This window comes from Chroicocephalus ridibundus, chromosome 7, assembly GCF_963924245.1.
Source record: "Chroicocephalus ridibundus chromosome 7, bChrRid1.1, whole genome shotgun sequence".
In the NCBI taxonomy this organism is placed as follows: Eukaryota; Metazoa; Chordata; class Aves; order Charadriiformes; family Laridae; genus Chroicocephalus; species Chroicocephalus ridibundus.
The window spans coordinates 26,749,288-26,821,376 of record NC_086290.1 but is presented as its reverse complement, the minus strand read 5'-3'; positions in this window follow the sequence as shown (position 1 = coordinate 26,821,376).

Here is a 72,089-nt window from a genome sequence, read left to right as displayed (position 1 = left end):
TAGCTCTGAAAGCTGCTTGAAAGAACCATGGCTGGGGGCTCACTTGCTTCTTTTCCTTTTGCAGGGAGGAGTCAGGATTACTTGTTAACTCATTTCACATGCAACTACTCAGGTCTCGGCTAATTTAAGGGTAAGGAGCTTAAATACTCCTTTTTTTTTTTTTTTTTTTTTTTCTCTGAACAATTGCTGAATGCAGGATCTGTCCATGAAGTGACTGTCATATGTCTCACATTAATACCTGGTGAGCAGAGGGGTAGCACTTCACTGCCTGAACCGTGGTAAGCACTAAAGTTTATCTTTCCACTTTTCTTTAGTTGAATTATATGAGTGCTACCTCCCAGGAGGCATCTTGCATATTATGTGGTCACATAGTAAACGTGTTATTTTTTAAGCTACACGTGGAAAAAAGAGAGAGCTAGAGAATGAAGTCCTCAAAGAAGCTATCAATATAAAGAGAGACTTGTCAGAACTTACCGAAAACATAATTTATTGTGTCCCAGTGCATAAAATGGGGTAATTTTATGAAAGTTGTAGTGTTGGGAATACAGTTCTTTGTCTCTATGAAAAGGAGGAGGAGGAGGATTGACAGTCTCCCCATGCTCGTGGGTGTGCTAGGGCGGTGGGTGAGCTGGTAGTGGTCTGGCAGGGCTCAGTGGAGCAAGGGGGGCTTTTGGCACCGCTGTGATTCAGAGGCTTGGCTTGGCTTTCCCTCGGCCTTTTGTTTAACAGATGACAGGTTTGCCCTTTCTGTACTCCAGCTCCAGGCTCCCCAGTGAAAAACAAAGTCCACAGCAACACCCGAAGTTTTTCAAGTGGACCTTCCCTTGTTTTTGCGCAAGGCTCCCTACGTGAAAATGTCACCGCTTTGCGTGCTGCGGCTGAAGGGTCTTTGGGGCTGCACTGGGTTGCTCAGGACTGCACGATTGAATTTGACTGGGGTGATGCTCCAGACAATTTTCTGAAAAAGCTTGGAAAAAAACAATTTATTTGTTTTTCTTAAGCATTTATTGCTTTCCTTTGGGACCACACTCTCAGCAGGCTTGCAGACAAGGACCAGATTTGGAAACAGCTTGGTGTTGGCTTTTTTGCAAGCTGGTGTTGCATTTGAAGCCGGGGCCTCCTGAAAATCGGGTCCTACAACCCACGGTATTTATTGCTGGTGCTCTGTGTCTTTAGCGAATTGGGAATGCAAGGGCAGTGATCGATGCAGTTTGGGCTTTTATGTATAAAGGTGTTACATTAGAGTGGCAATAGCCTTGGTAGGTTTCAGTCTAAAGCCACACCTGCAATACTGCATGAAATCCTGGAAAAAGCATCGTTACGAAAATATTGACAAACTGTTCAGAAGGTGAGAGGAGCAGTAAAGCAATCAGGGCAGAAGGGACCAAATGATGAGGAAAGATTAAAAAAAAAGCTAAGTGCCATATCTATGACTTTTCTAGAAGATGATTGATGGGAAACACAGATAAGTTTGAAGGGAGCCTGAACTCCAAAAAAAAAAAAAAAAAGGAGGAGAGAGAGAATAGTTAGGATGGTACAGAAAGGTATAACTAAGAGTGATGGGGTGAAATTAAGCAAGAGAAAATTTAAGCTGAATCTTAGGAAAAAATCATTACTGAAATATATTAGGCTGCTGAGTGATTGTCCATGGGGAGCTGCGCAAACTGCTGCCTGTAGATTGTTTAGCCTGGGCAAAATGTTTTCAGGCATGCAGCCGAGGAGGCTCCGGAAGCAAGAGACTGAAGTATACACCATTGTCGGTGGTTTTACTTTTTCATGTGTATCGTTTACAGGCATAATTTGCTTAAAACTAGGGCATCAAAGTTGCTTTGTCCACTCAGCCCTGCTGAAATTAGCGGGAGTGAGATGCGTAAGCATCTAATGGAGATTTTGGTCGGAAGGGCTTGGTCCCCATTAGGAGCGAGGACCAGAACAGCGACATGTCTTATACCTAAATATTAATACAGCACCACAATCAGCCCCGAGCGGGCTGTAGGAGCCCTGTGCAGGATGTGGGGCGTGCTGTGCCATGTTGTGCCATGCTGTGGTGGTGGTACCCATCAAGGCGTCTCCACAGCTCAGCTGTGGGTAGCCTTTGCCAGTGGGGCTGGCTCGCTCCCCAGCCTCTCCAGCCCACAGGTGTGGTGCCCCAGGGATGCTCATCTTTTGGTTTGGACACAGAAAAGCTTTCCAGGAAACAGCCACCGTTGTTCTTGAGACAGGCAGGAGGAAAGCCTTCTTCCCTGGGTGTGCCTGCGCAAGGCGACAGTGCCCTCCCCCTTTTGTGAAAGCTCAGTGTCCCTTGTGCTTACTGGCATGAACCTGTCTCCCTAAAAACCTTCCTGGGAGAGGGGCTCAGGGTGGCACCTTGTTCTCCAGGAGAGCTCCCAAATGAAGGAAGCATTTGAGTGAGGGAACTTCGCAGTCCTTTGTAGAAACTCCTCAAGTTTGTAGAAAAGAACTCAAATTTCTTGGCCTGGAGAGCGGCAAGAATAAACCCACAGCAAAATCCAGAAGGCATGAAGTGAACACTTTTGAAAACTCATTAATGACAAAGCTTCATAACACAACTTTTGAAGTTTTTTGCGGGGAAGAGGGGCTGGTTTTGTTGGGGGAGGGAGGGGGATGTTTGGGTTTTGGATGGTTGGGGTTTTTTTGCATTTTGGTGGTGGCAGGAGATGATGCCAACAACGTAAGTAAAGAGAGAACTTCCTTATGGAATGATTAGGTAGAGAGGAAACAGCTTTCAGTGTTACAAACTTCACAAAGAATGCAAGTTATCCAAGACACGGAATCCTTTCCATCCTAAATTTGTCTTACTGAGATTAAGTTTTTGATCCAGTTGAAGCAAATAACGGTATAAACTTATATATAACATGCCTGCCATGGGCCAGACACCTGCTGTGAGCAGTGAAACCGGAGTTTCATCCCCTGCTTTGGTGTCTTCCTTGAGAAGTAATGCTACTGTCTCCTTCCTTTGCATTTCATGTGTGGCTTAGCATCTTTTGGGTCTGCTGTGAGCTCATGGTGATGTAAACAGAATAAAAACTTGTTTGTGGATCCGTGTGAGCAATAGGGAGAGACAGACTGTGGGATTCACAGCCTGTCAAGACTGTCAGGACCTGCCTGGAAATGGACTTTTGAGGGACATTTCAAAAATCGGTGTTGAAAAATGGAAGGCATCTATGGATTTTAGGCGGCTTCGGAGATAGCTGGAATCTTGATGGGGTTCCGAGGACTTCAGTTTTGCACAAAGGTGGGACAAGCCAGCACTTGTGTAAGAACACAGAGTCACCAGGGTCTGGGTGGCCAGAAGTCCTTCTGGTGATGCAATTGTGTATTTCTTTGTCATGTGAGGCTTCTGCAGCGCTCACCTTGCATTTGTGAGGGAGAAAAATAGAAAATAAGCCTTGAAGGAAAAAAGCCTGACGATTTACCTCTCTTTCCTCTGTTAGCAATTTTGCTCCATAATGCTTCTTACTGGTTTTAGAGCTCTGGTTCTGTTTTATAACTATTTGGAATAGTTTTGAGGTATTTTTTTTCCTCTATTGCTGCCCTTTGCCTTTTATTCTATATATTCACTACTCCCTATCTAAAGAAATTCTGCCTAAATTCCTTGAGGGTCTGACCCTTCCCTTAGCTTTAGTTTATGCTCCTTTGTTCTTGTGTTTGACATAAGCTCAAACAGCCTTGTAAAATCTCATTTCTGTTCCCTTCAGGATTGTGTATTCCTCTATGAAATATTTTCCCCACCCTCCTCTACCCTGCCTCTTCCTAGAAAAGTGCTTCTATTTTAGTAACTGTTTCGTACAATTAATTGTTAGAGTTCTGGATTCTTTTGTCGCTTTCTCCATTACTGTCTCCATCACGCGCTGTTGTTCTACACTGAGTTTCAGTTATAAAATAAGTTTTACGCTTTCTTTGGGGTAGTCCACACTCCAGCTTATTTCCTTTACGTTCTCCTAATTTTTCTCTTCATCAGTTCAGTACAGTGCTCAACAAACTGTAGGCTGTTTGCATCATGTTCCCTTTTCAGAAAGGTGTATTCTGACCTAGGTTTGCTGCTGCTCATGATGGGAGATGTAGTCTCTCTTCCCTGAAAGCTTGAAGTTCTTTGCCTAATTCACCAAAATGATCTTATACAAAATGCCGAGTTACAAAAGCTGTAAAGGGCAATGGGAAATTAACTTTTGTAAAGTCTATTTGACTTTATGTTCCTTTTTGGCAAGAATTATAATTTTGAACTCATACATTAGATCAGTACTGTAAACTGACCTACAGTCTATAATATAACGCAAATTATTTTAAAACCAGATCTTTATCGTAAATAGTGCTAAGTGGACACATTGTTGAATCCAGCTAAACACGTTGCTGCAAGTAGCTTAAAACGAAGAGGAATTTGGCAAGAAGAAAGTTGATTGAAGACGGGAATGAAAATTCACAGCGAAACGTGCTTGCTAGTCATACAGGGGAGCTGAAGGCTTCTGCAACGCATGTCTCGAACAGCTCAGGCTGCTTTTTAGAACATAGTTTTCCAGCTTCTTTTCCCTGGAGTGTGCCATTAGCTTCAGTCTTCCATTAACTTCCTTGGTAACTTCTTAAAAGAACTCTCTAGAGATGAGCACGTCTCTGGAGGATCAAATACCAGCTTGATGAAATTGAACAAATGAGTGATTTTACTGAGAAACAGTTTTGCTGTTTGTCTTTTTTATTTTGACTTCAATCAGGGAATAGGAAATCTGCTACCTTATGTTTTATGAAATATGGAATAGGTATTAATCTGAACACCTCATGATTAGTTTATGTGCTGCGCTGGCCAGGAATTGAAAGAAACAAAATATAAGCTCTATCGGCTTTAACGTTTCTAATAGGTATTATTTGTGAAATGGGATCCTTTATTCTGCAATTCTGACTGTGAACTTTATGTGCTTCCTGGGGTTTGAGCTGTCTACAGAAGTTTCTCAAAATGAAATGCAAAATTCAACACAGGCTTTTTCCTCCAGACATGGATATTTCCAGGATTAAGCGTTACAAATAACGTAGCCCACATTTTAAATGATTCCTTCCCTTTATCCACAGGAAGTACAACTGGAGACAGAGCAAAACTACTGCATCTTTTCAAGTGATATTATCCCAGAGTATTGTACAGCATTTTCTAGCATTGTCAACTTATAAATTCCTACAATCTTTAGTAATGAGTAAAGAAATTTTTTTTTTTTTTGCTATTGGCTAAAATATATCACAGCTTTTTGTATCTTGAGCAAGTTTATGGGTTCCAGGGTTCCTGTTGGCACTGCTCAAACATAGTTTTCTGAAAAGATAATGATGCTTTAGAGTGATTTGGCTTCAGGACGGCTTTGCCTGAGCCAGCTCTGTGGTAGTTCACTTAGTGCATTTCAAGGGTTTCTTCTAGCAAAGGCGCATACTCTGCTTTAGGAGCAAAAGAGTGCATATCTGGTCTTTGTGGTCTGTGCAGCGAGCCTTGGTCCTCCAGCTAACTGGTAGGGGCTGGTTTGTTTTATTGCTCAAGGCTGGGGTGTTTCACGTGCCCTGGGGTGTTTCACGCAGAGCATGCTCTGGTGCAGCGCCTACCCCACAGGTTTCACAGAGCCGGTCTCTCCATCCCGTGCCTGCCCCCCTACAGCGAATGACCCCGTCTGCTCCCACGCAGTGAATGCGGCAGCACGGTCGCTGTTTGATGTGTGCTGTGAGGCTCCTGCTCACCACCTGCTCCATCAGTAGCTGCTGTTCAGGAGTTGGTGGCACACTCCAAAATGCACATAAATATATGTCATAGAATCATAGAATGGTTAGAGTTGGAAGGGACCTTGAAAATCATCTAGTTCCAACCCCCTGCCCTGGGCAGGGACACCTCCCACTAGACCAGGCTGCTCAAAGCCCCATCCAGCCTGGCCTTGAACACCTCCAGGGATGGGGCAGCCACAGCTTCTCTGGGCAACAAGTTCCAGTGCCTCACCACCCTCACAGTAAAGAATTTCTTTGTAAACTCTAATCTAAATCTGCCCACTTCCAGATTAAAACCATTATCCCTCATCCTGTTGATACATGCCTTGATAAAGAGTCCTGCCCCATCTTTCCTGTAGGCCCCCTTTAAGGTGGAAGGTGGCTATAAGATCTCCCTGGAGCTTTTGATTCTCCAGCCTGAACAACCCCAATTCTTTCAGTCTGTCCTCATAGGAGAGGTGCTCCAGCCCTCTGATCATCTTCATGCCCCTCTTTTGGACTTGCTTCAACAGGTCCATGTCCTCCTTCTGTTGGGGGCTCCAGAGCTGGAAGCAATATTCCAGTACTCTGTGTGTGCATATGTGTACACGCACACACATATTTTTCAGTTCCTCTATGAGATAGGCACACTACTACTAGGAAAAGGGACCTGGACCGTTCAGGAGCCCTGTAGCCACAGAGGTGTTTTGCATCAGGCTAGGGCTAGGACTGGGCTGGCAAAACTTCCCGACAGTGGCCCCAGGTTTGGGCCAGATCCCAGGAGATCACAGCCAAGGCCCCTCGCTCTCTCCAGATCCCAAGTTAAAACAAATGAAGCCAGATGGCCAAATATTGTTAAAGCTGTTTTGCTTCCAGGCTTTTGTTTTTATGGCATGCTGTCATGATGCGAGGATATGTCAGGACGTCTGACAGCATAGGGCCTGCCAAAAAAGCAGCGGAGGACTGTTCTGGGTAGAGGGAACAAAACGTGTCACAGATTGTGTTCATACCCTCTATCAGTGAAGTTGTCTCTTCTTTACCTGGGTCATTTTACATCAGAGCACAAGAGAAAATGAACACACAATGATCAAAGATTTCCTCTAGTGTAGACTTCTCAAATTGTTAAATTGGGAACGGTGGTGGTCTGTAAGGTGGTGGTCTTATTCTGGAGCACAGGACACCCCCCTCTCTTTATCTCACAAAATAAAATGTAAGAAAAATGGATCCAAGCAGACTTTACAACTAGTAGGATAACTGTAAATACTATTGGTTTTCATTTTAAGTGTAATGTGTTGTATTTCGTATGGGGGCAGTTTTCATGAGCAAGAAAATTAATTTTCTCCATACTCTACTTTTCACATATATATTTTTAAAAAGCATCATTAGGCCAAGTATTTTATTAGATTTTTTACGGCTAGCCAATACGGAGACAAAAAGTGGTTTGACGTTCAGTAGAAACTGTTGGGTTTAGGAAGAAAAGGTAAAGAAGTGCCATGTCTCCAAATAAAATTGTTTGTGTGTAAGCCATGGGAGACAAGGAGATTTCTCTTTACAAAGATCGGGGAGATCACTGCTGTTGCAGTGTGATCTATCAGGAAAGAGCATATTTATTCTTTTTCACTTCACATACGCAAATCAGAAAAGTACTATCTAGGTTCAAACTGTGGAAAGTTTCCCATAAAGATAGTTGCAGTGATGATCAAGACTGAGTTAGTGGGCTTGTGCTTTGGTATTTGAAAATTGTCCAGAACGCTGAGATTTCCAACAAAGCCGATTACTTCACCATTATGAGCGTACATTACCAGCTTCGTGCTGGATAAATGCAGCAAATATCCTCCTCTCGATGGGATGGCAGACATCTCCTTGCTGCATGGCACAAAAACTGCTGTTGGTTTTATTGTTTGATGAAGGCGAAATTCAGCCTTGGGGTAAGGAGTTAAAATGGCAATAGGGACTGGCCACCAGCTTGCTATCAAAGCGGTACAGAAAAGATAGACTTAGCACATGTTTCCAACATCCTCTAGCCTCTTTCAGCACTTTAAAGAAAACAGATGCAAATATGATGGCTTCCATATAGGGCTTTGCTTTTGTATTGCAGCTGGAAATTATGTTTTTATAGTGCACATACCACATTAGAGTCCTCTGTTGTTCCACAATAACAATTTTGGTCTCTCTCACAGTGCAGCTATCACCTAGTCGACGAGTTTAGCTGAGCTCTTGCAATAGCTTAACTTTTTTATTGACAATCAGAAAACAAATCTTGGCGTTGTGGCAGGAGCTGATCTTAGTCTTGCAGTTTACTGGGCAATATTCAAGTTGTTTGTACGGCTCCATGCATACTCTCGGTACTTTATAGACTAGTATAAATCCAGTCTCTGCCCCATGGAATTCACACTCAAAATGCAAGGTGGCACAGGAATAGAAGGAAAGGCAGAAGATGGCTGGGAGGAGGACTGGGACTAAGTCACGAACTTGTAGAGCAACATTAGCATCAGTGTTGTGAATACCAAAGTCACCGAAAAAGGCGCTCTTCTTGTAGATCGTGTTCTTCTTTTCTCATTAAATATTCACTTTTGCAGTGATGTTAATGCGTAACCACTATGAGACCGTGTAGGCAGCAGTTGCTGGAGGTCTAAAGTCGCAGGTCAGCATGCTCATCACAGCGTGCCGCGCCAGCCGAGCAGCCGTGGGGTACCGAGCAGAAGGCAGCAGCGCTACCCTGAGCATACTGCTACCACATTGCTTCCACGCAGGAACACTTGTTTCAGGACGCGATGCCAAATATTCCAGTCGGCAGACTGCATGATATAGTTTTCTCCTCATCGCCGAACAATTTTAAGAATACAGCCTGGCGCTGTAGGGCTGTAATCTTGTTTATTTTACGCAGAAACTACATGGCCCTCCAAAAGCCTTCAGAGATCATCACCCCCTTGTTATCATCGCAGGTATGCACCTTGTAATCTCGCCGTACTAATTGTTGAGAAAATGTGCGTGGTAGCCCTTCACCGGCAGAATCCCAATTGCCAAGGTAATTAATAGTGTTACAGACTTCAAGGCCATAATGCTCATCAGTTATTAATTAGCAATTCATTTTGCTGAATAAATAATACTTATGATTGATGATGGAACTTGTAATTGGGCACTAGTAGTGTTCCTCAAGGGAACGTCTTCTCTGCAAGTATTAACTATGACAGTAACAGCTCAGAAACCCAAGATCATTTAAGAAAATCTGCTCTAAACAACTGTGACACAACCAAGGTGTTCACCTTCAGTGCTGGAAAGGCAGAGCTTAAACATTGGAGGCTTACCTACGGCAACCAACTGCTACTATTTTTGTCTATTTTGCTTATATTTTCTTTCGCTTTAAGCATTGCCCCCTTATAAGGGAATGTCCCATATAATTATATTGCATGCATTACATTGTCTTTATGAGCTTTCATATGCATTCTTCACAAATTCAGAAGATAGTATAATAAAGGAAATACTTTCCCAAGCACAATAACCAATTTAAAAGGAATTTGCTCGGATTAAATCTATTTCAGATTAATAGATTGTGGAAAGTCGATTTTATTTTATATTAGTTGGCACTACCTTTTGGCATAAATAAAATTGAGCTTAACCCTCCACCCCCGGAATGGAAAGAGGAGCTGGTAAATAAAGCAAATAAGCTGTTAGTTTTTTAACTGACTAGTCAACAAAGACAAGTATGGGAGGTCAGCTGCTGACCAGATGCTGCCTTCAATTAATATTCCAACCCTAAAAGACATTTATCGTTCAGTTTAGAAGGGAGAGCAGCTGAGTCATAAAAGCAGCCCACAAAAGATATTTTAAAGCATTTATAATGGCTAAATTGCTTGAAATAAATTACCCCTGAAAATAAACATATTTTGTACGGTCTATGTAAACCAAATTTCTTCTCCCTGTAAATTGCTTGGACTAAGTGGGAGTTTGTGTTTGACAAGAGCATGCATTTGCTTCATTACTACATGTGGGTTATTATTTTTTTCCTTTGAAAAGGGTTAATAAACTATGAGATATCATAGCCAACTAAACGAGTCCTGCACCCTTTTAAGGCAGGAAGACGCTGCGGAAGAACAAGTTAAAAAGAAACGCAGAGACTGCGTTGTAATGCTAACAGGCAATTAACAAACTCATGGGTGTTAATTATCTTCATACTGTATCATGTTCAATTAGCTCAGCCCCTGCAACAAAGGCAACCATGAGCAATTGCTTTGATAGGCGTACAGTACTTCATTTGTAGTTAATCGGTTTAAGCCTTGCAGTTGCTAGGCTACACCAGTCTCCAGAGGTAAAAAGCTGCACAGATGCACTATGTTTAAATGACTACAGAGAACTGTTTAAACTCAAACCATGTATAACTCTTTATTGATTTTTCACAGAAGATCTCAGCTCTGATGATAAGGTTTTGATATATTTTCCTGCTACAGCCGGTTCCTTGGAGTATTGCAGAAAAAAAATCTGTCAATATGCTTCTATTATGATCTCTTGATCTGTGGCTATAAAAACCTTTAGCCACAGCCCTTATTATAAAATAATGGAAGAAGCAATATTTGATTTTTTTCTTTCTTTTTTTTTTTTTTTATCCCCCCACTCCATAATACATGGAGATTTTTTTTTTTTCCTTTTCCCGGTGCCTCTAGAACTAAATTACAATATGTTTCTTCTGTATTTTTGTGTTAGAATAATACGGAAGAATTTCTAGCACTAATTAATTTGATTGACTCTCAGCAGGAGAGGATCAGCTGTAGCATCATGAACTTTAACAATAACTACCAACTGATGGGCAGTTCACATCAATAAGACCATCACTAGCCTCCCTCACCTGTCACCAGGCAGGGAATGAGCAATAACCACCCCCTGCAGATGCACTGCTTAGCACTTTCTGCCCGATTAGCAATTTATAATGGTGATCAAGAAACAGTCAGCGGCAAATCAAGACAACTGTCTGGCTGCCTGTTTAATTGGCCTTGTTTGCTTTTTGATAAATGGCTCGTGACTGCTATAGGCCTCCGTATTTTGACTTTTAATAGGCCACTGTGATTAGACTACCAACGGATACTAGGTCAAAACCGAGGGAAGGTGCAAAAAATGTTAATTAATATCAATAATAGGCAATTATTAGTTAGACAGAAGGACCTACTAGCTGCGTGCTCTAATGACTCAGAGCTAACTTGAAGGGAAACAGTGCCAAATTAGCATAACTGTGTATGCAGGCTGCATGGTGGATCCTAGCAAACATCTGTTATGTGAGTAATTCAAACAGGATTCTTCCTTTTTGCATGATACTCACAAAATCATCAATTCTTTTCGGTCGTTTCAAGACACTAATGACACCCTAGTGGTTACTGATCTCGCAGTTGGGCTTTGTGTCAGTCCTTCATATCAAGAGCTAAACCGTAAAAGTTAATTTGGGTGTGGTTTCCAAGATTTTTAAGTGAGTAACTCATGTATAAAGGTCCCCAGTATTGTACTTAGAGGAACATATGCTGAGCAATTGTGTTACTCCAAGCGCTGCTCCCACCGCAAATAACTTTTTTTCCCCCCATTCGTTTCTTTTAGGAAAACAAACAAGTAAACAATGACGGGCACTGAAATATTTGTGTGCCTGCTGTTGCTGACCCTCTGAATATAAACATGATGCAATATGATGTGGTATGATATGAGGGTCAAAATTATTACATATGGGAGTGAGACAAAGAAGCAAAGGTGCTTCTCTGACACGCTAATGGGTCTACTTCTCTGTGGTGGTTTTCAGGATATTGGGAACGTCACTCTCCCTGCAAATGTGAAGCAGGTAAAGCACACACAAGCCAAGGGGAAGCAGCGTTTTAATTGAACTTTATATAAAAGGTTGGATAAACTTTATATAAAAGGCCCTGGATTTTAGGGGACAATCTATTCTTTCAAGCTTAAACCTCTAAGCAAGTTGAACTCTTCTGATGGGAGAGGTTAGAGGAGACTTGTTCAGAGCGCAGTGCTTTGTAAGTAGTTTTATCACACTACTTGTATAAGTGATTGTCTCTTTTTTTCACTGAAATGGTCAGAAATCCTTTTTAGTAGGGATGGTGATAACATATGCTGTGTGAAACTGTTCTGCCCATGCTTCTCCCTCCCTCCTGCCCAAGCATCTGCATGTGTGGGCAAGGAGTTAGCGAGAGTCAAGCTCTGATACAGCTTTACTCTGGGTATTTCTAAGGCAACTGCAGTCCCCGCTAATATCTATGTGACATCGATGGGAATTTTCTCATGACTGAAGAAGACACATTGATGCAAACAGAGTCGAGGCCTCATTATCAAGCCCGGAAGAAACATCTGTGACTGCTGGCTCAGGGAAGAGCTGCAAGTCTCTGTAGAGACTCGTCCTGATGGAGGTGGAAAAACAACCTCTTGTTAAGGGCCACGTCATTATATGTATCTATATATCATTCCATTATCGTTCCGCATCTATATCTATCTATTTATATCTCCTTTCCCAGGTGTAAAATCAGCAGGCATCACTGATCCCTGATTTGTCCAGTCAGTAACACGTGCAGCACCAAGATTAAGTTGATGGACTGTCTAATTTGGGCATGGTCTGGCCCTTGGAACCTGCACAGAATTTCTGCTGATATGATCTGGTACAGGTTACAACTGATTGGAGCAGGAGATGTTTGTGCAGAGCTTTCTTTTGGTATTTCAAAATTATTATATGACCTATATTCTGAAGTTAGGGGGAAAGGCAGGCTCTCAGTAGCTGCAAGCTCACTTCTGGTGACAAAATGAGAGGTATGTTGTTTCAGATATCTTAAAAACAATATTTGGGAAAGGGAACATGCCCTTGGCACATCTTCCTTTGTAGAATTCAGGTGTCTGACTGCTGAGAACCCGCAGTGCTGACTGACGGAGGAGGGAAAGAAGTGTTTCATGCTTAGCAATGCTTTACTTGTCAAGGGAAATCTTGCTGGAAGCTGAACCCTTCTATTCAGAGACAGGAAAACGCAGGAAGCCTGCAAGATTTGGGAGAAGACGGGTCACTGCTCGTAGGGTTGGACCAACAGCTATGCGCACCTCTGTGTGGGATGTGCCTTGGATCAGGGCAGATGGTACTTGGAAAAATTGCAAAATCGCACATCTGGAAGGGAAGGGAGTTGGATGGTGGATGGTGGCTGGTGCCACCTTCCCCCTCCTCCCCTGCTTGTCCATCTGGTGGCTAGTGCCACCTTCCCACTCCTCCCCTGCTTGTCCATCCTTTCCCAACCAACTCAAGTGTGCCTTGTGGAAATCACTCTTGGCTTCTGGCAAATACGGGTGGCAGGGAGCATAAATGCTTATTTTCCTCATTTTTCTCTTCTAACTGGCTTCCGTTGTTCAGTAGCTCCCTTTCTAACATGCCCCAGACCTTTTTGGTCTTGCAGTTTGTCAGGTGGTGACACGTGGAGGTGTCTCGACTTCTGCTCGGCAGCCACAAGTCTGCGAGGGCTCACCCGGGCTAAAAGGGAAACACAGTGGGCACAAGCAGAAATCACCTCCACTGGTTATGAATGATTTTCAATATTGCATTGTTTATTTGCAATAGAACAATGGATAGGGCCCCCAGAGGAGACTGTGGTATAATGCTATGGTGAAAATACCTGTCCTGAATTGTCTAAGAGCTAAACAAACAAGGTGGGAAGAGATGTTTCCACTTCATCGCTGGAAGCAGAAGCAAGGAGAGGCGGTGACCGAGGCAGGCTTTGTTCACTTTCCCATCTCCCGAACTCCAGCCCCAAGTCTTAGCTACACAACTGCCCTCCCAAATACGTCAAAAACTTCCTATAGTATTTTAAAAATATATACACTTAAGCAATGCTTAATGGGCATACATATCACTTCTAGTCATATGGTTTTTCTGCTATAACTAACATACATAGACTTTCAAAAATATTTGCAGCAAATTGCGAATGAAAGCTGTGGCTTTAAAGAATTTTCTCCCCACTTAGAATCATCTTCATTTTCTATTTTACACTGAGGATTGGGAAGAGTGGGAATCATAAGAAAATGTGTCAGCTGAATGTTCCAGGCAGTAACGGCTGCTTTTTACCTCATCAGGAAGATATTTTACTGCTTCTCTGTTCACTCAAGCTTCACTTATGCAAAGATATGTACTTCGAGCTTTTGTAGCCAAAATGTGCTATGAGATGTTTATCAGCTCAGAGAGTCATACGTGTTACTACTTCAATTTTGAAATTCTGGTTGATGCAAAATGGAACCGCCGTAGAGGTACCCTGAAAAATGATCATTTTGAGGCTTTGAGAGAGTTGGCTTTCCAAGCGGAAGTCTCTCTGTTAAGTTCCACAGATAAAAGGTAAATAAGCAAAGATGCAAAGCCCACTACAGGGCATTTACATGCTTCATATAATTAGTGATTTCTTTCAGCTGTGACTGTCATATTGTTACAAATATTGCTGTTTAAATACAAAATTAGCTGAATTTACGAAGTTTTGGATGTTTTGGGATAGGTTCCTCTGTCTTAGTTATAATTTCTCAATATTCTTTTAAAAAGAAAAACACTTCCATTATCTACGGCTGAATTTTAAATCTTTTTTTTCCTTTACATGGAATATTTGAAGACATCTGATGACACATGGTAGAAGATTTTTTTAACTCTAAACTTCTATTTATTTAGACAGGATTTGTCTTGAAAGTAATTTGTTTAAAATATAGGAGTTCTGAAATCTTAAGGGCATCTACCTTCAGCTCAATTGTTGTCTGTTATCTGTCTCTCTTAAGCATTCTTGATATCTAGAGATTTAAACAGTAGTCTGGAGGAAGAAAACAAAACAAAACCAGCAACCCCCTCCTGTAGTTTATGTACCCTGATTGACCTTTCTGTTTTCTCATTTATTTCGCATAAATTAGTTTTCTAAACTCATCAGGGAAAGAATTCTGAAAACGTAAGGTTTATGCAGCATGGAAAGATTGCACCGAAAATCACGCATGATACAACATGTTTTGGTACATAAGGACCGTCTTTTGAAGAGCTGCAGGAGGTGTTAATTTCAGTAGAAGAATTTGGTGCAGCTGTCTCTTCTGTTTTCCAGTTCTCTTGAATTATGTGAATTGTTTCCATCAACAGAAGTGAGTTACGCTAGCACAGAGAAGCGTCTTCTGGTCTGCTAAAAGCTGAAGCACCAGATCCTTGTGCTGGAAGATCATGCATCTGTTCTGAGGTCTTCTCGTTCTTCCAGATCAATTCTGACTAAACCTCTCTGGAGGCGCTCTGGAAGGGCACGTTCTTTTCATCACACACAGCCCCAGGAAGTTGCTGTCAGGTAGCGAATAGTCTAGAATATATAAATTCATTTTTTTCAGGAGGTTTTTTTCCTCACACAATATTCAGTTGTCTTCTATCCTATCTCATGTGAATCCCCTGGTAACAAGTTTTTTGAAAAGCCTAGGAAATTATTGTCTCCTTTGAAAAAGGAATTCAAGAAGTTTTCTCTAGTGTGGAACAGGAAAAATTATGAAATTTGGAAAAGCTTTGAAGTATGAGAAAAGTATTTACAGTCAGCCGTACTAATTGTGCCAGAATTGGATGACTTTATTATGTAGGTCAGATTTCCATCTTCCTGTGAACCCTAAGTTATTGCCCATTATGATACCTGTGACAGGGAATTTGTATGCTAGGTGGATGCTGTTTGAAATTATTTAAGTCCAGACCAGAAATTTTACCCTAGTTGACTGAATATAACTAAATAGGCTAGAAAAAGCCCTGAAAGAACAGCTCTTGTCTCAAGGTAGCCAATGGGGGGATGAGGATGCTTTTCCCCCTCAACTTTTTCCATATTACATTTGTTTTTACCATATAAAGTAGTTCAATAGGAAAAAATACAGTGGAGCACAAATGCGTGTAGAGCCCATCCAACCTCAGAGTAGCATAGAAGTTGCATGTGACATTGGGAATAATGACCATTTGTATTGCATGACTTCCTCATATTAAAAGTTGGTTTGACGGTTCTTTACTTTTAGTTTTTATAAAAACACAATCTCATAATGAAATGCAGCCAGCAGCCCCGATTTTTTTTTTTTCTTGGCGGGGGATGTACCAAGCACTTAAAATCCAGCAGGTTTAATTCAGAAAGCTTGAACTCCTTGTCATCAAATTTTGCTTCATGCATGGCTTTCAAACATGAAGGTCTCTTCTGGAAAGCTGTAAGCTCCAGGAAGTTGACTGTGCGTATCCCAGATTTACAAATAGGAATGCGAAGTGGGTTTGCCTGGTTTTGTTTGTTTGAGCAATATCGGAAAAGCCTTTTATCTTTCCAAAATAATATTCCATGTATTTTCCACGGTCTCTTGAAAGATATCTTAACTATTGCATACATAAAATGGGAAAGTGTATTTATGCACATATGTATTTAACACTATTATTGAAATACATATGTCAAATTAGTTATTTATGGATTTCATTTTTAAGGGATATGACTTTATGAGATTTTCATTTTATTAGCCTTTTATTTTAAATCAATAGAGAACACTTTATCACAGGCTGTCATTTTAGAGCACTCAGTTGAGATTTTGGCAAAAGATGTCTCTATCTCCCCTGTTTTGCACAGCCTGTTCACTGGCAGCCTGTTCCTCTGTCTCCCTGATAAGATAATGATATGGGTCTAGGTCATCATTTTTTGCACGAATTGTTTTTGGCAAGACAATTCATTTAAAAAAATCCCATAGAGATGTGTAATGTTATCTTTTGTATCTTAAAAACTGGGTTTTAGATTCTTAGAACATTCTAAAAGAATCCAGGAAAAATAATTCTGATTTCCTAGACCCATAAAACCCAATTCTGCTTGTACTTCGCCTTGTGTTTAGCAGGTTTAGTATGGCAAACGTTTCAGGGCAGAGTTCTGCTACTCTTTTTGTGCTGTGCTGATGAAAATATCTCTCCTTCTATGCTTGCCCGATTCTTAAACATTACTGTCTCGACCATAAGTATCAGAAATTTTCAAATGAAAGTAGCACTATGTGGGTATAGATTCTGGTATATTAGGAGTACAGTATTGAAATTAAAACCTGAACCCAGCTACAGTCTCAGAAGATAAAATTAGGGCACGGTCCTTGTTGTTAGGTTTGGAGATGGGTTGAATTAAAGCCCTCTAAATTCAGAACAAACAATGATAGATCTCTGCCTTTCCTGATTTTTTTCATATTGAAGGCATCTGGAGACTTAATCTTGAAATTCAATTCAAATATCTCTTAAGGCATAATTGGTTTTGGCAAAATTATCTTAATCTCAAACAGCATTGGAAAACCCTCAAATTTACAATTTGAAGCCTATTGCTCTTTTTCATGTGTTTTAGGAAATCCGTACATTTTGTTACAGACAAACTACTGAATAGCAAAGCATCTGAAGGATAATATTCTCTTTATACTAAGCAATGGTCTCAGGACTTCGTACTGGAATTCATGGTTACATGCTGTGAAGAAAGCACAGACTTTTAGGTGCTATCAACATGAAAAAACAGTCCAACAAACATTAAAAAAAATGAACCAGGTGGGAAGAAGAAAATTAATGACCTAGGAAATATTCGGAGCCAAGTAGCCCACTCTAGTTTTTTTTCTCCCCAAACAGCGCGTTACCTTCGTGTGATTATTATATTGTCTTTATGTATCTTTATCATTAATAATGAAACCAGAGCTTATAGGAGCAAAACTAGTTTTCCTGACGCTTGGGGATTTATTTTTGACTGGATTAGCATAGAAACAATAGCCTTTAGGAAGAGGGGGACTGATGGGATTGCACGGTCGCCCTCAGAGCGAGCTGCGTGCTGCCGAATCAGATGCAGGGTGCGTCTGGGAGGAAAGTAAAAATTCTGCTCTCATCTAAGCCCAAATCCTGTAAGACTCATTCAAAACGAAATCCTTCAAGTGTATCCATTTAATCTGTGAGACCAGATACAAGATTAATTTGAATGTACTGCTAATCTATAGATCTCCAGACACCAGAGTTTCCCACAGGGGCTGCCTGAGATGTTGCCTGACATGGTGATGCTCACACAGCTCGTTGTCTGAAGAGACTTCAGCATCCACGTTCTGCATATCTGCCTTGCCCAGAGGCTCAAAACTGCTTTAAATTTATTTTAGACTCAGAGCGCACAGCATGAGTGCCGGGACGTACTTTCAACTTTTATCTCTGGGCTGCCTGTGAGCAGATAGAGCGGGAAAGCCACTCTAGTGCCCTGGCGTAGCCGCTCTCTTCTGTTAGGCAGAAATCAAAATCATTGCTGTCAGAAGGAAAGACCTGTTATTCAACTTTCTGAAAACTTTTATCTTATCAACCAAAGCCTCCAACTTCCTTAAGTAAATCTATATCTAGTTAGGAAGTGAGACTTCAAGGGAAGCAGAACAACCTCTCCCCAAATATGCAGTTTGATAGGATCAAGCTTAGAAGAGCAGATGCAGATTTGGCTTGCCTGACACCACTTATACTCATGTAAAAAACCCAAACTGCTAAGAAAATTACATTATACTTTCTGGTTTTCCGGGAGAAAAATGTTCTGCTCTTGGCCAGCCCAAAACAGGCTTCTTCCCCTATCATTTTCATATTTTATATTTGTGTTTTTACATTCTTGTAAAAATTCAACACATTTTTGAAACAGAATGCTTGATCAATGTTTTTAACAAAGTTGTTTTTTTGTTTTTTTGTTTTTTTTTTCCCCTGGATGAAGTTCAGAGGAAGGATGCGAGCAAATGCAGCAGCTTCACCCAGCAGCTGGGTGAAGGCTGCAGGTCTCCAAGCCAAAATGAACTAAAATGACCAATTGCAATTCCACCACCTTGGCGGGAGTCGGGGAGGGAAGCCAATGGCACTTTGCTTTGGTCTTACCCTTTAGTATTTTACTTATAAAATATATCCTCAGTGTAAAAAAAGTCATTTCTCCTTGAACGCAGGGGAACCCCAGACTTCGCGTTGAAGGGCAGCAAGGGCACCTTGTAGCCCAGCCACCGTGCAGCTCATCTCCAGGCCCTGCAGGTTATGAGAAGAGTTAGAATTGGCTTTGCTCCTGGGCAAGTCATCTTTTGAGATTGCCTCCAGTGAAAGCCTTGTCACGAAGGACAAGTACCTCCTAAATGTCACATGGACCTGATGGTCTGTTTACGTATTTACATGTATATTCTTCCCCTTGCACTTGATGAGGCATCTTTGGCTTCTCAGATTGGAATGAGACCGTAATTTTGAGTTTCCCACCTTCTTTGTTTGTACCGTACCACCTTTTTCCACCGTAAGTCATCTCTGTACTAAATACAAATAAAGGGTATGTGAAGTATATCATAAAACCTGCAGGTACAACCATAATTTGTGCATCTAACCACAGAGTGTGTTATAAATAATTGTCCTTTACTAGACTCTCTTTTTAGTAGTCAGCCTGTAGCTGTATCTTTCCTCAGGAATGGTTCACCACATTAAAAATTACCACATAGTTAACTAATGTTCTGTTTAGCATTTTCGCAAAGAATAATTGACATAGGTGCACAATCAATGCTGTCTATACTAACTTAAATTTAGCTGCTTCAGCTCTCATTAATGCAAAAAATTGCATGAAATGCTATATTCTGATGGTGAAAAGTTTAATAAATGAAGCACAGTTCTGCTTTTCTGTCTTTTATGTTATGCAAAATAAGCGAGGATTTGTTCTTTGGGGCAGTGAGGTGTTTTTTGAGGGGGGAGGTGCTGTTAAAGAAAGCTTTGGACGGGCCAAATACATGACCAAATTTTCAATGAACTCCCAGGATTTCTTTATGTTTAACACCACTTAGTTGTGAAATTTGAATTCTATTCCTTGATTTTAATGGTTAGTCTGTTCTAAAACTGTAGAAGCTTAATTGTGACATATGAAAGTCCTTATTTAGGGTAGACTTTTAATTTGATTGCTGTCTGCCCTGCTGTGTAAATAGTCTCTTGGGTACGGATTTTTAAGAGTGTGTGTTCTCCTTTACATTTCACTGTGTAACAATTCCTCTTTACCCATCCTCTCCATCCTCTGAGCAAGCCAAGAGCAGACAATAGATACATACTAATGGAGCTGTGTACTTGCCATCTGTAAGAGCAGCTGCTCTCCTGCATCTGTACAATATGTTGGAACTGAGAGCTTCACTAATCTGCATAATAAGGAGAAGGCTTATCCCACTCTAGCTAATAATCGCAAGCAATCGATGCACTTCATTCCCTCACTGTAGAACACAACAAAGTTTCAATATGTTTACATATTCTCCAGATATACAGAGGTCAAGCAAAAGAACGGGCTGCTCATTCTGCCTCGAGCAAACAAAAAATAACAATTTCATTCTCCATCATTTGTGAAACCGTTATCAACAAAACCCCATTATTGTATTCTTATTTTGCAATTCAAATAGAGAATTAAAAACCTTAGGAACTGAATTAAAATATCAGTACATCCAATCAAGCAGAGCTTTTAAACTGTCTGTAGTATTGAGCATTTTGGTTTTGTACTGTGACCCTTCTCTCTAACCCTGACCCCTATGAAAACATTAAATTATTTATCATGTGATTTCACCACCCTATATCCTATGGAATATAATCCAGATAGAGGAGTGATACTAATTAATTTCTTTTGGTCCTAATTCGTTACAGAAAAACACTTGCGGATAATTTTACAAATCTCCTTTTTCTAACTGTTGTGCACGTATATGATGAAATTCACAGCCGTTTCAGAATGGAAATTTGCTCTGTGACTCCCGTACAGGCAGAAACGGCTGTAATGCTGTATTATACTGAGAAGCAACAGAATGAGAAAGAAAATAGGCCGAGAGCAAGTGATAAGCAGTATTTATTTTCATTTCGTTTATGACACCAGGATGAGATGTATATCTTCTTACTACCAGCAACGTGTAGGCAGCAAGGCTGAGGGCAGAAAAATGACAAGAAAAATTCCATGAGGAAACTAGAAAAGTAAAATTTGAAGGTTAGGGAATATTTGTGTTCCTGTTACAAACACATAAAAACTAAATGCTGTTCTTGGGTTTCTTGGGAACCACTTGCAATGGAATGTTTTCTAATATTGACGATTTACCCTAGATGAAATGCAAGAGACAATTCTGAAAGAAAACTAAGTGTGATGGTATTACACTGTTGAATTAACGCGTGGTCACTCCGTTCCCAGTTTCTTTTCCCAGTGGCAGTAGGAGCTGTAGGCTGTGGCTGTAGCCCACAGAAGGTGGGCAAACAGGTCTCTTCCTTCCCTAACTCCCCATGGAGGATCCCAACGGTGCTTGTGGTGACTCCCTGAAACCTTCCTCATTATTCTAACATATTTATAGAGCATAGTGATAACAGCTGGCTCGAGAACAGTGCCTACAGTCACCTATGGACTTTTTGTGGCCAGCTAAGCTTGCAGGCCACCAGCTAATTCTGAAATCCTTGTGGTGTACTAGCGTAGAGCTAAAAGCAAAGGAAACAAAACTTCCCGGGTAACTTGCTTTGGCAGAGTGTGTGCTTAGCAAACCGTTCCACTGTCCGTCGGGTGCAATCTTGAGCAACGTCTGCTACAATAGACACTGAGCTGCAGGGTTATCAATGTTACGTTATTCTTTAGTTACTGTTCAGAAAAATGCTTGGCAAGTGTCATGGTAAAGAAACGTCTTTCTCTTATGTATCTTGTGAACTGTGACTGGTAGGAAATAAAAGGTTTTTAAAAACTTAATGACAGAATCTCTAAGCAGAGTTTGCCATCCGGCAAATGGAAAACATGAAAAATTTGTATGTGTATGTGCCATACAAACCTACCCGAGTAACTTTTCATCTCCAACAGACTTGAATTTTTATGATCAGGCGCAGCCACAGCTATGTATAGACGCTGCAATCAGTTTGCTCTAGCCTCAACAAACCACGTTTTTGGTGGGTGAAGTCCATGTGCCCTCAGAACCTGAGGGGCTGAGCACCGCGGAGTGCTGCCCCTTCGGCCAGAGTCCCCTGAGCATCAGAGCCACCTCCAGCAGCTTCGCTTTGTGCCTGCATGTACCTCTGCCGGCACAGGGATGTCCTTGTGGCAGCGTTTGTCAATTCTCTTGAGCAGGATGCATAAAGCTGGGTATCTTCGAAGCAGAAAATGCTGGGAGTTGGCAGTGATTATTTTACTTCTCACGATATCAGTGTGTTGCTTTTTTTTTTTTTTTCTTGCACACCAGCAGCTGGAATCAGATAACTATCTCTGAATTTTAGTTTTCAGACTAAGAGGCTTATCTTAGAAACATGAACCAAATATGCTCCAAATAAGCTAGAAGTTCTTATGTTAAAATAGATCTATAATCGTTTTCAACTGTCCCAAAAGTCAGGGTTAAATATGTATATTTCGTAACAGAGCGTTGGTGATTCTGGAGACCATAATTGTGAGAAGTTGTGTATTTGCGAGCGTGCAGACAGTAGACACGCAGGCAAAAGGGGAGGTAAGGCCAAATCTCTTGTGACAAAACAGGGATTTTCTGAAGAGTATTGATGAACATTGTGGCTCTGGAGCCCAGGCAGGCAGCCTCAGCGTTCCCAATCTCCGTCTGTGGGTGTGCAACAGCTATCAAACCAGAATTTGGGGGAGCATATTAATTTATGTGATTTTTCTCAAATCTGAGGTTTTGTGGTGTCCTGGACACAGGGGAGGTACTTCAGTTTGTCTGTCGTATTGCCACTTAATAGTGCCATCCATTTGCAAAGGAGCGCTAGGATTGATCTTTTTACATTTCCTGCTGGTTTTGTGCCCTGAGCTCTACCACATGGCAGGAAGCTTGGGAGAAAACTCAGACCCGGAGGATTTGGAGGTAGCATCACATACACCCATCCTCCTTTGCGCTCCAGGCAGCCAGGCTCTTTGCTCACATCACGCTTAAAAAGAAACAGTAGCTCTAATGGGGGGAAAATCAACAAAACCCAGTGACATCCCCAGATGTCCACCCTCCTTTCAGTGACTGACAAATGCGCAGCAGATGGTGCAAGTGCTCCCGGATGTATTTGCAGATCAATGTAAAAGTAAGTAAATAAATAACCAGCAGCAAATGCGAGCCACCTACCTTACTGCTGGTGCCTTGGTGGCACTAATGAGACTGACCTGACCAGAAACATGGAGGAAGAAAAAAATTTGCTTGAAGTTACCTGTGCTAATACATGGAAGGGAAATGGCAGATTCCCTGTTGTGCATCTCTTACAAGCTCAAGCCCCTTTTATTCCTAAGGAGAAATTCAGAGGCAGTTAAGTGTGTTAGTATTACTGTTATCTCCTCCTCTGTAAGTGCAGTGGTCCTACCTCAGTTTAAGGTGGGGTCTGATTTTTTTCCACCCTCCATATATATGGAAATGTTGAGCGATGTGGGGTCTCACCAGACCCCATGGAGCTGACCTGTGGAAGTCACTGTTTGTTTTCTCTGCACCAAGTTCTTCTGGTTTTTCTAAAGATGGAAGAAGAAGGAGAAAATATGTTTCCCTTTTTATTTCATCATACAGCAGCAGCAGCAGTTTTGCTGAAGTGCCGGTGTCCCCAAGGTGGCTGCCTGGGTGAGGGACCCAACCGCTCTCGTCACTTCTCACTAGGCTTTGCTAAAGAAAAGAGGGAGTGCTGAATTATCAAAGCAAAGAGTTTTACAGGTTTCATGGTTTAGAGAAGGTTTGTTATCCCCTGGGGCTAATCAAACAGGAAAAAAAAAATAAATCAGTAAAACATTTTCCAGTGGTATTATTTTAACAACCATAATTATGACATGCTCTGTAAACGAATGTGGGCACTGCATGTCCGCCACTAAAAGACCTCGTAGTCTAAATAAAAGTGTTCTCCTTGAAGCTTCTAGGTGGGCAGAAATAACCCCGGTATTCTCCAGTTTGCCTTAAAAGCAAAGTCTCACTCACTTGCCCCTCTTTTTCCCTGCTTGGGTTTTGGTGCTGAATTTAATCATGTCTCCTCGCGCAAACTCGTACTTGTGAGTAATGAACTTATTACGTGTGAGATGGCTCACATCTGTGAAACACTTCAGTAAAGGCTGTTAGAAATGTCATTCTCCGGAAAAATTTGGGTTAAAATTTTTGCCCAGTGAAGTCAATGACAGCAACCTACTAAGACAAAAAAAGTGTGTCTAGATGTGGGAATGCTTTGAAGTCCCATAGCTACCGGATAACCAGCAGGAGCATTTTGGAAATAGTCTTCCCCAATCAGCATTTATTAATTCAGCCATTTCTTCCATTTAGAAATATTTCTGTAGCTAGGTTAAACTGGAACATTGTAGCTTTCCCAGTTTCTCTGAATTTGAAACTGTTCCCCTGATTCCCAAGTGCCCATGCAAGAAAAGATTACTGGACGATCTAATTTTAACATCTATATTTTAGTATCGATGTATTGATAAATTCAGACTACTATTGTAGCACTAGCCAAATATTTGCTTGTGCTGAGAACCTTCCAGAGCTGCTTTCAGACTTCACCTAGGAGGTTTCCAGAGCTGGAGAAACCATTACTGCATGTAGGAGTTTGATTCATTATCCTCACTCTTAAAAATCAGCATCATTTGTCTGTTTTAAAATTGTTTGCCTTTAAATTCCAAGTCTTGTCTAGTTCTTAATAACACCAACACAATAAATTCTATATAGTTACAAAAATATTGATTTTCAACATGTTTTGAAGTAATGGATGCTCTTAAGAATACAGCCACGCAGAAATGAACAGCTCTTGAGGCAAATTGACTCAGTGGAGTTTTTACACTCAACTTCAATGGGTCCAGGATTATCCTCTTCTGCTCACAGGCGTTAGGAGATTAAACCTTTGTTGAGTGGTTATGATCCTTCCTCTGATTAATATATTGGTTGGAAAACTCACTTTTTAGGAGGTTTATTGCACATATTATGTTTTGTATTGCATGGAATAAGGATTTAGACCCGGGCTGCAGACCTGAAATCGAAACAGAATCCAAGTGACGGAGTCAGGCGGTACTAAACCTGGGAGCCTGACATGGGGGCAACAATATTCAAAGGCAAAAAGAGAGGGCAGTCGCCAAGCACTAAATCCAACTGTAGGATCAGTGACTGGAAGGCTCAAATGCCTTATTTTTTCCTTGTGTGGACTTTTTTCCTTATGCTCTCTCTGAAGCCACTTGCATCAACAACTGGACAATGCTTATTAAATGAAGGCTTCTCTTCTTGCAGTTCTTTGGTTTCAAAGTTTGAAGCACAGCGTACCCTTTACCACAGAATATTTCTATTTGCCTTCCTGCTAACTACAGTCTGTAGCGCGCTCTTGCATGCACCGGGGCTTTGGGTTTTTTTTGTGTGTCTGTGTTGGTAGTCGTTATCTCTTGCATGTGTTTCAGCTGGGAAAACCGAAATGGATACGTCCAGCAAAACTGGAGAAATGACCCTGCTTTTGGAAGAAGGAAATCATAATTTTTAATTTTGACTTTGCCACTAATTGCCACTCTGTGGCCATATGTATCCAAAGGCATAATTGCAACTCAAGAAATTATACCCAAAGTATTTAGCTCAGGCAGAAATGTTTACTTGAGGTCCCGGTTGGAATTTGCAGCTTCTCTGGCACAGTGCCCTGTTCCTGGGAGCAGCCCTTTACGTTACAGCTGTAGCCTTTGCGATCCTGGGTCACCAAACTTGTTGCTCTATTTCAGTTTCTCCATTTGCCAAATGAGAATATTGGCACTTTCATTATTGAGGTAGAACAGAGTTAAAGATTCAAGTGATACAGTGCTCTGAATTTATAAAGTGCCAAAACGTCCCAAACATCGTTATTAGAAGAAGTCTGCATTTGTAAAAAATCCCCAATTCTTACAAAGATTAAATCAATTTCCTGTAAATGATGCTTATTGTATAAAGCCACAGAAGGGCTCCTGTGAAAATTTGGATAGTGTTAAAACCCCTCTACTGGTTCAGGATGAATTATTTTCAAAAAGAGAAATTGATATGAGCTTTATGATATATCTATATATCCAGCTATCTGGATGTAATTTTCATTCTATAATTCCTGTTTTATTTTTCTTTTGCCTTCCAATAAAAATCAGAATCTGTCACAGTTTCTCTTATCACCAGTATTGATGTTATATCTCTTATAGAGCACACGTCAGATTTAAAGAAGTTTCTCTGTGTCCAGACATGAAGACGTCCCTGACTGAATATCTAGATCATGTGCAGAACAGCAAATGGTACTGAACAGGGAAAAAAAGTGAGTTTTAGGGAAAAGAGCGATGTGCCTACAGCACACAGCAGCCAGGGTGAGTTATTTTGTCCTGAGCTCCTGGAAACCCAATCTAGACCGCAACAGGTAGTTCAAAGCCAGCTCAAATATTTTTATACAGTAATGGAGTAAACATGTCACCCATTACCGATCCTGTGCACAAAAAAATAGCTCCAGATGTACTTCAGAAGTCCTGACATCTTTTGTACAAAATCCTACTCACTTGGCCTGTGTATAATAAAGTAGGATTTGGTTTTCAATACTGTTCTTAAAATGTAAGAAAGCAAACAAATACAATGGCATATCCAAATAAGTCTGCCATTGCCAACGTTAAACACATAGTGAAAAGGAAACTCATATTTTTCGGTGTAGTTTGAAAGTAGCAGCTTTGAAAGACAGCTGCTTCTGTGCACCTTTAAAGTTATTTAGCTCTTCCTTAGCTGTGTGTTCTAACGATTTGTTCGGTTTGAAAAACATGCAGCAAGGGAGTATATTTGTAGTTCTATGGTAAACAGCGTGTGCTTACCCACAGGAATAGGGGCAAATCCTTGCATTGGTGCTGGAGGAGGCTTGCACTCAAAAGACCTGTGAAAATTCTTGGTTTAAGACACGTTAACACCGCTGCTAACAGCAACAGAAATCAGACCTTCTGGCTTTTAACTTGGAGAAAGGAAAAAAATAAAGAAGGTGAGAAAGACTTAAAGATATTGAATAATTGGTAAAGTCAAATTAGATCTTAAATGCATCAGGTCTTCTGCCTATAAATGCAATGGACCATTTTTTCCTCTCATTTGCATCATTACCATGCCAGCTGAAATAAATGATGTTCCCCTTTTTAGTCTATGACATTGCAGTGATGCCATTTCACACATCTAAGTGGGAGCAGATTTTGCTTGAATAAGCCTATTAAAAAAATTCCTTGTTTTTGTTGTACCAGCGTATGCCGCGTGTGACAGCACAGCAGGTGGCCGTAGCGAGGTGAACCCTAATTAATTCAAATCAAAAAGTGAGAGGCCCAGATAACAAGCTCCACAATTAGCAAATTACATCAAGTGTATGCAAGTATCTATCAGCAAGTAGCTGCCTGGCCACCGGTGTCCTGGTGGTAAATCCAGCCAATGTCTTATTCATGACCACAGCGAGCGCTTCTCCGAGCGGTAAACCAAGGGGAGCTGCCCGGGTGACGTCCCATTGCTCCTACCACCATCACCAGCCTTTCTGTCACAGAGGGGCTGGGTGCCAACGGTGGGGGACGAAGAGCCTGGGCTTTGACCCTGGGCTGCACCCAGCGGCCGTCCGCGGAGCTGTTGGGACCACCCGTTTTATTAGGAAATAAAATAACGGACAATAATAGGAAATACAATAGGTGGTCTTCTTAATTCCGTGTTCTTAGAGAGCCCTGAGCTGGAGAATGCATTTATGAATAGCGCAGCCTTACACCTACTTTTAAAAGCCGTGCTGCGAGTATTTCACTGTGCTTTTCAAAGTAGCTATAAAACATAGGAAGGGCTTAGGGGGAAAAAGATTCTGCTCCCACCGTAAATCAAAAGTGAGCAGACAAAGGTCAAAATACCAAAAGCCACAAGAACATTAACACTTAGGATATAAAGATTTCCTAAGAAACTAATGCTTGCTCTTTCCCCAGATAAAGCAGACACCTTATCTTTGGGAGTTTACAAAATGGAGCCAAGCTATACAAGTAACCACTTAACTAAACCAAGGCCTGGATCTTTTAGCAGTCTGCAGTCATTAAAGCTCTCGGAAAGTCTCCCAGGAGCCAATATGCTTGCTTAAGTATATGCTGTAAAAGGTCCCTGAGATTTACAAGGAACTGCTCCATGCTAAGCTAGGCACCATCTGATAAACAAGCAATTTTAGCTTCAGGCTAAATGATGCTCTTTGAGGCTTTGATTTACAATGCTGCAGATGATATATTTGTAGTTCTAGGATAGGTTCTGCCGCGGACCTGCTGTGATTACTCATCCATGAACCAAGTTAGGGCTCAGATCTTCAACTAGGAGGTCAGAAAATTGTCAGCGGAGCAAGAAAGGTTTGATAAGGTTTATTTAGATGCTAACCACATTAAAAAAAAAAATTAAATTAAGCAAACAGGGGTAAACAATCCTTAAGCTTTCTAGGGACCAAGCCTGTTTTTCTTTTTTTTCTTTTTGGTAGCGTAATCTCAAATATATTTTGAGTGAAAAAGATATGAAAGTAAGTCCCAAATTGACTTTCTGAACTAATTTTACTTTCATTAGACTATCTTTTGAAAAGAGGAATGCACTTAGCTTAACATCTTAAAATAGAAAACACTAACTTAGAGTTTATGAAATGTCTCAGTCCTGTTACACCTCTCTCCGACATCTAAAAACCAGCTTGGAAATAAGCAACACAAGAGAAATCATATAAACTTCAGAAATTTAGATTAAAAACCCAGACAGCCTTAGGGGAAAGGAAGCAAGGAGGAAGGCAAGCAGAACCTAACATTTCAGGGATGTGCTGCTTTCGTAATTTTTTCACTGATCCAAGACCTGTGGGCCCAATCCTGCACCCTGCTGAGTGTCTCCTGAAAAGTGGCGAGTAGTCTCAACTGCTACTAAAAGCAGGGATTTTTCAGATGTCTCTCAAACTTTACTGTCAGGAATACTCAATACTCAGGGTTTAAAAAAAAAATGTGATTTTAACCTTGCCACTACAAATATTCGGATTCGGTTATTTTTTTTTTCCTCCAGCAAAGAACTAGTTACACAGATCAAGCATGGTTAAAAGTAAATTAAACAAAAACGTTTTAGTTCAAGAAAAAAAAATATTAATGTCTTGCTTTTAAATAGAGCTTACGTGTTTTGAAATTTTGAAATTCTTTTCTGTAACACTAACAGTTGATCTTGCCCAATTAATATGTCACTGGAAAAGCCTGGAAAATGTTTTTGTTGTCACAAAATCTGTAGAGAAATCTTAATTGTATGCGTAAATTTTTGCTTATTTTTCTAGGTGGTTTTCAAATTTAAAGCTTAGACTTTTGAAAACTATGGATCCAAAAATTTTCAAAAACGCTTTGCTTTTAAGTCTAGTTTGCAAAAATACTTTTAAATACACAATTTTGTTTCACTTTTAAACCAATCCATCGTTGGCTCCTTTAAATACTTAGTCCATGAAGCCCTCTGCGTCGGAAGTGTAGCGTGCCCTGAATTCCCACCACCTTGTCTTCTTGAAAAGTTTAACTGAATATATATTGAAGTTTATGAAATAATTATGATTTCATAATGCAAAGAAGGCATTTATCAAATGAGCATATGACTGAAAGCAAACAAAACCTGTTGTTTCAGACAGCCTCTGGGACTCGACAACTGCAGAAGGGGATGTTGCCAGCTGTACCGGTGCTTTCTTATTGGGGCAGAAATACATAGTAAGGTGTTTTCCTTTTTAGCAAATACCATGGAAGGTGTGCATGTGGTGGCTGAGATACTCAGGTAATATAATCCTGTGTGTATTATATGACATCAATTAAATTCAGAGATGTGGCACTTATTTAAATAGCAGTGAAGGATTATATTCAGTGTCTGGAAGTTGTTAAGAACTGCAATTGCAGCCACAGTAGTAGCAATAACTAGACATAAGGCTCCAAAACCATGTTATAAACCACTATCTTTACCCATTTTCTGCAACTCACCTTTTTCAGATCCAGATTTAGAGCACAATGTTTTTGATGGAATCTCTTAGTGCGGTTAAATCCGGCCTGTGAACTGAAGAACCGATGTGTTTTTCTTGAATGCCAGCTGGAGGATGCCAACCGTCATCTAAGGCGGCAATCAATACCCTGACTTCTGTCCTGTTCACAATCCAGGTGCAAGTAATTAAGTCCTGTGTTTTGTGCAGATATTGCATGTGGTATAAAAGAAACTGTAGCGGGAGCCTGACAATGCAGGTGCCCCACAGGAGGATTCTGCTTCACAAAGCTCCCGGTTACAGTTTTAACAGCTTCGAGAAAATGACTTACAATTGAAACAACCCAGACACTGTCCATTGGCCGCCTTCCAGAGGGTGCACTTGTGTCATTCCTGCTGACATGAATGGGACTTACGGATTTGCAAATAAACAGTCTATACATATATATATATATGTTAGATATAAAATGTATGTGAAATACGGTATCAAGGTTCAATTAGCAATGTAAAAGGTTGCTTAAAAGGAGCTTAACTTTTGAAGGACCCCATAAAAACAGTACTGGTGTTCTTTTTTTGGTTTCAAGGCTTTATATAAAATTAAGTATCATTTCTTTAATGACAGAAATGCTATTAGAAAAATAAGCAACTTATAAAATATAGCTTATAGTGTCATAGTTTTTTATCTACCCCTTTATTGAGAGACCCATGGGAAGGGGTTTTCTAAGAGTATAGTAAGTTAGACATGAGTTTCTATGTTAAAAAGGTAAAACCAGTGAAGGCTCGCCAAGACGCGCTGTCATGCAGAGCAGGCCGGGTACAAGCAGTTTAGCAGAGGCGGAGGTAGGCTTTGTCAGCAGCCTCACTGCCCGGCTGGGATGTTCAACGGCTTTAAAGCCAGGTCTGTCCCAGTCCCTCAGGTCAGGGGACCAGTGACGCCAGCAGGGAAGAGTCAAGCCAGGCTGACTGCGTCCACGCTGGGGCGGGTGCAGAAATGACGAGACGTTAGCACCTTAGCTATGAACACAACTGATGAGACATGTCCATTAGCGTCCTAGCTATGAGCACCCTCTATCTCAGCAGACAAGTGTGGGTGAGAGCAGGTCTCGCAGGTGAAGACTCAGACTGTTGTCTTCTGGTCAGAGGAGCTCAAAATGTCTCCTCCAAGTGATGAGGAGAGGTGGGAGCCCTCTGCTCCTTGCCTGTCCTCCTCCCACCATGAGCCTGCTGTCCTGCGGTTGGGTAGGTGGTAGCTTGGGCTCCATTGCCCAGTGATAAATCTCAGGGTTCATTTGCTACCCAGTCTTCAGAAGCCTGCCTTCTCCACAGGCTGAATGGACACGGGACTACCAGAAATGTTTTTCTCCCTCTTTTATTCTGGACCCATTAAAGCTATCATTGGTACTTCCAGGCTGTTTATATTGGTTTTTCATCACTAAGAGCCTCTCCATCCAATGCCAGAGTATTGAACTGTCAAACCAAGAGGGTACAGTTTTCCCTCCGCTCTGTTCCTGGGGTTTTCTGACCCTTGGAGCTTGGTCTTTGAGATCCTCTGGCCTTGTTTCAGCTGTCAAGGTCAGATGAATGTGGAAACTGAATCCTCATGAATATCATTATGCCCCAGAATTTTCCCAAATTCTGCATGCTGGGACCTTTTCAGATCCTTTGCAAGGCTACTCATCTTGAAAAATAAAATAAATTGGTAAATCTCCATTCCAATTGCAGAAGATAGAATCTAGGCAGCTCACAAAAATGTGAAAATATGCAAAGTAAACAGATTGTTTCTGACAGTAACAACCCTGCGATTGCATAAAGCATCATCAAATTGCAACATGCACGTATTAAGCTTTGAGAACAACTAAATTCACAGTGACACATTCGCAGCTCTTGAATTCATTATCACACCTGCTCAGCTTGGAGATTTGCAGTATCGTACCTTGTTCTCAAAGGTGGCCTCTGAAGGAGCGTGGTATTATCAAGGTAATCTCATTTACGTTCAATTTTCTGAATTTCTCTTGTGAGCTGTACGGAGAATTGTAGCAAGGGCAGGGCAAAAGGGTGCCAAATAGAGGTAAATATAGGCAAACCCTTCGTTGGGTGCTGCCATCTGGAAAGATGCCCATAGCAAATCCATGAGTGCCGCTGAAAGGAGATTGCGAAGGGGCAATGTGCTGCGGCGCCATCGGATCTTTCTGTAACTCTGGCTGTAGGGAGCTCAGCTGAGCTGATCCGCACACAGGTTTCCCTCTGTGATTTACAGCACTGTAGCTCTATTATGTAGAAGTTCCTAGGAAAAAATCAAAACCAAACCTAAAAATCTAATTCGTCGGGCAAACGGTAATAACAAATCACCAGAAAACAAGCTTTTCAAAATGAAAGAAATAAATACTTCTGGACATCGCAGCTGAGCTGTCAGCCCCCTAATAAACACACTTTCATCCAACTGCAAAGAAGTACATACTTCATGACAGTGCTACAATCATGACCCTGGACAGTGTGTTGGGGATTCTTTACGTCAACATGTTAATGGATACTCTTACAGACATTTTAATAGTCTAAAATATTAACAGGCTGTACAATTTTAAAGTATTGTTAATTGCTGTGACTTCTGTTAATTCTACCAGATAGTCTGCTGAAGTATTTTTCCACTTATTCTAAGAAAATATATATGCGCAGACTTGTATTTGATGCTTGTCAGTAGATATCATCAGCATGCATGTAAATAATTTTTTTTATGGTTGTCTTTTCCAGAAGTAGTTATTGTTGTTATGGTTAGAATGTAAGAGTTCTCTTGTAACAGTATTTATTTAAGATCAGAATTAAGGTTACGCTATGATGCAATACGTTCTTTATAAAACAAATGTGTACTGGAGCAGTACACGATTTATTGCGCGTTTATATCCATTTCCTCGATTTTCTGTAATTGGCAGTTGAAGATGAGACAGTTGATATATTTATTAAAAACACTTTTGAAGATGAGACAGTTGATATATTTATTAAAAATACTTTAAGCTGTTAAAGGGCTTTCATTTTTCTTTGTTTTGGTTCACTCCGATGTGTTTGTTTACACATTTCATTTCCTTCTTTCTCACAGATGTGCTAAAGCACAGCTTTCCAATGAGAAAACTATTTCCTTTCATGAGAGTCTCCATGCTGTCGTAGTAGACGGCTGCAGTCTAGCCAGAGCCAATAACGGCTGGGAACTTATAGACATGTTTCTGCAGCGCAAGATCTTTCAAAGTCTTGGAGAAGCGGTTGGGCAGGGAGAAGTCACCCCAGCCACCTCTCGGAGGGGACGTTGGGGCACAGCGCTCTCTTGCAATGTGTGCGAGTGGCACGGCATCCGAAAGCAGGAATTTTCTGGTGGCAAAAACCCCCCCAGTCAGTAGCCAAACACTCCCTGCTGCTTCTTCCGCTCTTTCACGTACTTACGTGTATGGAAAGGAGCATATGAATTCAAAATCATGACGAATTAAAAAAAAAAAAAAGAAAAAGGATTTGGAGGCTTTTCATCCTTATTCCAGAGAAGCGTGGTACAGTGCTACCGAGTTTCACATTTTCAGTGCAACTGTCTTGCCCAAAAAAAGTCTCTCTGCCAGCAGCAGGGATTTAAAACCCTGTTGTGTTGCGAAAGTATTTTTTTATAAAAGAATGGTTCAGGGAGGGTTGCCCTAACTCTGTCTCTTTACACAAAACAGAATGGTTGGAGAATCTTCGAGATAAGGACTTTGGGGTCAGAAAACTTTCCTGGGAGCAAGCTTTAACAAGATGAGCTATAAAGATATTTTATTTCTATTGTGGTCACAGGACAGTACGTCAAGAGAGCAAAATGTCCCCTTCACTATCCAGCCCGTGGCCGCTTACTACTCGGGTAGCCATCATTATGAATTCAGTATTGTAACCCAGAGATAATTCAGCAATGAGGTAAGTGTTACCGTATTTAAAGACAGAATCTCACTGTTTAAAAGGAGAACTTCAAGAGAGCAGCAAACTCTTCCTGTTAGCTAAAGAAAAGTACATCACAGAGGAGAAGTTTCCAACCAGATGATTTTCGCTAATAACACAACAGTTTGTCCTGATATTTTTTCTTTGTTTTGTTTTTTTTTTTTTTTTTTTTTTCCCACTGTCATAGCAAATCAAACCATTATCAATTTGTGGCAAAGACAGTTTTTCATACCTGCTTTCTGTTCAGAATGTTAGTCCTGGTTTTTCTCCTTCTTTTTTTTTTTTTCTATAAACCATGTATCTCCATTTTCAGTCATAAAAGGACAGAAACAGTAGCCATACAGAAAATTTTCCCTTTAATTCCACACTATAAGAAAACATACCTGCTTCTACACCAGCCTGTGCCAGTTTCAAGATGCAAAATACATTTGGACCACGTTGTTAAGTAGGTCTGTATTTTGTATTTCATAGGGACAGTTTCACAGGGATGGTAGCGCTATGTCAGACGAGGTCCTGCCTAGTTGCAGCTGATTCTCACACACTAATGTTGATCGCCTCTTCTAACGATTAACAACAGGCAAATAAAAAGATCCAGATACATTTTAGTAAGTACCAAGGAGTATAACCAAATAGTTTGTTCTCCTGTGCCGATGTCTGTCAATAAATACATTTTAACACAAATGCACCTGATATTTGTGTATTGAGATACATTTCCAGATAAACATGTAATAAGACTGTTCATATACCCACAGAAAAATGGGACTTGCATTTATTACACCATTTCTGTTCCTATTAGAATTCAAGAGGCTTTTTTTCATTGTATTCAGCGGCTCACAGGGTCTGCAGTGAATTGTTTTAGTCCTTGATTTAAATGATTATTGGCAATAATTGCATTTCTAAAGAAACAACACTTTAGTAAAAAGACAAAGACTTATTCAAAGAGGGTGCAACACAACATGGACTATATTTCAGGACTATTCCTTCTCACAGAAATGCTTCTTTAAGCTTTGGGCCAACACTGATCTCGTTACTACAGGTATGTTATAGGGTAACAAAGCTAAATTTGCCATTTAGCCCCCTTTAACATCATTTTAGAAGCAAACATACACCTGTACGCCTTCACGCAAGCTTTGTTATACTGAATGAGTTGCTCATCTCCACTGAATAGCAGTACGCGAGAAGAGAAGGTGGCTGGCACAGCTCCTAACGTGCTTGGGGGAGGCTGCGATGGCCCCAGCCGCAAGCAGGGAGCTCATCAGCCCCGAGAGGGGCCATCGGAGGAGGTGCATTGGGTTACCCTTACCCAGAGCCATATAATGGCCAGGGAGGGGGCAGGGGGGCTGGTTTGCTCAGGCTTGGCTTGGTGTTGCTTTGAGTGCGATGGGGCTGTGTATCTCTGCAGGTTTCCAGGTATTTCATAGAATCATAGAATGTGTTGGGTTGGAAGGGACCTTTAAAGGCCATCTAGTCCAACCCCCCTGCAGTAAGCAGGGACATCTTCAACTAGATCAGGTTGCTCAGAGCCTCATCAAGCCTGGCCTTGAACGTCTCCAGAGTTGGGACCTCCACCACCTCTCTGGGCAACCTGTGCCAGTGTCTCACCACCCTCATTGTAAAGAACTTCTTCCTAATGTCTGATCTAAACCCACACTGCTGTGTGGGTTTAAAACCATTGCCCCTCGGCCTATCGCTACATGCCCTTGCAAACAGCCCCTCCCCAGCTTTCCCGTAGGCCCCTTCAGGTACTGGGAGGTCGCTCTAAGGTCTCCCCGGAGCCTTCTCTTCTCCAGGCTGAACAACCCCAACTCTCTCAGCCTGTCCTCACAGGAGAGGTGCTCCAGCCCTCCGATCATCTTCATGGCCCTCCTCTGGACCCGCTCCAAGAGGTCCATGTCCTTCCTGTGCTGAGGGCTCCAGAGCTGGACACAGTACTCCAGGTGGGGTCTCATGAGAGCAGAGTAGAGGGGGAGAATCACCTCTCTGGATCTGCTGGCCACGGTTCTTTTGATGCAGCCCAGGATGCGACTGGCCTTCTGGGCTGCAAGCACACATTGTTGGCTCATGTCCAGCTTTTCCTCATTTTAAGTGTTCCAAAATTTGCCCATTTTAAGTGTTCCAATCTGATTCTTTGTTTACAAGTTTGCTATGGTCATGGCCATGAGGGGTGCTTCGCTAAAGATTTTTCTTTTTGTTTAGTATGGGGACTGTGTTTTAGACCCTGTAGGACTTGAGATGCTGTGTCTCTTCTGGAGCTGCTGTAAGGAGAGTAGGTATCTGCGCTCCTTCCCTCAGGACACGTCTTGCTTTGTCTTCTATCTTGACCACCTTGTAACTGTTGCTTTGTAGTGTGGTTTTTCACAGTGGTTGGGTAGGTACCGAGTGCAGCATCGCTGGGGATTAGCATAATCCAGCTATCCTCCGTGAGTGAAAAACTCACAGAATCAAGTTTCTGTTTTGCTCTGGGCAACCTTACCATGACTCTGGTACTCTCATCGTAGAGATGAGACCAGCTCTCAAAGAACTAGTTTAATGCAAAGAAATTAGGATAAGGTTTGACTGACGAAGCTCAGTAAAGAAACCTCAGTGCACCTGTGTGAAATAAGACTATCCCTGAGGAAACAAACACAGCTGCTCTAAATGGTGGTCATTATAAAAGAAGTCCCACCTGTTTTCTTGCCCCTTTAAGCTCACTGGCTTTTTTAGGTCCGATTCTAATTTACCCAGGGCTGAAACTCCCTGTTTGTAGCTGTGTCTGTGTTGAATTATCTGCGAGCTCAGTATCTGTGTGCTGATGCAGCCGTGCCCTACGCTGTGGAGAAGGGAAGTTGCCGTTTGTGTGGATGAAGCTCTAGGTGGTTTTGAGCAGGAAGTAAAGTCTGCTGGTGGCCATGGTTGCTTTCTCAGTCTTTGACTCGAGTTCAGGCTGAATTACCTGTGTCAGTAACTGGCTGCCAGTTGTTATGATGGAGAGAAGTCCCTGCACAGGTGAGGTCTAAGCCTTGTATTTCAAAGAAGGCAGTTCCTCTCACGTGGAGAGTGAAAGGGCTGTGTGTCTTTTCTTCCTCCTGCTATTCCATGCTGCTGTTACTTTGAATATTTAATTTTTTTTTTTTTTAATAGCCAGCAGACTGAGTCATGAAGAAGCAAATGAGAAGAGCCTCTATTGGGTAACAAAATTCACGTCTGGTTACCAGGATAAACAAATGTGGTGAGTAACATACTCTGAATTCTTCTACTTTGTATTTACTTAGACTTTCTGCAGTAAAGTATACAAAAATAAGTCAAATATATCTGCCAGTCGTGAATGCGTAATTAAAAATATACTTTCTCAAGGAAACTCTTCTGATGTTTATTATTCAGTGGCTATAAATGTTTACATTCATGTTCTTTTAAAAAACAAAAGCAAAGTTAAAACTGTAGTCCTGCAAAGGCATTTGATTTCACTAAAAACACTATTTCACTAAAAACAAATTGGCCCTTTCAAATGGGAAAAAACTTAAAGAAAATGGAGAAGGTAGCAGAGGGGAAAATATGCAGGCAATAAAAAGCTAGGTAGGAAAAGAAAATGAACTGAATGGGAAGGGAGAAGGAAATGAACAGAAACAGCCATGAAAAGGACATCCGTAGGGTAACGGCAGGAAGTCAAAACTTTAAAGAACAGAGCAAAAAGTAGGAAAGAAGTAAGATAGAAGAGTTGTGGTCGCTTTTCTCCTACTCCTGTCCAGGCACAGGGGCTCTGCAGGGCCAGGGGAGCAGTCTGGTGTAGTGGCAGCAACTGCCAACACAGACCTCCTTCACCCTACCCCTGGCTCCTTCCTTCTTCTGTGGCTCATAACTCAGAGAGAGTGAATAAAAGTCAAAAAGAAAATGAAAGCCAGAGGTATCTTAACTATTGCTATAAACAAACACTGTATTACAACATGTTTGCACAGGTCTGGAGTTTTCCCATAGAAAACTCAGATGGCAGAAATGAAAAGCTGCGGCTTGGTTCTGCTCCCCATGAGTTGGGTTTTGGAAGGGCTTTCTGACCCCTCTCTGCACTGCCTGGCTGATGGGAATGGGTTCTGCTCAGAGGTGTGTTTTGTTGGTTTTTTTTTTTTTTTTTTTTTTTTTTGTACTGAAGAGAGAATTGTCCAAGGGATATCTTATGCAAAAACTTAAAAACTTTCTTCTTGCTGATTAATGTACGTTAGAGTGGAGATGGGGAACGAAAAAAAGGCAATATTTATAGAACACCTGGGGAAACTAGATTAATTTCTACTGGAAATAATGGACGCTGTGCAAGGCTGACTGCAACCTTATATTGTGGCCTTTGTTCTTACGTTACAACTTCGATATGTTTATTTGTCAGAAATGTAAGATTATTTGCTTATAGAAAAGATATATATTTTTTTTTTCAGTGCTATTGGAAACCAAGTTAAATACAAGGCTCCTCATTTGAAATGAGAAAATGCCTAGTACTGCTTTGGAGTGCTCTCTTTCTTTTTTTTTAAGGGGAAGAGAATTTAATTGTTGTTTTTAGAACACTTTGTTAGCTTTTTTTAAGAGTTTGACTATCCTGGCAGTGCTCAGGAAGGCAGATTGTACTCTTTGAAAAAGTGAGAGAAGTATATGCCTTTTATTGGCTCTTATTAATAATTAGTATACCCTGATTGTCCAGCATGAATTCAGTAGAGGAGATAATATCTTGTAACGTTATAAATTCTGTTAAGGTCGCTTTTTGGTTTTCTTGTATTTGCTCTAATGAATAATCTCAGAAGAGGCTTAAATAACGTGAATAAATGGGTTTGAGTTTCAGACTCTGTACTGGGGGAGGCACAAGAATCAGGATCAAGTCGTCAGTGTGTACCTGAGTGATGTGCAGCTTTTAAATGGAAGAGGATCCTGTTCTTTGTCATTCTTGAAAAGGTTTATCAGCTCTGTGCGCCTTTCTCATTGGTTCTCCCCTGGCAAAGAGCAGGGAAGTTTTGGCATCAGTTACAAAACATCAAAATTGACCTGTGAATTCCCATTTCCAGCAGATTATCTACCAAATTCTGGTGAATTTAGGGTGATGTTGCTCAAAGCCCTTTAGATGTTTATGCAAATATATTTTTTACATCCAAAGTTAATATGCAAGGTGGAGAAATTGTAGAAATGTAGGGAACCACATGCATCTTTCACAGGTGAGGGGGAGGGTGTCGTGGGGTGGCTGGAGCTCTGCAGTGAAGGGGCTCAAGCTGGACACCTGGGTGCATGGAGTCTCACAGCTGGGTACCAGGTTGTACAGTCAGGATGTAACAGAAGTTATTACACCCTCAGCTTGGGTCCTACTGGAAACTGTGAGTCATTCCTGTAGCTAATTTTCATATGGTTGGTGTTAAGAATAATAATTGCTCACAGTGAGCTGAGGTTGGTGCTCCAAAACACTTGCAACTTCAAGTACCTGGGACTGCAGATATCCCCTGGAGGGTATTAATCAAATAAAGGAGGGATTCCTTTTCAGGTATTTGATGTGAAACTGTATTAATTTAAAGAAGCCAGTAGAATTTTAGGTTTTACCAAGTACTGAAGCACTAGTAGACATTAACTTCTACTTTGTAGTTGAACATCCAGAGAAATACTGAAAGCATGGAGTGGAAATCACTGTGTTTAGCTTTTAGGTGATGGCTGAAACTTTTCTGTCAGAGTGGAAGAGCCCTGGAGATTAATGATGCATGACTTAAGTAAAGATTTAAATAGTCAATTTTCTTAGCAGTGTTGTGTGGAATTATTTTTCAGTTTTAGATAGACGTGTGTTAAGCAGCTGCAGGCCAGTCATGTGCTATGATTCGACATATTTTAGTGTGTTGTAATGCAATATATAATCAGTCATATTTCAGATTAATGGCTTGATTAAATTAGGAAAAATGTGTATCCATTGCACTTTAAACTGTTTTAAAATAGCGGTGTGCAGTAATGAACCAAGCTAGTCTCTTATATTACCTGCCTTATTAGAGTAATAATGTACAGATTTTGTTTTGCAGTATGATTACAAACACTTCTTGACATGTAAATTCACTCATGTTCTGCAAACTTCTATTGATTTTTACAAAAGAGAATTGGCTTATTTGACCTACCTTTTGATTTTTTTCTTTCACCAAGAAAATAAATATAATAAAGTAATTCTTTCCTGCTATCCTCTTCTTCACTAAGCTCTTCTGAGAACAGCCAGAAAATGTCTTCCCTTCAATTATTTCAGACTTGTTTGCATTAAATCCTTTCAAAGGGACCCATGTAAATGTGCTACTTTAATAAGGATGTCTCCCTGTGATATAAGCTAAATAAAATTTTACATTTAAGGTGAGTAAGAACCAGTTATGGAGAAAATTGTTCAATATAGGTTCCATCCTAATTTCTTTTTCCATGCAAAACCCGCTCCAGCTCTAAAGTAGGATAGGAGTTTGATGATACAGTATGCATAATTCATGCTTTTGGCCTTCTGTCTGCCCTTCTTTTTCTGGAATCCTGCATATTTAGATTAGGGAAAATTATTCTTTCCTCCTATCAATACAGTTTGTTTTGAAGCAATATAATGCAACATATAACATAGGCTACCTGGGGCAAAGTACTATTCTTGGTTCTGCATGATGGATCCTGACTTCAGCAGTATCCCCGAGTTCTGTACACTTAGGAAGATTAGAATAACAGGGCTTTGTGAACAGAATTTCTCTCTGATATCATAGTAATAATCTCATTTTTAATTGAGGTTTAGATAACTTTTAACATAGCTGTTCTAGAAGTTTTGACAGCTGAAAGTTTTGATTAAAGTTGAATTTAGTTGTTGCTTGTTACTGATTAAAAATAATCTGCTGGCTCTATGGCTCAGATAGCATTTCCATGGCCAAAAGCCATTTTCTGCTACTGAGCAGGAGCCTTGTTCGCACTGATACAGGCGTGCTTCGTCTGGAGGATCAGGCTGAGGTTACTGTGCTGTAATGTGCCCCAAGGAAGGGGCGCATCAAGAAGAGCATGGCTGGCAGGTGGAGGGAGGTCATCCTCCCCCTCTGCTCTGCCCTGGTGAGGCCACATCTGGAGTACTGTGTCCAGTTCTGGGCTCCCCGGTTCAAGAAGGACAGGGAACTGCTGGAGAGGGGACAGCAAAGGGCCACCGAGATGATGAGGGGACTGGAGCACCTCTCTTATGAAGAAAGGCTGAGGGATTTGGGCCTTTTTAGTCTGGAAAAAAGATGACTGAGGGGGATCTTGTCAACGCTTATAAATACTGAAAGGGTGGGTGTCAGGAGGATGGGGACAGGCTCTTTTCAGTGGTGCCCAGTGACAGGACAAGGGGTAACAGGCACAAACTTGAACAGAGGGAGTTCCACCTCAACATGAGGAGGAACTTCTTTACTTTGAGGGTGGCAGGGCCCTGGCACAGGCTGCCCAGAGAGGTGGTGGAGTCTCTGTCTCTGGAGACATTCAAACCCCGCCTGGATGCATTCCTGTGCAACCTGCTCTGGGTGACCCTGCTCTGGCAGGGGGTTGGACTAGGTGATCTCCAGAGGTCCCTTCCAGCCCCTGTCATTCTGTGATTCTGTGAAGGAAGGAGGCAGTCTCCCACCTCTGGCAGCCATTTGGCTGCCCTTAATTAAGGGCCCTGACAGCTGGGGAGAGTGAGGCAACTGGAGCCTCTCTCTGCAAAACATGTTTTTTCTCCCACAAAGTGCATTGGTCTCATTTGGGGAGTTCACCTCTGTATCAATCCAGGTATGATCTAGTGATGACTATCCAGGAAGAAAGGGATGCCTTGCACCACTCTGACAATGTTAAGCAGTATTTCAGTTTTAATTCAGTGGCAGCTATGAAAGTACCGGAGAATAGACTGCATGGTGTTATCAGTTGCTGTTTTGATACTCATTGCACATGGTCTGATGCAGAGTCCATTGCAAGGTTTGAGTCCTTCTATCCTCTGTGGTGCTGTATATTACCATTACTGTAAAATCTTCCTAAGTGTATTTTTGAGATTTCCCCACAAAGTATCATTTTCATAATCCTTCAAGACAGTAGTTTAGACCAACATGCCTCTGAGCTATTGAAAGTTGAGCAGGTCAAATATGATTTGCCAAATAAAAAGTGACAAAACTTGTCATTACCAAAAGCTTGCAAAATAGTATGCTTGCCCTTCATAGTCTTTCAGTGATCTGGAGTCATAGTGAGCAGAGAAACCTCTTTATGGGTTGAACATTAAGCGACAGATATTACTGTCCAATTCAAGTGTGGTCATGTGAGATGCTGCCATACTAAAGAAAAGTAGTTGGACTTGAATTTTACTGAAAATAAATGTTTACTGTTAAAATACTTTTATGGTTCTGACATCAAAGGGGTATGATTGCTTCAATAATAGAAGACTGTAAAGGAGACCAAGGTAAACAACGGACTCTTGGTTTTGGGAATTTAAATGCTGACCTTCATTTTAGATTCAACTGGTAATAATATTTGAATTTTCTGGCAAATTTAAAAGCTGAACTTTTTGGAAAAAATTACTATTATAGTTTCAGTTTGTAATAAGATTTTAGAAGCAAACTATTCCAAATTATTCACAAAGGGAAACAGTTCATAAAAAGTCAACAAACTTCCTTATTTCAGTTACTTAACAGTCTTTTTCCGGTGTAATTTTATGATATGACAATGAATTAACTGAGTGCTTTGATTAGCCTTGTTGTCTTTTTTTAGTTGGAAAGAATTTTGCAGAACCCCCAGATTGATCCCATTATAGCTTTGAAAGGGCATAGTCGAGTAGAATTCCTATGTAATATTTCCAATCTGGAATTTGACCATAAAAATAAAGTCGTCCCAGTCAAGAAATGAAAAAATTAATTTATTTCAGTTTCTTTAAGTTGGTCTTTTGAGTCTTTCAGGTGTTTTTTGGGTCAGTATTTTCACCCTTCAACAAAACGATAAAGTTCTAAGTTTAGAATAACAGCAACAACGATGTTAAATTTATCATGAAACTTTTCCTCTGAAGCTTTAGGAAAAGCACCATACTACTCCTGCAATTGAATGCTTGAAGCCCTGCTTTGGAGGGAATAATTCAGATTCTTCCCATTGTTTAGAGTGGGGTGGGAGCTGCTGGCTGTGCTGCCTGACTGCGGCGTCTGCGTAAGGCCCTGGGGGCTGAGCTTCACAGCTGGGAACGAGCTTGTGTGCAGATACACCTGCAAGGTGGGAGAAGGCATTCTCCAAATGCTTTTCCAAATGTTTCATAGTTTTCCCCCCGTTTATGCTTATAGAAAGAAAAATTAAAATCAAGGAGTATTCCTGCACTTGTAAAATAAAGCTTTCTTCCTACGTATGCCCAGATACTATAGCTGCTATGAGTTTCGGGTGCTGCAGTCTGGGGCTGGAAAATGGCTGTGGAGAGACTTTCTACTCCTAAACGTGGAATTTCCCTTCATATCTCTAAAAATATTTACTGAAAGACAAAAATTGGTCCCCGATGGTTAATTCACTGTCACAGATAGTACAAGCCCTTCCTTCCCAAACAGCTTTTATTTACCCATACTACTACTCGGAAAGAACAAGACTGTGGATGCCGCTTACCCCAGAGGTCCCACTGCTTTGGTGTAGATCCAAAGTCTAAGAACTTGTATCAGAAATTCCTATATGTGAGTGCTGTTGGCTGTTTTTTCTGCAGTCACTTAACTGTCCCAGAAAGTGCAATAATTGTGTAGCTCTGGAAATGCATCATCTGTTTTGATGCGTTATGAGTTGCAGCTCTTTATTTTCAGCTGCAAGGTTCCAAATTCCCGGTGTTACGCTCTGCTGTGTAACCGTTCCCTGTTGATGTCAGGATTGCTTTTGTAGCAACTCTTTTTCTCTCTTGACCCATGCTTGCTTTTGACAACACCCCCCTACTTGACTCTGTGCCATCTTGCAACTGCCTTACAGTAATGATGACCTCTACCCAGTCCTTCCAGGCGCTGTGCCCAGTGTCTGTGTATAAGGCTTGGTTCCTGGATGGATCGCTGCTTCCAGGAGAGGGTTTGTGGCCGTGGACTTGTCACCGACTCTGAATTCCATGAACTGGATGGCGTCTCTCCCACCCACGTGCCCAAAAAGTCAAGCCCTGTTTTCTTGCACCTAGTGTGTTTTTTTCTAATGAATGCTTTTTCTCTCTGTGATAGCAACTTAATAGGCAGGGAGCAACTTAGTATAGAAAACATACTGTTTATACAGCTCTTCTCAAAGATGCTGCCTTCATCATAGGTGTCAGCGGTAAATATAGCCAGAGTGACACTGAGAAGAGGCAGAATGTGATTAAATCATGGCAACTATACACTGCAAAGCTTCTAATAAGCGTAATTCCTGGCTGCCATCATAGTGTGAATGTTAAAACCTAGATTTTTTTTTTTACATGAATTTGTGTTTTCAAAAATACCTTCATGATTATTTCAGTCTTTCACCTCCAGCATTATACCTCTAATCAGAAAACAAAATAAGCACATGAGGTGAAGTTTAAAAAGGGGAAAAGAAATGTTTGGTTTTGTGTGGGAACAATCGGAGGCTGTGTAAATGGAATAAGGATTTGCTTTGTCAAAGATGAGTGTATGGGAGAAGCTTGTTCTTTGCAGCAGGAGGGGGACGGGGGAGAGGGCTGGGGCAGTGTATATGTGTGCAGGTGTGCCTCTGCCAGGCAAGTTACGTTTATGATTACCTTTAACAGTCGCAAACCGCGCATTTGAACGCCACAGCAATGCAAAAAGAAGGCATCGACAATATTCTGTCAAATAAATCAAACCAAAACAAAGATATCTTTAAGAAATAAAATAATGCTAGAAGGGACAATTCCTTGCTCTATAGCAGCTTGACATTTTAATATACCACTTACCAGTGACACTGGGATCTGCCTTCAGTGGCTGGTAAGCGTCTGATGTGTCACACTTTAGAGGTTTACCGGATTGTGAAAGTAGTTGTGCCAGTGGCGCTGGGGTGCTTAGTACGAACTCTTCCATCTGAAACAGTTCATATAACTTCGAAATAATTTTGTACTTCATTTGAAAATCTGCTTGTAACTCTTTCAGCTCTTGCTGGTGTCGTAAAGGTGCCACAGGATAACATTGTTCATATCTGTAGAATTTCCGTTTAAACCTGTTTGAAAATGTTACTTGACTATAGCTTTGTGTTCACTCTGGACAGTCCTGCCCTATGCCTCGTACCACTGTTATGTGACTGTTTCCATTGAAAATTCAGGAGAACCCATTCATAACGTTTCAGGATGACTTTCGCTAGAGGTGCTAGACTTGTGGTGGGGCGTCAGTTTTTTCAGGACTAGCACTATTCCTCTAACTGTAGAATTGAGCTAGGAAGTGCCCAGCACAATGCAAGCAATGCAAACCATACTTTTTATAAATGTCTCTAAGCAGTTTGAATGGTCAAAATCAGATAGATGGCTGAAGAATCTTAATGTCCCAATGCTTCCTGAATCTTTTGCAATATCTCTCATCTTCATTTCCCTTTGTTTTTCTGCTCCCCCCCCTACTTCTCTCAAGTTGTTCTTGTTTTCTTGGTGGTGTTCCTGAAGCTGCTGTTCCCTGCAGTGGTGTCAGGCTCTGCACCTTGGTCTGGTACCTTCCCTCAGTCTCTCCCAGCTTGCAGGACTGTGGCTCGTCCCTCAGCAAGCTTCAATTTTACTACTTTCTTTAATACTACATTCATAACTTCTCAGTCCCAAAGCTGGGACTGAAACTGAATCCTGTGTATTGTTGCTTTAATGATTAAAAAAGTTTCAAATAAGTGTGTCTGAGACACAGTCAAAGTGTGTCTGTGAGCCTCACTGAGCTGCATATGCAGGATGCACAGCAGCTACGAGTGATTATTACTGAACCAAACATAACTGGGTTTGAGAATCAGAAACGGGTGTATCTGCCCACTTAGGATCTTTGAGTACATATTTTGCCTGGATCTCACTGCACTGGCTGCGTAGGGAGGTTTTTCAAAAGCCTTTCTCCCTTCAGGCTTTCTCCCTACCTCCCCTGCGTATGCTCCTGGGCCACCTCTATCCTTCCATGCCTCTTGTTGGGGGGAAGTTGTCATCCTTCCAGCTACCTGCCTTGGACTGTGTGTGAGACAGCAGCTGGACACTTTCTAAGCACACATCTTGGATTAAGGGGTGGGTTGTCCATCAGAGACCAGTTTTCTGGGTCCCAGTTAGAGATTTTTGCACTGGATCCCTTATGTGCTCACCATGATGTGGGACTAAGGGTGGTGTCCTACCTTGGGTGGGGGGAGGAGCATAGCATCCAGGTTTTGGAGGTGCTGTAGACAGAGTGAGCAGAAACCTGGGCTCTCCTGGAGTTAGTCTGGGTTATAAACTGTACTCAACTGGTGGACTTTGATGACTCTGTATAGACTCTGTTGTGCAGCTTGCAAGGGTTTTTATTTCTCTTCAGTATTTTATTCTGTGCTTCTTGAGTTCAGCAGCATGTCTCTTTACATAGAAATCACTGTCATAATTTATGACATGTGCTTGCTGAATTTAGTACTTTGTAAAGGCAATAATCCTAAGTATGAATAAAAATTCAGCGCTCCAGGCAGTAATAGAAGCAATTCTTATATTCCTAATATACTGTAGCATTTTTAAAGGTTAAAAAAAATTTTGTTTTCAGTTTGCCTCTAAATGGCTTCTGAATGATAGTCTTCTTCAGCTGATTGCTTCTTTGACATCTAAATGACATCCTGTGTTGCACATTCATAATTTAAGATATGGAATGTGTTGCAAAGAAGAGAATGGAAATTGGGTTTGGAGTTAAATATATAGCTCTTAAGACAAAATTAGCACGGAATAATGCATACATTCCTAGTCTTTATATTTACTTAGTACGTACACAGGCTAGGAATGAATATATTATATCATGATGTATATGTTCTCATAGATAAAATGAAAACCATAAATATTTGTCAGTCATTTCATATGGAGAGTGTCTATTCCAAGTCAGTGGGAATGTTGTATGAAAAAGGAAGTATTCAATTTAACCTCAAAAACCAAGACCATCTTTGATTTAACTGAAAGTGGTGGAGATGGTCCTTGATGAATTTGAAGAACAAGTTCCTCACAGTTATGCCTGTCATCTTTACTTATTTAAAATTCTGTTTGCGAACTCTATACTACAATTTTTTGCTGGCTTAGCAATATTGGCTAGTGATACGTTTTAAATACAATTTATTTAAGCTAGGACTTCTGTTGGTATAGAAGGAATTAAAGGAGTACATACCTTTTTGTTTATAATCTCTTTTGCAGAACAAACTCCCTCATAAACTGTGTTGGGGGGGAAAAAGGCACTGTGGAACAAATAAGCATTTGCAAAAACTGGGGGTGGGGTGGTGGTGTTTGCAAATACATTGTATTACCCTACATCATGCACCTTAGATGTAGACCAGGCTCTTGAGATCCGTGCCATTCAGTGAAGGTTTACTGAATTACGGATCCCTAGGAGCAGCCCAGCTGGTGCGCACCAGCAGGTGGTGACTTTGGTGGCAGTTGCATGAGACAACGCAAATCTGTGCCTTGCCACTACTGCCACGGATGTTCCAGTCCCATTCCCTCTCCTTTCTTGGAACCTCATGCTGGCACGGGTATTGCTCACCTGTGAGCTGCTACGAGAGCCTGTGGGCACTGAAGCCTGCAGAGGTGGTGGGAGCTCAAATGGAAGAACCTGGGCAGTCACAGGGTGATGCTGGGGAGGGAATGGGACCACATCACAGGAGCAGAAGGGGAAGGCTCTTCCCCTCCCTGCTTTTTGTGTCAAGGAGTTCTCAGCTCAGCTGTCTTGGAGACAGGGGCTTTAGAGTAGCTGGGACATCTTGAAGGTATCTGAAGAACTGGTTCAAGTATTTGTTCCTTCTTTCCTTCTGCTCCCCACCCACACTCGCCTGGAGCTGCAAATTACCTGTTTATGAAAAAGTGATTAGAAAACCTGTACATTCATGCAAAATGTGGCTTTCGGATTTGCACATCTTCATATAGTTATAACAGTTTGTGCATTTTAATGCTTCTGTATGAAGGATTGAAAGGACTTGGTTTTATATTCTTGGTATCCATTTCTGTCTACAAAGTATTGCTGTTCATTCCTTCTTGCCTGATCAGTTGTTGTTCTCTATTTCTGCACGTAAAGGCTCAAAAGTAACTGTGCTTTAACAGCCCTTTTTCTTTTTCACTGTCTTTACTTTCAGTATTTTAGCCACAGCTTCTGTTAGAGCGATCTGCGAGCTCCAGGAGTGATAAAGAGAGCAAAAATCTATTCTTGGAGATGTGTTTGCTTTTCTCAAGATCTGCCTTGTCTTTTTGCCGATAGTATTTTGTCTGTAGTTATTAATTATAGTCAGAGCAACATTTTCGATGATTAATTGACTACTGCTTAAAACAATAAGGCTGCTTAATAAGCAAAACACAACGCAAACTTCTATTTTTGTGAGACTACTTTGATAAGAAAGCTCCTATGCACGCTACAAATTTTTGTGCTATAAAATGAGGGGGAAGAGTTTCTCGTAGCTATGTGCTGTTTTGCTGTTTAGACCAATAAGCCGCTTGCTTTAAAGAGGTCTCCACTCCAGTCTTGAGACATTTCTTGCTTTAACTCTTGATTAAAACCTAACCTTACTGGCATTCTTTAAACAGAAAGGGGGGAAAAAACATTAAAAGAGTTGGACTCCCTAGTGCTGGCAGAAGATGTGAAATACAGGTTTTGTGACAACTGGCTTCACAAGACCCTAGAAAGGAATAATACAGTTCAGATGAGAGGATGTGATCAAGCTAATTCCCTTAATTCCACCATGGGATTGAGTTCAAACCACTGAATTAATGTGCAACGCCCAGTGTCCATCCATCTCCAAGTTGTGGTGTGCTCCAGTCACGTTTTGGATACTGTTGACTTCCGCTGCCTCTGTAAGAGATTAGCCGTATACTTACAATAACTTATAAAAATCTTTGACTTCTCAGGTGTTTAAATCAAGATACTGTCAATGTTTTCAAGGTGCTACAAAGACTTTGCAAACCCACTCAATGATGGGTAAAGCTAAATGCCCTGCAGGTGTTCCTGGCTCAAGCTGAAGCCTGGCCAGGTGAACTGAGTCACTGTGTCAGTGTCTCCATGCCACTGCCCCCTCCCCTGCCACCTCCTTTCTGCCTGCATGCTTTCTTCACGTGAAGGACCAACAGCATATATGCCTTTTGCTAGCTGAAGGGAGAGTTCATTGCCTGGGGGATTATGACCTCCCCGACTCTTGTCTAAATTAAGTACTTTAAATAGCTGCCATAATACAGCGCACTTTTCGTTGGAGTATTTAGTCTTTTATTTTTGATCGTTTGAATTTCTTTCAGTTCTTTCATCTCCCTTGATCTGTTTTTTCCCTGCATAACTTATTTCACCATCTTTCTGCTACTTTCATATCTCTTAACTGGGATGCAAATACAATGCTTAAATATGACATCATAAATATTTGAAATCAGGCAAAACTAGTTCCATCTGCTCGTCCTCAAATGCTGTAACTCCTTGTGATGACGCTGGTTCCATTAAAGAAGCAGCCTTGGTGACAGTTAGCATGTCCTTGCTTCTGTCACTTGGCCCATCTTGCATCGTTGCTTTTCTTCTCCTTGTGGAAAGGCGCAAGCTAAAAGATCTAGTAGACACAGGAAAGTATAAGGTTTTGTATTGATAGAGATATTTAAAGTGTCTCCAACACAGTTAACAGCAGGCATTATGCCACTTATTCTGAGATTTGCTTGTAAGCCTGTATGTCATCTATAATGGCTTTCTTTATAATATGGAAAACGAAGGCACTAAGCATCTTGCGTATACCCTGACCTACATCTTTCTCCACTAATGGAGCTGACAGCTCTCTCCCAGGAACGCGACAGGGACATTATTTGTTTTTTTTTTTTTTTCGAGTGCTTCTTGTAGCTTCTCAGGTTCTTATCTTACTGTTCTGAAACACAAAAGAAAGACAGCCTGATTGCATGCTTTAGAAATGTCATCAGAGATTAAACCTATCAAACTTGATACATTTTCACGGCCTTTAGCAGAGTAGAGCCTCCCTTGGAAAGCCTAGGAGTAAAATTCCCACCATAATAGAAGCAGATCTTTACCACTGACTTGGTTGTGGAAACATGAACAAGTTTCCACCCAGGTGTTTCCATGGCTCTCTTGACCCAGTGTTGTGGTTTAACTCCAGCCAGCAGCCAAGCACCAAGCAGCTGCTCGCTCATTCTCCCCACAGGGGGATGGGGAAGGGAATCGGAAGGGTAAAGGTGAGAAAACTCGTGGGTTGAGCTAAAGGCAATTTAATAAGTAAAGCAAAAGCCATGCACACAAGCAAAACAAAGCAAGGAATTCATTCAGTGCTTCCCATCAGCAGGCGGGTGTTCAGCCATGTCCAGGAAAGCAGGGCTCCATCATAATGGTTACTTGGAAAGACAAAAGGCCATCCCTCCGAACATCCCCGTTTCCTCCTTCTTCCCTCAGCTTTATATGCTGAGCGTGACGTCATGTGGCATGGAATATCCCTTTGGTCAGCTGGGGTCAGCTGTCCCGGCTGTGTCCTCTCCCAACCTCTGGTGCACTCCCAGCCCGGTCGCTGGTGGGGTGGGGTGAGGAGCAGAAAAAGCCTTGACTGCTTAGCAATAACCAAAAATATTAGCGTGCTATCAACAGTATTCCCATCCCAAACCCAAAACATAGCACTACACCAGTAAGAAAGTCAACTCCATCCCAGCCAAAACCGTGACACCCAGAAAACTCCGTTAGATACAGCAAGGAAGAAAAATCAGAAATGTACTGTTATAAGATTACTGGAGTCCCTTGGCTAGAATGTAAGAAAGCAAAAACCCCGCAGTCAGTTGAGTTTAGTGATCCTTTACTGAACCACTCTAATTCTGCTGGTTTACTGAGAAGCTGTGTGAATACAACAGCAAGCATTTGTGTCCTCTTCCACTGGCAGGAGAAAACTTCTGTAGGAGATTAAAATAAATGATAAGTTATATCACCAGGCAATAATTCCTCTCTCTGGATTGTCCTTGGCATCATTTATGTCTGGTTCCTGAAACTAATCAAGGTGTAGGGAACAACAAAAAGTATTCTTACAGCTGTATCTTTAGCATTTTGTCTGTAAACTTCCAGGTCATCTGTAATACATTGTAGATGACACTGCTTATCAATAAAATTGATCTAAGCATCTTAAATCAAACCCACAATTAGACTAAAATTGGCATTGCTAATATATGTTAGTAATAGTATGGAAACCTCATTTTGTGAAACAATAATGATTTGTACTAGTTTACAAATTAAACTTTTAGAGTGTTATAATTGGTCTACTAATGTACTCTTGTTAATGCCTAAAGCAAGCTAAGCCTATTGTTAGGCAATAAAGCTCTTGGAAACAAATGGTGACAATAAATCAGAGTTTGGTAAGCTTTTTTGTTTTTTTTTTAGTTAAAGCAAGAGGATAGATCCTTGGAAAGGGATCTGAAGGAATATCACTTAAAATGCTTTGTAGGTATGATTTAGAGGATGGCGGTGTCGAGCCTTCTTCTGACCACAGCAAAAAAAGGTGACCTGTCTAGAATTTTTTTAAAGACCTGCATATTGCAGGAAATTATGTTTAGTGAGTGCCCTATACAAACTGTAAATACACAAATCCTTAAAACACTTTAACTGATGCTGTATGGTGATTGCCACCATACAGCAATTTTTTCTTTTGGAGGGGGATTAGATACACTAAATGAATGACCTATTTAATTATATAAAAAAAAAAATATACAAGGAAGTCCCTTTTTGTTCGGTGTTCAACAGAAAACTGTCAGCGGTCTTAGCACTTAATATTGTTACACTCCAAGGTGCCCATGGCTGGCATTAAGAAGGTCTTTGATCCAAAAGTGATGGTGGGGTTATTAACCATGTGAAAGGCTTCTTCAGGTTCAAATAAAAAAAAAAATAAATAAATCTAACGAGGCAATTGGGAAGAGTGGCTGCTGAGGGCTGGGCACTCAGCTGCTTGGACAGACCTGGTGAAAGAAAAGCCGTGGGCATGAACTTGCCTATACTAGAGCAGAAAAAGGTAAATGGCAAAGATAAATCAGAAGGAAATAACTTTCTCATCAATCTGCCATTGCAAAGAATTCACTGGTGCACCTCTGAGCTAAAATGCTAATTCATATAGTGTGATTATCAGCTTTGAGGCAGATAAAGGATGGTAGAAAAACAATGTGAGTACTTGGAGAGGGAGCTGGCATATGCTAATTTCATTGTGTTTTTTCTAAAAATCCCCTTGTTAAAATACAGAGGGATTCAAAAGTGTGAGAGAAGTTCTGTACATTTAAAAGTAGAATTTATTCCACAAATTAATGGCATTTCAAATGAACTTCTTGGAGGGGGGGAAAAAAAGAGGTTGATAATGAAGGGAGGAGAAGGAACAATCAGCAGGTTGCAGCTGTTTGAAGTGACAGCTCAGAGGACTTACAAATGTAGCTGCTATGACTGTATGGCTTGAGTCACTATAAAAAGTAATAGAAGTGGAGGTATTGAGAGACAGTGACTCAAGCTGATGGAACAGCAGCGATGCATTTAAACAGACAAAGGATTTTAGAAATAGAGGAGCCACAGAAAAAGAAAATGAAGGATAACAAATGAGAGAAACCCAGAAAATGGATATAAGAGTGTCCCAAGCAGCTCAGCATGTGTCAGATGTGCGTTCTAGTGGAGAGTATTTACTAAAATATCAGGATTGTTCATGTGACTCTGTATTGTGAAGAATATTTTTCATCTGGTGTAATGGGGAGCAGCTGGGAGTATTTGTACTGGTATGAGGGATTGCCACTTGTATCTATCTCTGATGAAACTCTGCGTTTCCATGTGGAGAGGTATGCACAGACCGGAGAAGTTACAGCACCAGGTTGCTTAAACCTAACCAAATCCAACAAAGAACTTGTGTGTGAGGGTTGAGGAGTGTTCCTCTTCATTGTGGCCTCCCTCAGCAGTGAGTTACTGTAACCAACCACAACAGGCATCCCGGTAATTCATTGCGAGAGACCGTGAGCAATGGCAACGGATGTATCTTGAACAGGTGGCACTAGGAACTGCTCTGCTGGGACTGTTCACTTTTGGGAGTCTGTTCATAGAGTGGGTGGAGAGAGTTTGCACAGAAAACCTTGAATAAGCTGGAGACATCAATGGTATCAGTCTCTTGAAGTCATACTGGATTAAACGGGGTATGTGCTGGATGAAGGAAAGCAGGACACAGCCTTAAAAGTAATGCAGTAGAAAGAGATGTCAAGCATGGTCATTTTTAGACTTTTCATTAGTCCAACCTGGAGGTTCTCTGATGGCTTTATCACCATCAACTTGGAAAGCAGCAGCTCTGAGGAAGAATATACAAAATCTATGATTGCCTTAAGACCATTGATGGGAACTAAAACAAAAAACTGAAATAGCTTCTGTGCAATAGTAGATGAAATGAGTGGAAAGGTGCTAGGTTTTAGACAGCAAACTAAAATGGCCATTTTAATATAGCTGTTCTTCAAAAGCCAAGGATGTTACAGTTGTTATGTGTGTCCTCTGTGAGTGAGATGAAATCAGAGCGCTATAGTAAAGTCAAAGGGAGGAAAAATAGTATCAATCATTGGCAAGGCCTTTATTCTGAGCTGGAGAAATTAGCACTGTTTATAGAAGAAATAAGATCAGAAGAGTCTCCAAAATCATTGTGTGCTGGAGAAGGCAATCTGAATTTCTGATCTTTTTCTTTATACTGACTTTCTACCAGAATATACCTTCTTTTTCTCAATTTGAGTGAAAATACAAAACTAAGGAGCTGAGAAAACGTCGCAGTCAAAACGTGGAACTGTTGTTCAGTACTTCTGTCGCTCATCCAGAGGAACGCAAAGTCTATAGCTGGCTATACTACTAGTGGAGACTACTCTGTGTAGTACCTTGAAGTGGAGAAATCTTTTAAGCCTTCCTGCAGAGCACATCTCTTCAGTTTACTGTTAGCTGCTGCACCTTTTTATTGCCACTATTATCTTTCCCTTTTTATGTATGTAGAGTATACTAGTATATGTTACGGAGTGGCCTGGAGAAAACCTAAGGGACGAATTCTACCTTCTGATGCACTGCTAATACCCAGTCAATAAGAGCCTTAAGTGTTTTGTTTTAAAATAAAAGTCATTGCCTTATAAATCAATGTGCTACAGTTGGAATTCTTAAGAAATCCTGCAAAAATTCATAATAAAAACATCATTGCTGCGTTCCGGGCTCATTCGCTGTGACAAATACAGGCTTTGACAAAAAGTAGGGACGTTGTGGAAGTGTTAAGGACAGCCAGGTTCAGCATCTTGATCAGGTTTTGTTTTCCTGTGTGTCATTGTAGAGTTGCTTCTGACAAAAAGGGAAAAGTCTCTCCCCGTCCCCCCCCCCTCCAAAAAAAGGTGTAAATTAGTACCACCTTATACATAGGCTGAAGTGTTCAAAGCACAGTTAATTACAGCTGCGTGTGCTGCAGCGCGGCGCAGAGCGCTCCATCACACTCCTGCGTTGCTGATGGAAGTGTCGCCGTGGAGTCAGAGACATGGGAGCTGGACATGCGGGGAGGGGGGGCTGTGCAGCCTCTGAAAGCGTTCGTTAGCCTGGCAGCCTACATGCGGCAACTGGCTGCCCAATGCACACAAGTTGTTTAAAACTTCTACCGCGTTAACAAGTTGGGCAGTCCTAACTTGGAGACGCACGTGCTACAGATTGCGGGGGACCCGCGAGGGAGAGGTGCCTGCGAGAGCGGAACAAACGCTGCCCTCGCTTCTCCAAGTATTCACCTTCTGAAGACAATTAACTCTTAATTTTGCTCACAGAAAATGGGAAGCCTTGCCCAGATACAGATCCTCAGTCCTAATCTGCACTAGGGCAACACATTTTGTTGCAGAAATATAAGCATATTTCTGCTGTTCTAATTAAGCTTGCTGGCATATAAATGTTTTTGTGTAAGTCTGACTAAAACTTTCCTATCACGGATAGATGCACTGTAAGCCAGGAAGGCCAAATCTTCTAAACTGATTTTTACAAGTGAAAGGGACAAAACATAGAAAATTACCATCTGCTATGCCCTCCGCTTACTCGCACCTTTTAATAACTAGAAGCTAAAGCTGGTAGGGAGAACTGTAGGGAGAAACTACCCCTGCTTTTATATATATCAATGGGTTTCCCTCTGAAATACTTTCTCACCACTATTTTGTTTGCAAAGTTATTTTCCTAGTAACCTCTCTTCAGCCCACGTATCTTAATGTATTGTAGTTTTTCTTACCATTCTCCCTCTTTGCCTCTGTTCCCAGTGAGTGCCGCATCCTGCAATTCTGTTGCTGCTCTGCTGTGTGTTGCTGTAGGTACCCCTTAGTTTCCTTTCTGTTGCAGTCCATCCGCCTCCCAAAAGCCACGCCGTATGTATGCACAGTACCACTTCAGGCCAGATTGTACTTTACAGTCCAGATTTATTCATGAATTTGCCAGGAGCAGGTATTTATGGGTATTCTCTGTTTATTCTTTCGTGGCTGCTGCTGCGTTGGTTTAGAGCCACGGGAGTAAATGAGTCCTTGAGTGAATAACTACATGTCACCCTGAATAGAGTAACCCTCGTGTACTTCATCTGCAAAAAAATTCAGAAAACTGGAAACTGCATAATAGCAACCAGCAGGATAGCTGAGCCAATTCAAGACTTTGGCACCAGAAGGCTTCTGTAGCCATCTTCAATGTATCCAGGTCTGTCTCTCTTCTGTTTCATTCCCCGATGTATTTGCCTCATAAAAAATGCAGAGATAAAATGACATAAATGTGTATAGAAAATATCACCTAGCAAAATCAACAGAGGGGAAAAACAGCGTGTTGAAAAGAGAATTCTACCACAACCAAACAAGACTCTAAAAATAAAAAGATACAGTAGTAATAGCGCTAGGGTTTGATCATCTGTTTAATTTAGAGCCTGTGGAGTGGTGCTGAGTAGTTCAGGAACTACCTAAGTAGGAAGGAGACAAAGCACAGTTGTGCCAGGGCACACCGAGCTGCCCCTCTGTATTTCGATAACAGGCATTTCTCTTTCGGGTGCCAGTTTTAAGCACGTTTATGCTTAATGTAAAGGTGAAATGTAAAGGTGAAGGCTCCAAAAATGTAAAGGTGAAAGCTCAAAACCAAATGAGTTTCAAAATGTATAGTTCTAGAGCTACTTTCTACCACAAGTGGGAAACCGGTATGAGGGATCTCCTAGAAGTATTTGCCGGTTTCCTTCCTCTGCCACTTCTGCTTCAGGGGAAAGGTGGTTGCTTGTGCAGTAGCTGACACGGGGTGAACAGCATCTTGCCTGTTCCTGTAACCATTCAGTCTTCAGCATAGGATATATATATCTTTTTTTTTTTTTTTCCAAAGCAGCTTGGTACTTTTTCCGATGCTATTCCTATTAACTTTAAAGAAAAGTGTTTGGCTAAGAAAGACCAGCAACTCCTTTAAAAATCCTCTAACAACTGGATTTTTATTATGATCTTAAAGGTAGAACGACAAAAATTAGGAAACCAGATTTCAGCCAGAGCTGCGTGGCAGTAAGAGCTTCTGAAGGTAATGGTACGAAGTGAAACATGGGAGTTCTCATGCACAATCTTGCTGTGGATTTATTTTTTTCATTGCCTCCCTCAAGTGCTTGGGAAGATCCCACAAACAGGTCTTCAGCACCAGACTCTCTACTCTTAATTTCTCATTTGACATCGCTAGATAGCTCAAAGAGTGAACTATTTATGGGCTTTTATTTTCTCTGTGGACATATAATAATTACTCTACTACTAAACTTGCCTTTAAATTGGGCTTCACAATGTGACGTGAAAGGCCAGGGCAGGGAGAAGAGCAATGGCCCTTTGGGCCTCTCTGCCCGGAGCTGCAGAGAGGGTTGGAGGTCCATGGAGGCACAAGTGGGAACAGATGAATCTTCTCAGCCTGGATGCAAGATTAATTGGGCGGGGAGAAACACAGAAAAGGAAGGAATTGCCTTGCTACCACAGCTTCTCACAGCTGGAGGAGGAGTATGGCTTGGTCAGGATGGTGCTGGTGGGGGATAGAGATCTTTCATCAGCATGGATCATTTGGGCTTTCCTAAGCTGAGAGTCATGTTGTCCATCTCTTTCCAGCTTGTTTCTCTCTTCCCATAAACTTTGTTTTGTTTAAAAGCCGTAGTTCAATCTGTCACTTGCAAGTAGTGAAATGTTGAGCCTTACATATTGTGTAATCCAGTTTTACAGTTCTTGGCAGTATATAGAAGAGTAAAAAAAATAAAATGTATTTTCAAGGAAGTAGCTCTGGTTATGAAAAAAATATAACAAAAATGATGCTTCATTTAAGATAGTGTAACATATTGCTGCAAATTTCATCTGGATGACTGAGTGACATAAAAAAGCAGTGCTTTAGTCACTAGCATCCACCAATTTTTGAGTGTCAGGTGGGTCAATGCAAGGGAGAGCTCTTATCCCTCTCCCCATGGGGGAACCTCTGTGGGGTGAGGGCTCACATCAAGCCTGGCAAGCTATGAAGGATGCAGGGAAGATTTTTTTCTAGTGCCTGAGGTTGTGGGCATGTGAGGATGCTCAGTGCACTTAAACCAATGTCACTGTCATCAAGGGCCTCTTCTAGAGGTTTTATGGGAAAGTGAACATGAAAGACTGGGTAAGCAGAAGGGAAGGATTTGGGGAGCCTTGTCCATGAGAAATGCTGGAGGCAGGTGAGGGAAAGAGATCTGGATGCCTTCCTGAGAGGGGAGACAAAGAAATGCAGCAGTAGAAGTGAGCTAAGCCTACAGAGTCTGGGTGTGAAGAGGCTGTTTTGCGAGGGTGGAGATCTGAATAAAAGTATATTCAGATATATTCAGTATATTCAGATATAGATGCGTCTGCAAATGAGAGGCTTTTGAGTAGAGCTTGGAGGCAAAACCAAATTCAAAACACCGCAACTTAGTTGGTGGCTTAAAGCCACACATTTTTCTTCAGTGGTTTCTATGCAATTAATTTTAGTCTGCTTAATTTCTGAGGAATTTAGGAGACAGTAGAAGAACTGCCTGAGTTGAGAGATCACGAAAAGTGACGGCAGTTTCAGCATCGTCTCCTGACTGTGATCATTGCCATTTTAAAACTGCCTGAGACTGTTAAAACTGGATCTATTGGTTTTACGTGATTTTTCGTGTATTGCAAGCCGCCGCCTTTACCATGTCTACCATGTAAAATGTGCAATTGCTGTTTGCTATATATCAAGACAAACCAGTTCTATATGGAGAAATAACTCACATAGCTGCTGGAGTGTTGAATCTACACAGATCTATAACACTCATTCTAGTAATTCAGTTCTAGGTGTTTAGAATATAACATCTCAAAAAAAATCTCAAAGGGGAAAGTAAAACTTTCAATAGCTTAAACACATGTTTCAAGTACTGTAAAAAAAAAAACAACCAACCAACCACTCTTCCCCCCCCCTTTTTTTTGGGAAATAAATACTGCCAGGGAAAAAATTGCAGATACATATTTTGCAAAGAAGATTTTTTTTTTTTCTCCTACGCCTCATGATGAAGTATGAATAAAACCAGTACTTACAGCCAAGGCCCGTTCTGCTTTAACGTTTCTACTTATTTTTCACTGTGTTCTGTTTTCTTATAAAAAAAAAAAAATTCTTTCAATATAAAAATATATTGGATTCAAGTGATACAGCATTTTAGGATCCTGCAAACTGGACCATAACCTATGATCCTTTTCTTTAGCTCTAATTTGCAGAGTGACTGTCTTTCTCCACAACAAGGATTAAATGCTCCCCTAGGAATGTTCCTTAGCTCTTAGACAGCCCTTGCAGCCTCTGATTCCCCCTAAGGAGCACAGACTGAAAGAGGAAAAACGTGTTTCTATTAACTATGTTTCTAAACATAACTAACTAAAAAATTTAGATTGGGCACTTTTATTTGATCAAACTGGGATGGGCAGCAGAATGAGTTGATCTTCAGGACCACTGTAATATAAAATTCTATAGATAACTATGAAATTTAAAACCTTAATGTTTTATTAGTGGTATATAACATCTGGAGATTCTCTTTTAGGCTGACTGTGGATTTTTGTGTCACTTCCAATTATTATTGTGTTGGCTGTTTTCTTAATTTCAGTACCGAATAGGGAAAGCCAAAACACTCTTCATCTTCCAAGAAGTAAAGAGTTTGGGTGTGTATGAAGTAGTGACAACTAGACCTGGCTTCAAGATGCAGAGTTTGATCCAGGTTATGCACACTTATTAAATATGGGAACATCCAGATTCTTGAAATACGTTGTGCCTGTTTAAAAGAAGGATTTATAAATTAATCTGGAATTGGGGTGTTCTCCACTGGTGGATGTTATGTGGATCCTCTTCTAATAGCTCCATCACATAGGAAAATATTAGCTTGGAGACCTTGCACAAAAAGGCATTTGCCTGCAATTTTGTTTGTCAAGGATCAGTCCACATTGAGTACTAGACTTGTAGCTGTTGTGTCCTCCCATGATTAAACCTGAGTGAAGATGCTTCCCCCGCCGTTACCCCAGTGTTTCTAAAAATGATAATTCTTGCTCTTTGGTACTCTGCATGTAATCTCTGCATTTTTCATGGTACATGGCAACTTTGGAAAACTTGAACAGTATAATATACAAGGAAAAACTTTTGGTTCATTTGTTGCTGGTTCTAGCTCCTGTCTTATTGATCACTGACTCATCAGGGAGAAGATAATAATTTGTTGTCAGATAGGCGAGATGGCTGCCTACACGAACAATATGATTTATGACTGACTGTCACAATAGACAGTAAAGCAAAGAAAAAAATCTTCAAGTTACCCTTAATTTGTTGGGTCCTGGCTACTGTACTTGACCAGCATGTGCTGGTTTAAGTCACAGCCCCTTATACACACCTATCTTTTTCTATGGCTACAAGACCGACCGTGAAAAGCTTGTCTCTTGAGACACCAGGATTCTGACTTGGTGGAAACCAGCTTAATCTCTGTTCAACATTACTGTTACCAGTTGCATTACTAGGCTAAGTTGACCTAACTTGATACACGGTTCTGTAGTCTTGATGTTCCTCTCCATTTTTATTAAAAAGAATTAAAATAAAATTTACTTAACCTTTTTTTCTCTCTCCTTTTCTTCTAAGACTGTAGAGAAAATAGTTTCATTTCTTTGGGTTTGTGTGTGCTTGCATGAGGTGAGAGGGGTGGCGACCTTATTGCACAAAAGTCAAATTGGTAAAACCAGATTATTCTTTTACTGGCAGAGAGATAAGCTGAGCTTTTCACTTGGCTCTTGCAGCAGTGAGTTCCATAGCTGAAATCTTAGGAAAATTATCTTTTGTATTCCAGAGACTCTTGACTGACTAACTTTTGAGATTTCAATGAAAGTCAGCTGTTTGCAGACTGTTATGTTTCTGGAGGGAAAAAGCCAAGACGGACCTTGGGATGTGGATCACTGGTTTTATTGGCGCACCAAGTCGTGCCTGTAGCTCTCTAAAAATTACTGCTCAAGTAGGGAGGATTCAAACTTTTGAAAGGTGCGAGCGCAATATTTTGGTAGCCCTGATAACCCAGAAACAGCTGTAGTGTCAGGCAGTGATAATGTTCCTGTCTATGATGACTCAGGCAGGACTATCTGTAAATGTTACTCCACTGGGCTCCGCTGCCAAAAGCCGTTTTGGCAGCAGAGGTGGGGATCGGTCCTCAAAGTGAGGCAAAAATGAGACAAGCAGATGTAGTTGGTGATGATGTGATGAGGAAGAAAGCAATCACACAAAAATTCCTTAAGAAGAAGTTGTAGCTAGGTTACAAAACATGAATACTGATTTCAGTTTGGTGAGCTGCTGTTGTGTATTTTATAGGGGATTAACTGGAATGTATTTGTCCACATGAGGATGTATTTATTAATGCTTCTCTTCACTTTGCTACAAAAAGACTTCAGTTTGTTTCTACAGATGTTTGTATGGGTAAAGAACTGCAGCTCCTTCCAATAATTAATTTCCTCTTTTCTTCGCTAAACTGAAGATGCACTGGTAATCGCTGCTGGTGTGTGTCTTGGGATAAATATATACAGCTGGTCAGGGAAGGAAAAGAAATATGCTCTGGCCCGGGCTGCTTTTAGGTTGATGTATCTCTGTTTCTTTCCCCTGGAAACACTGAAAATGTCTGACACCAAAAGGGAAAGATTGAGGACAAAAAGGCTATTCTCAGCTCATTCTCTGGCCATGGGGGATGGGGGTGGGGTGGGGGACACAAAACCCACAAAACCCAGAAAAAAGGGAAGGGGGGAAGAAGATCTCTTCATGTGAATATTATTTCAGTATTTAAAATATTACTATTGGTATAGGAAATTACCAGTCTACAAGTACTGTAAACTGGTTTTTTCCTAGTTTTTAGTACTGTGCTGTGTTAATAATGCTTTAACAAATATTGCATTTTTACATGATTTTTTTTTTCTTCTGGAAATATGATTCTGTGTCTTAAGATTTAGATGTCAAATGGCATTCTGTCCATAAGCCCCGTGACACTTTTACAATTCAATGATACGCACACACTTTACTTTCAATGGTTTTATTCCCCTATTTTAACAAGAAGTCGAGGGGAAAACCCCCCACGTGTCTGTACTTACAGATCCATAAGTGTACATCACTGCTTCATCTCTGATACAAAAAATAAAAAAACCCCTCAGAACTGCTTTATATATGTTCTAGAATGATATTTTTCACTCTAAAAAGTAAAGGTTAATATCAAAAGGTACAATTTTTGAATGTTTTCTTCCCTTCAGATTTTCATTTACAAAATTTTTTTCCCATGCCTTCAAAATATATAAACACCACCCCACCCCCCCCCTTCATCAAGAAAACTGTCCCATACGATTTGGAATAATTTTTGTCCATTGGTATTATTCATATGTATGAGAGAATGGGCTCAGTTATTATCCGCGATTCAATCTGCTCTTTGAAAAAAGGTCCTAGCAATTACCAGGTCAGTAAGTTCATCTTTCCGGTTGTATTCAAATGTTGTAGTTTTAAGTGCTTGTTTGAAGGTAAGAATTTTATTCCCTCACTGCATGAACAGTATCATACTGTGAGATTTACAAGCAAGCAGCTTAATACCTTTCACAGTATTGTCTTCAAGGTATTTCGCTCCCTTTATTTTTCTTCTTTAGTAAATAAGGCTGCAAGTTTCAAATCTGAGTGCTTAAAATTAGGCTTTTAGACCTGTAGTCAGGCTTTTAAATAGCAGCGCCAAGCTTCTCAGAAGTGAAACCAGGTTGATTTTTGGAAGCCTACAGAGGGTATTAGAAGAACAAGTTTAAGCAGCTAGCTTTGGCATTTTTTTTTAACCTCAATTTTATGTTTTGTACTGAGGCATTTTCTTCTGATAATGGGGAGGTACACGGTCCTCCTCATACAGCAGCAAACTCTGAACTCAACTCCTTATGTATAAAGAATTGGAGTCATAATATTCTTCTATGAGCATTGAGTACAGTTGTCAGATCACAAATATGTAAAAAATGCTCAAACATAAAAAAAATAATTTATTTTACATCTTAAAGTTATGCCATGTTCAAGAGTCAAAACTGGGTAAACCGCTCTGAGTGTGCGAAATGAATTCTTTATTCTCCTTAAATCGGTTCTGAAGTTTGAATGATTCAAATATATATATATATTTATATATATAAAAAAATGGTTTTCACCTTGTAAAACTGCTGCTTCACCTCTCTCCAAAGATCATATTACTTAGAAAACCATGGCCAGTTTTTCTCTGCTGCCCTCCTTTTGCATTGCTGGGGCAGTCCCCAGAGATGCTCGGCAGAAAGTGGCCGTGTAGATCTTAACGGTCAGGTTAGATGGTGCTCCTATGGTTGGATGGGACGCGTGTGCAGAGGCAACATGAGGCGTCCCGTGATTAACTTCACTCCTGTAGACAAAGGCTCAAGTGAGACAGCTGTAAGACTGCTCAGAAATAACTGGTTTGGAGCAGATAATTGGAGCCAGCCCTGTCTATCTATAACCGCCCACACTCAGTGGTCCTGTATTGCTTCTCCCTGCCAATGTTCTCTCCAAAGGTAAATTTATGGCTGTGTTTGTCCCTGCTGTGGCTGGGTCAAAATAATAAGCTTGCTTCATAAGCAAGCAGAACATTCTTTCTTTACGGAAGATTTCCAAAAGAATAATGTGGAGAAGCTGGTGTAGCCACTGCACTGAGATGTAATTGTAAACAGGTGCCTTTAATAGTGGGTCACTGCTTCGTTTAGTCAGGTTAAACCCCGCTTTGCCATGCCAAAGCGAGACTGGCTCATTGTACAAGGGAGAAGTCTCTTTCCAATCTATTTGAGCTCCAAAGCCTAAGTCGTAAAAGCCCTTAATGTTTATCCCATGCAAACTACCGTTGCTGTTATTTTATAGCTGGATCAGGATGCGTGAGTAAAAATAATTGAACCTTCATAGAGTGTTTTTTGCATGAGTCCAGGGTATATTAGAAATATCTAAATAACATCTAGTGTTACTAAGATATATTTAGTTTATTTATCTTCATGCTTAACCTGTTTCTCTTAGTAAGAAGCCTTATACAACCACTGCCTCTGTGTCCTCCTGTCACTCCTTCAGCTCATGAGGTTGCTCAAGGGGAATAGCTTTTGTTGGGCAGCTTCATCAGGTTCGCTTCTGCTGGTTTTGCCACAGGTCCCTAGGTATAGGAGAGATGAGCCCAACAGAGCTCTGAACCCTGTAAGGCACCAAAGTGGGTCAGAAATAAATAATTTGGAAACCAGACTGGATTAGTTCCACCATTTGCCGGACTGCTTGTCGTAGTTTAGGAAATGGAGGATCGCAGCAGCCAGGCTACCTGGTCAGACCCAAAGTTTCAGTCCCAGAGCTGAAGGGGAAAGTGGGTTTTCTGCCTCTGTTCTTTTCTCTTTCATCTGGTTAGCCTTATCCCCAACGTCTCAAAATTAAGCTGCTTTGGAACAAAAACCTGTTTAAGAGTACTTTATTTTCCTATAGATTGATATTAATGGAAGAAAAAGTTTGGAGTTCCTTATTTGAAGGGGTCAACGAGCCTAAGGGAAGGGGTGATTCAGTCGATATCTCCTACCTGAAATTCCAATAGGTTTTTAACAATCTCGTTCACCAAAATCCATTAAGGAAATTAAGAAGCCTTAGGATAGGGGGTGGAGGTTCTTACACAGAGAGGTGATTGCTCAAAAGATAGGAGACAGACAAGGGGTGAGTACTTGGTTACTGCAGCAGGTGGGGTTTGCTAGTGGCGTCCCATGGGTTCTGTGCTGTTTATAAACATGTAGATAAAAGGGCTTGAAAAGGGGGAGAGCCGTGAGGTGACTAAGTTTGCTGTTGATACACAATTATTCAGGGTAGTAAGGATGAAGGCAGACTGTGAAGAATTACACAAGGATCTGAAGAGACTGTGTGACTGGGCAATAAAATAGTAGATGAAATTCAGTGTAGATAAATGTGAAGTGATGCATGTGGGGAAAAACAATCCTAGCTTCACGTATAAAATGATTGGCTCTGAGCTGTCTGTTGCCACTCAGGAGTGAGACCTTGGGTTATGATGGATAGTTCCATGAAAACATCAGCCCGTGCTCAACAGCAGGCTAAAAAGCAAATCAAATTTTAGGAATTATGAGGAAAGGACCAGAGAACAAAACAGATGAAATCATTATGCTGCCATATAAATCTATGGTTCACCTGTACCTTGGATACTGCACGTAGGTCTGACTCGCTCATCTCAATGAGGATGCATTAGGATGGGGAAGCTTCAGAAGAGGATGTATGCAAAGGGCTGAGTAGGTTAGGACTGTCTTGTCTGGGGAAAAATCAGCTGGGGGTGATGATAGAGGTTCACGAATCTCTGAATGGGTGGAGAGGGATGGATCTTTCGTTGTCTCTTTCAGCAGAAGAGTTAAGGGTCATCAAATGAAGCTTATAGAAAACTGGTTCAAAACAGGGAGAGGCATCTTTTTCCAAAGTGAATAATGCACCTTGCCAAAGGTGTGCAAAAGCTCTTGGGGAGAGTGGGCAAATAGTTGGTTGAAATGCCTGGTCAAGGATTGCCAGATGCAGAAACCACAAGAAGCTCAATAAATCTGAAAAATTCCTGGGGACTGGAAGTTTTATGTGAGAAATGCTATGTATGTTTGTCCTGTACTTTCCTCTGTGTATACTTTTGGTCTCTGTTTGAGACCGTTCAGTGGATTTGAGGAGGTCAGGGTCTACAGACTGACTATCCGAGCCCTTTCAGAAGTCTGTCAAGTTATGCAAGCAGGTAGCTCATACATCAATTGAATACCAGTAGCACTTTGATTTCTCCTCATCCAATACTGACGGCGAAGATTATTACAAAAAAAGGAGTCTGACTCTGATAACGCAGCAAGCCGATTGTTCCAATCTTATGTACGCTGATCACGTTAATGTGTCAAAAAATGCTTACGGTGCAAATTCAAATGTGATTGATGCTGGAATGTCTGAGCATATGTTAGTATTAGGAAATGTATAACTTGTGAATTTGAGTAGTATTCAAGGACATCAAATAGCTTTTGTAGTTATGCATAAAGCTATTCAGAGGTGGGAATAAAAGACTTTGGGTGATGGAGTTATAAAGTTTGGGAAAAAAAGTAGTCTTCCTTCTTCCTACATTTAAACTTTCTCTAAAGTCAGCTCTCGATTTGCATTTACTGCATGTGTTACTGCATATAAGCATTCATTTCACTGTATTCAATTAGAGAAACGAGGTATTGCTTGATCAATTCCAATAAATGGAATACTATAAGAATTGTAGATCAAGTACTCATTTTTTTACCTGTCTCCCAAGGAACGTGCTGATTTACTCGAGTCATCCTGTTTGGGACTGAAGAGAAACCTAACTGTTATGAATGAGGAAAACAAAATAGTATAATGCGTATAGCAAGTGTGACAATACAAATTCTAGGAAGACAGAGAGGGTGCAAAGGGAATGTGCACAATAGGAAACAGTAACTGAAATGAGTGAAGAGTTTTCTTCAATTCTCCTACTGGTTTTTGGAATATTACACCTTTCATGTCTTCCATTCCCCAAATCAGAATGTTTCTGGTAAATACCGAATTCAGTATTTCTCTTGAGGTGGTTGCTTTTGAAATTATGAAAGAGAACACCACGCTGCTCTTCTCAGGTGTGGGGAGTGGATGTTAAATGTGCATGGGGAGAGGAAAGGTCTGAGGCAAAAATGGTCCAGTTAATTGCTAAAAATAAACTGATAGTTGCTACTGTAGTAGGTCCCATCTGTTCTAACAGAGCCTAAGTTGGCATTTGAAGGAAAACATAACTGACTAAATGTCAACCAATGCAGTGAGGTAGTCTTGAGAACATGAGATGATTTAAAAGTCCTGAGTCTGACTGATGGAAAGAGAGGGAAGGGCTTCGCTTCTGCAGCCTCTTTGGGGACTCCTTCCTCTACTTTGCTCTCACGTTAAAGGATTTTTTTTCCTTATGTTGAATTGGAGTTTTGCTTGTTAAATGCTGTAACCATTGCCTGGAGGGGACAGATAGTTGTGTAGCAAATATGGTCACAAGAATGAGCAGACATTCCTACTCGGGATGGTAAACAACTTTCTCCTATCATTTTAATGATGGAAAGACTTAAAGCTGCAGTGGAGTGCCTTGCCTAAACTTGATAATTCATGTCTGTCTCCATGTGTAGTATACCTGTGGCACGTACTCTTTGCAAACTGGTTGGTAAAGTAATAGGTAATCTGTTCCACCTAGCAGGTTACGTTCTCTCTGGACAATACTGACCACTCATGTTCTGCACTTGGGTCACGACAACCCCATGTGGCGTTACAGACTTGGGAAAGAGTGGCTAGAGAGCTGCCTGGCAGAAAAGGACCTGAGGGTGTTGGTCGACTGCCAGCTGAATATGAGCCAGCAGTGTGCCCAGGTGGCCAAGAAGGCCAACAGCATCCTGGCCTGTATCAGGAACAGTGTGGTGAGTAGGACTAGGGCAGTGTCCATCCCCCTGTACTGGGCACTGGTGAGGCCCCACCTCGAGTGCTGTGTCCAGTTTTGGGCCCCTCACCACAAAAAAGACATTGAGGTGCTGGAGCGGGTCCAGAGAAAGGCAACGGAGCTGGTGAGGGGTCTGGAGCACAAGTCCTGTGAGGAGCAGCTGAGGGAGCTGGGGGTGTTCAGCCCGGAGAGAAGGAGACTGAGGGGCTCTCTACAACTACCTGGAAGGAGGGTGTAGAGAGGTGGGTGTCAGTCTCTTTTTCCCAAGTAACAGGAGAGGAAAGAGGTAAAAACAAGAGGAAATGGCCTCAAGTTGTGCCTGGGGAGGTTTAGACTGGATATTAGGAAAAATTTTGGCACTGAAAGCGTTATTGTATTATTAAGCATTGGAAGAGGCTGCCCAGGGAAGTGGTTGAGGCACCATCCCTGGAGGTATTTAAAAGCCGGGCAGACACAGTGCTTAGGGATATGGTTTAGTGATGGTTTTTGTCTGAGTTGGGTTGATGGTTGGACTGGATGATCTGAAAGGTCCCTTCCAACTTAGGCAATTCTATGATTCTGTGAAATGTCCCTCTTGCTCTGAACTGTTGATGTGGATGGTTGCCTCAGTGACAGTCTAGCTTGTGACTTGCAGGTGTATAGCACAAAGAACCAAAACTGTAACAAATATGGAAAAGGCCTGTGTTGCACTATGAATGATTTCATGAATTAAATTACTTTTTCTCATCTGCTAAGACTGAGGAGGGGACAACTTCCAGGAATGACTTAAATCTCTCAATCATCTTGTAGGCTAACCAAGCAAGAACTCTTACTTGAGTTACTCTCAAACTTTGTTATTAGCCACACTTATCCCTCAGTATTCCTGATCTGCCTTCTAGGAAAAAAAAACCCAACAACCAAAACAACTCTAAAAGGCCGGGAGAGAGTAGGTCTTTTTCTTTGTGTATGAGTAAACTAATTTTTCCTGCTCTTCTACACCTATATCTTGATCAACATCTTATGTCTGTCTGCAAAGGAAACTGCAAGGTGGGGAACCCAGCAAACAGTGGGGAAAGAAGAACTACAAAATTAGAAGGCCTGTCTAACATTTTATTCATATATTAATGGGAATTTTTCTTTGGCACAAGGACGTGTTCTCACTATTTATTTCAAAAAGACAGAAAGATCAAACACAAAATACCCCAAGTATACATATTGCAGGGAAAGCAGATGAAGTATTTTCAGCTCAGAGTGTTCATTTGTCATGTTATGTCCATAAGTCTGCATTATGCAGCCAGAAGTATTATGACCTATTTAAATATTCTTCTAGAGTATTGGCTTATACATATAGTTTAGTAATATCTTGAAATGCATCAAGAATGTGCATTTATTTTTAAAATCTGTTGTTAGTACAGCGCAATGTTGTAATGCCAGCTACTGTCTTCAAGCAACAGATGATGGTTTATTTTGGTAACTGGTGAACCTTAGGTCTAGAAAATGTGGGAACTGGCCTGCTCTGCACCGTTTTCATGTTAGTAAGCCTATAAAAGCAGTGTTAAAATACACTTGTTACAGCAGCCCCTGACAGCATGTGAATAGTTTCTGTCTTCATTTTGATTTTTGCAACCCTCCACAATGACAATTTGAAAAGAGTGGCACGTATTGGTGTAAAGCCAGTACAAGTGCCATTCCTACCAAAGAGTGGTACTGCTTAGTGTATGCTTATGACGGAAAATTTTGTATAAACTATTTTGTTTTCTCTCCGAGAAAGGAAAACTTGACTCTGGCGTTAACCAGAAAAGCTGTTGTGTGCAAGCGTGGCTGCTGCAGCAGTTGGCCACGTGTCTTTGCAACTCTTTCGGCAATTTTGACTTCTTCAAAAAGCCTGCCAAAAGTTTTCCTGTGACTTTTGCTGTCTCCTACTGCCCATTTTCTTTTAAAAAGTAATAACTTTTAATAACACAGAGTAATAACATTGGGAGGAAAAAACCAACAGCCTTCTATCTCTAGGAAACAACTTGTATATTTTTCTAGTTTTACATCTATTTTACCAAGTGCTGACTTTGTAGAATGCCAACATAAACTCCTTGACATTATCCTACATTTTGTTTGACTGCTTGCACTGCGTGATGTGACTGGGATAATGTGCTCACATGAGCATCTGGGTCTGAGTTTTAATGTGCCGATCAGCCACGCTGGCACGACTACGGCGTGCTTTCCTTTTCAGAAACGTTTGGGGCTTTTGGCGGGCTGTTTGGAATTATTGCAGAATTCTAATCTTTTATAGCAAGCTGTAGAACAGTAAACTTGCTTTTGTTGCCTTCCGGACTAGTCTGCTGTACGAGCTGGGGTGTTTCTGCAAGTCTGAACACCTCTATTAGCCTGTTTAGCAAAGGTGTTTTAATTAATTCACAGTGCTTACTACTACAGGGGATAGTAACATCTCTGTGGATGCTTTTCTGTTGGGTTCTTGGTGATGTCGTTAGTTTGATCTTGTTGCGTGGCCAAAGGAATTGAATCCGTTTTAATTTTTACACAGATTAATCTTAAATACTTAATGCGCAATGTGAAGTAAAGCTTGAATGCTTCGCCTCCTGGTTTCATGCTTCGTAGTTTTTTTTCAGACTCAAGAAACAGTAGGACCGGTAGAGAAAGGTGTGATAAATCATTTGAATATCTATAGTGGGAAGGTTTGGCAGCTGTAAAAGGGGTCTGTTGCCCTCTTTTAGCACTTTCCAGCAGTGACATCTGATAGGTGTTGAACCACAGTAAGTAGCCGATAGTGCTGCATCCTCAGAGCTATTTGGCCGTGCTGATGCTGCTTTGGTTAGCGCTTCTGTGTGGTTCTGCATTATTTTATATGGATAGGCCTGCCCAGTGGTCTTCATACGCTACTTGAATGGCAGGTTTTTAGATCCTCAGGTGTAACCTGATCTCATGAAGGAATTATCACCAAGATACCAAACAACTGAGATGGCTTTTTTGCGACTGAGGGTAATGAAGATAATTTATCTGAAGTTTCTCTGTCCCTTGCTGCCTTCCCACTTTCCATTAGAAAAAGATGCAGGTGTTCACCAAGTCAGAATTTGGACCGACTTAACTGGAAATGTGGGAGGCCTGCCATCAAACAAGAACTGTCAGCTCAAGACTGAATATCAGTCTGAATATAGGTTTTAGTTCAATCGGAAGCTAGTTGTCGTTCCCACCTGATGGTCCCTGACTGCTGTTTTGCAGGGCCAGAAGACTGAAACCAGCATTAACAGAAAGAGCTCTGATGTACCAGTGCTTCGTGAGCAGTCCATGGCACTATGCTACAGCTGGTGATTTGAGTTTGTGACTTAAATTGTTTTGCTACAAACTTAATCTTATTGTGGTTTCAAAATTTTCATTCAGAGGTTTGGAAATGTCTATGATTTGATATGACATGTAGCTCTGAATAAAGCAAAAAGAAAAAAAAGAGAGAAACCTACATAATTGAAAGAATAAATGTGATTAATATTTATTTTCTTTATTTTTGTAATTAATACCGTTACTCTACAGTAAGAGAAGCTTTTTCTTCAGTTTTCCCAGGGAAAAAAAGCAATAGTTTGCCCAGACTCTGCCTTGTGTTATCACCGTATTTCACTGTACAACTCATGCAACAGCACTTCAATTTCTCACTTTTTGTTCTACCTGCTAAACAAGGACAACATGGATGTATTCACTCTCTTGACCTCTTGATGAAATATTTCTAAAACATGGAGGGTGTCCTCAGTGAGCCCTTTAATCAGTTAAAGCCCTGAAGTATTAAGCTTATATCTATCCTTGTAGAAAGACACTTCCAAATGAAATATAATTTTAGGTATCACTGTACAGACCTGACACTCTGTTCTGCACGTTTGCCGTGTTGCATCACCTTGTTGCAGATCATGTGACAAAAGTCACAGTTCAAATTCAAGGTACTCTTAATCACTGCAGAAAGACGTGCTTCCTTGTGTTCTTTAGATGATGCTGTTGAGCGACATATGCTTACGAACAGGCATGGAGGGGCATAGTCGGGCCGCTTTTGTGCTCAGAAAACTCAGAGCACTTCTACTCCAGCTACTGTCTCAGGAAAGTTAAGAAACAAAAACATGTTTTCCTGGAGTTAGTCTACATAACTGTAGGAATAAAATTAAATTTATGACAGTTACCCCATGGTGAAGGAGTCTGCATGATCCATCTGAAAGTAAAATATTAATGCATCATCTTTTCTTCTTACCTTTCCTCTCCTGTAGTCCCTTAAATGTGGAACAAGTAACATGAAAAAAAATTTATTGTACAAACAAAATACTTTAGGAACGGGAAGTGGAGTTGGGAGGGCTGTTAGTGGCATAGCTTCAGTAATTTGAAAAAAGGTAACTAGAGACCCACTGTTTTCTGCCTCTAGGAATGAGAAAATATCTCTTGCTTCTCTCAGTTTACTTCTGGTTTACTTTTTCCGTGCTTGAGTTGATGAATAAGATAAAAGAATCTTACATAGAAAATGGATTCGTGAAGCTGCCAATATTTTATGAAGTATGAATCCAAATTTTGGTCTGATCTGTCGCTTGAATATTGCTGAATATTGTTATAGAAGGCACCTGAGAACTTACGGATGCTGACCCATTAGGAGATATACTGTGAGGCCCGTGTGTGCGTGGAGAGAGACTCTCTGATTAATAGTCCTGCTGCGAGTGTGACATATCTGTGCTGCTGTGTAACTTTTTCCGGATGCTAGACACTTATGTTTAATGATATTTGCCTCTTCAGTAGGAGAGGAAAAAGATTGAGATGATGTTAAATTGCTTTTCTCAGTGTGTGCGCTGCAGAGAGGAAAATGAAACGTTAATTCAGTGGGGTTTTTTTTGTCTTTTGTACGTGCCTGTGAAGCGTGAGGGCTCTGGCTTTAACCCATTAGTCTGCATGTGGGGCAGATCTGCTGACCCAGCCGTGCCCCATCTGGGAGAGGGCCGTCTCTGTTACGGTGCGGGGATAAATCCTGTGTACGCTCATGCCACCCGTGAGGTCCAGCCTCAGCACAGTCCTGGACAACTTCTTTACGTCAGAAGAACCTTCCGATAAGTTTAGGTAAACCTTCCCAAAAAACCCGAGAACCGGACAAACTCAGAACTTTCAATCAGGCAACCAATTCTAAGGGCTTTCTCATGGTCTTCATCTGAACCATGTTACTATCTGATACTGCTTGTACAGCCGCAGGCCTCCGAGAAGATCGTTTTGGAAATGATACCTTTAAAACCCCCAAAGATACCGTGTTTTCACATTACTCCTAACAATGATGCAGTGTTGGAGGACCGTGGAAACAGTTCAGTGGCTTGACTGCCACCTACTGCTCACTGCTCCTCACGCCCGGGCTCCGCCAGCTTCGGCAGCCGGAAGGCTAACATTTTTGTCAAATTTCTAGGAAAAATACCCTGTTTATGCGTTTTTGAACTAGATGGAGGAGGCTGCAGCTGAATTTACGAACATTAAATATTGCTACTAGTTTACAATCTATAAATTTCCAGTGTAAGAGA